General features: G+C 40.4%; 3 protein-coding genes and 1 long non-coding RNA gene across 4 annotated transcripts in view; 2 read left to right on the top strand and 2 right to left on the bottom strand.

Annotated features, from left to right (window-relative positions):
* Positions 1-666, top strand: part of zcchc14 (zinc finger, CCHC domain containing 14) — a gene marked incomplete at its 5' end in the record, with an annotated part of 68053 nt that extends 67387 nt beyond the window's left edge. Inside the window, one exon of the mRNA XM_080737234.1 lies at positions 532-666. Coding sequence (XP_080593360.1) covers positions 532-587 — 56 coding nt within the window. The 3' untranslated portion in view covers positions 588-666. The remainder of the gene's footprint in view (positions 1-531) is intronic.
* Positions 667-7833: 7167 nt separating this feature from the next.
* On the bottom strand, positions 7834-15548 carry map1lc3b (microtubule-associated protein 1 light chain 3 beta). Its single transcript, XM_080737330.1, has 4 exons — positions 15290-15548; positions 12311-12366; positions 10937-11043; positions 7834-9856 (listed from the first exon to the last, which is right to left on the bottom strand). The coding sequence occupies exons 1-4, from the start codon at positions 15327-15329 to the stop codon at positions 9679-9681; spliced, it is 381 nt and encodes a 126-aa protein (XP_080593456.1). The 5' UTR covers positions 15330-15548; the 3' UTR covers positions 7834-9678.
* A 25454-nt stretch (positions 15549-41002) lies between these two features.
* Positions 41003-60231, bottom strand: det1 (DET1 partner of COP1 E3 ubiquitin ligase). The gene is made up of 9 exons (XM_080736669.1): positions 59984-60231; positions 57533-57785; positions 51097-51363; positions 48273-48485; positions 46169-46392; positions 44309-44438; positions 43639-43829; positions 42756-42947; positions 41003-41983 (listed from the first exon to the last, which is right to left on the bottom strand). Exons 1-9 carry the CDS (start codon positions 60016-60018, stop codon positions 41794-41796), a joined length of 1695 nt encoding a protein of 564 aa, XP_080592795.1. The 5' UTR covers positions 60019-60231; the 3' UTR covers positions 41003-41793.
* Positions 60232-67017: 6786 nt separating this feature from the next.
* On the top strand, positions 67018-70499 carry LOC308294047. Its single transcript, XR_013962516.1, has 6 exons — positions 67018-67486; positions 68097-68170; positions 68275-68383; positions 68981-69056; positions 69663-69739; positions 70015-70499. It is a non-coding gene; the product is annotated as an uncharacterized lncRNA (long non-coding RNA).
* The last annotated feature ends 1590 nt before the right edge of the window (positions 70500-72089 follow it).

Raw genomic sequence — 72089 nt, 5'->3', positions numbered from 1 at the left:
GAGCAGGGGTTCTCAAACCTTTTTAGGCTGTGACCCCCAAAATAAACATATTTGAACTGGGGACCCCCACCCTGACAAGCACTTGGAATTGTAGGTATTACATTTAATGTGACTCGGTTCCGCAGTTAAATATTGTGAAAATAGCCGATCTACATGCTCACAACGCCTCGCAGAGCGAGGCGTTGTAAGCATGTATATCTAAATGTTAATGTTCGCCTCTTGCTTACTGCTAATGTTCGTCTCTTGCTTAATTAATTGTTTGGCCAGTTTGGTATTAAAACGGTCTTGAAAGTCCTTAAATTGTCACTATAAATGTGCAGACACCCTGTATACACTTATACTGTGTGTTCGTTTGTTTACCGTTGAGTGAGGGAAGAAAATTACATTAAGCTAATCATCTGGGGACCCCAAAAAATAATTTGGGGACCCCACTTGGGGTCCCGACCCCAAGTTTGAGAACCACTGTTGTACAGCACCCGCACAATTTAGAGCCTCATAATAACGTCTTTCTTTCCTTGTTGTATTTTGCAGGGATGTTTCGACTGAAGTACACGCCTCATCCTGACAGCCAAGACTCGGGGGAATAACCATTCTCTCTGCCGCCCTTCACCAACCTTGCGGCACATCTGCACCTTATTTTGTCCTGAAGACGCCACTCGATAGAATGAGAATTAATAGAACAGGACACTTGCTGGCAGAGAATGTTGACTTCAAAAGGAAAGTGCCTTTATGCGTTTCAGAGTCAGCAGCAACCTCAAAGAGTAAAGTTTCGACAGCAGCCGTGCCTAAAGCGTATAGATCCAATCGGTGGTGTGGACTGGAGGCAACACATTGTTATCTTTCACTTTTCCTCAAAACTCTTTATTCTGACAGGGTGAAGAGAATAACACTTGTGTCCTGTAGTTAACCACATGAACCCTAGCGTCCCTATTCTGGGGGCGATCGGTTGTTTTTGTGGAGAGTGAAATGGGAGCGGACCTACAGTAGTATGGAGCTCTGGGCAATCCCATTGAACAAAGTACACTGGGTTTAAGTGACTCCTTAGGGTGCCAGTGTAACCTATACGGAGTGTAGAGGGAGACCCAACTCCCCCAGTGCTATGAAGCATGTCTTCACTCCTTCCAGAGCGTCAAGCCTGGATGTCTGTCTTGTCCATAAAAACATGACCACAATCTGAACCTTCATGCAAGCAGTAGTGCCAACAGCCTGCTGTCTTATTGGTAGGGGCAGCATGATGATCACTCATCTGTGTCACTCGTCGGTCCAGGATCAGATTTGAGGAACAAATCAGATTTGCCTGCAGTCTGAACAAAGCCTAAGGTTTATTGGTGTATGGCGGCTGATCATCTCCTGCGGTGCAAGATTGCTATAGAATTGTGATATTTTTTTGTTTTGCAAGTGAACATTGCTTCACTGTGTATGTCAGTGCACTTTTTCATATACACTGTGTATATCAAAAAGCCATCTTAGGCTCAGCAGCAAAATGACTGTTTTAAGAACATTGATAGGATAATAAGTGATAATTATATTCATTAATGTTAAACTTTATTGTCACATCACAGGTTTACAGTTCTAAGTGGGTGAAATTCTTTGTCACACAAGCTCCCATCATTTACAGTTTTCAGGAAGGGGAAATAACGGTAGAGATCAGACTGGATAATTTGTTCTCAAACCAAGGACCCTGATAACCCCCAATAACTACACATATTCATGTGTAGTTATTGGGGCATCACATCCACGACACACTGTGAGTTTGTAGGTCGGCTATTTTCGACAGACCTAATTGCATCTTCAAAGCGTTTTTTTTTTTTTTTTTTTTTTTTTTTTTACCAGATAGTTACCAGATATGCTCTGGGCAAGAAATTCTGCAACACCTCAACCATGAGAGAATGTGGTCCTCTACTCTTAAGAGCCCATTATGTATGGCTTAATTGAGAATTTACTGGGTCACAAGAGTAAGAAATAGAACTGTAAACCTAGTTTCTGCAGTTGTGATGATGATGACGTCTTCTGATCAGTTTACATACATAGATTACTTTAATTGGCTAATTGACAGGGTAACTGGAATTACTCTTCACATACGCGTGTGTGTGCGCGCGCACACACACACACACACACACACACACACACACACACACACAGGTGGGCTAGATGACAGCCTTTTGGTTGTTGATTAGTGTCTCTACCTCTACGTAGGTCAACCTGATGGCTTACTGCTTTTCAATTAACAAGTCCATCAAACAAAGTGTCATCAGGATGCACAATATATGCTGTGCATTCACCTCCATGTTTGACCTCTTTAGGCATTCAACAACAACAGCAACAAAAATGTAATTCTTAATGTTAGTGTAGTCATTTTGAATTGCCTGGTAGTGATTCAAAAACGTCTAGGAAAGTTGGGGCAATGTATTTTGTAATAAGTTTGTAGACAATGTAGAGTCTATGCAAGTTCTATCTCTGAACATGTTTTTGAGCGTTAAAGAGACATGTTATGGTTGGAAACCCTATTTTATTTGTTTGATATCTTCAAGGATAAGGCAGTATTGATTATCTGAAAGAATGTTGGTACAATTTCACAGGATCTTTTGAATTAATGTTTAGTTTTTGAGCACAAAGCCAACTGGCCGTGGCCAGTGAAGCACTTGAATCACCTTAATAAACAAGATTTCAGAGATGGACGCACACTAAAAGGTGTTTATGAATAGGGAGATAAAATGGGAATTTTGGATTTATTTGAGAAATGTAATTAATAAAGACAGACTGAGCAAGAAAAAGAAAATTAAGAGAAACACAACTACCTGGCAGAATTGTTGAAAAAGTTACCTGGTGTACTTTGGACTTTTACTAGAGCTTTTATTCCTGGGCAGGCACCAGTCTTTTGAAAGACACAAGGACATAGCTTGTCCTTCAGATGACCTTCTATAGCTGTACCCCTGGAGGATGCAGCACTGGGATAGTGTGATGTTTATTTAAAATGGTAACTTCTAATTATACACTTTGTATCGCAATTATCACAACTTATTCAAGTGATAAACTGAGAACCGTATAAAGTTTATTCTACTGCATTATAGTAGCAGAGTGTTCATACAATCCGGTTCTGCTAGTATTACATAGTTTGCATTTCACCTAAAAAAAAAAAAGAAAAAAAAGAAGTGCAATACTATGTTGTAAATCTTTGATATAGTTTGTAGAATTTGGTGCCATGGCATTGGTCAGAAGGTTCATTAGTCCGAAGGTTCATTAGTCCAAATTTGTTAAGAATACTATGCCTAACCCTACCCTAACCCTAAACCTAACCTCAGTAACCCTAACTAAATTCGGACTAATGGACCTTCGGACTAATGGGCAGTCCCCAAGCAATTTCCATGTTTGAAAATTCAAACATCTGAGAGCTGACATTCTTGATGAATGTGAGAGGCTGGAAATACATTGCGCAGTCGTTTCCAGTGATTGTACAGCTACTTTATAGTCTTTCCTGCATTTTCTCATACACTATATCAGTTACAGTCAGTGGTCTCTGAGATAAAATGGGAGCTAGCACTGCCAGATTGAGAAGGTGAATTTCTACTGCGTGTTCAAAAACAATGTTCACCGTAAAGATTGAGAAGGATGTGTTTACAGCAGGATTATTGAGGCCTTTAACCCATTTAGGCCTGAACACATTATGACGCAATATTTTATGCTTTAACTATTGAAAAATAGCAGATATACAAGCTCACAGCGCGGCACCGAGTGCCGCGCTGCGAGCTTGTAGATCTGCTATTTTTGAAAAATCGTGAAAATAAGATTTTTGACCCGATTACATAAGTGTCTTTTGAATCCTTCTAAGATTTTTTGAAAAAACGATGTTTGTATGTCAACAATCTGGCCAGCCATCGTCAAAGAAAAGGTCCTTTTCACTTAACTGGAGCTCAGTTAGTCTGTTCTTGAGAGACTGCTATGTCAGTGGTGCTCAAACCTTCTCATGTGAAGGACCCCCAAAATGATATGTATTTGGCCACGGACCCCCATCTCAAAATATTTAGTTCCAGGGACCACCCAGAGGCAAAATTTGAGTTACAAACGTTCGCTTTGAAAATACGTATATTCAAAGATTTGCACACATTTTCACGACTTTTTCAAAAATAGCAGATCTACAAGCTCGCAGCACGGCACTCGGTGCCGCGCTGTGAGCTTGTATATCTGCTATTTTTCACTGGTTAAAGCAGTCAATCATTTCTAGGCCTAAATAATGAGTACACTTGTAAAAAGAAACAATGATTTCAAATAAAATGTGCTTCATGGTTTGATTTGTTTTGCATGTGAATTCAAGCCAGACTGAATTCAAGAGTTACAGTGCTGCAGTATGCATGTTGCTTCGTATTTAGTAATATGCCCTTTTGCAATATTTTGTGTGCAACTGTTTGCAGCTAATTTGATCTTGAGAATGATCCTGTTTATTTTTAAGTTCAGATCTTATATCACTTTGTGTGTTTAAAGATGATAGTTTGATGATCGTGATTGTTTTATATTTTGCATCAAAATATTGAGAGATTAAAAGAAATTGATTCCGTTTTCCGTGGCCTGACTGGCCTCTTTCTTTAAATGTAGACGTTGCAATGGAGCTCAGGTTTTTGTTCTACTTTTGAGTCCGTGTTTACAAGTTGATGATGTATTAAGCCCAATAGCTTTAAGACTTGTGATCGACCAATTATGGTGAATATCATGGTCAGGATAACGTCAAGGATAATGTCAGTATTGTGTCAGTATCATAGTCAGTATCAAATTAGTGTCATGGTTAGTCATGGTCAGTATCATGCAATATCATGTCAGTATCATGGTTAGTCATGTATCATTTCATCAAACTACACAGTGTGATATGTTCAACCTACTGTTTAGTATGTATACAAGCGGTAGGATTTCACTTTGTCTAAGGACAAGGTTAGGAAAGAAAAGCACTCCATCTGGTGGCATAGATCAATATTAGCCTACATTGTCTGACTGAATTCTGTTTGCATCTCACATACTATCTAACATATAATTTAGCGAATGTCTGTCTGTCTGTCTGAGTGAGTGAGTGAGTGTCTGTCTGAGTTTAATTGATATTAATTTATTAGTGAATTAATTTTTCCCATTGACTTATAATGGGAATCGCAAAAACTCACATTCAATATTTTTTTTCTCGCAAACCATAGGGGCTACAGTTACAAAACTCTGAGAGGAGATTTATAATGATATCAAGGATTAAATAAAAAATAACTTTGTCAGTTGGCCTCATGGTGGCGCTATAACAGTCCACTTTACGTTTCGGCCTGTAACTCTTGAACCGTAGGTCGGAAAATTAAAATTCAATACGCATCTCCCCATATAGGCCCCGCCCATTTGCGTCAGGATAGATTTTCCGCCATTTTGAATTTTCTCCAAAACACACTTTTTGCTCCTTTTCCTACATATTTTCTTCAAATGTCACGAAAATGGGTACACATGATCTCTGAACCCATGCAATGAACATAGTCAAGGGATATTTTGATAGTCCATACCGTTCGTTCGTAACGGGCTTCCAAAGTTAGCGGGAGGGGCCCGTTTTGCAAACAATAGCCATAAATCACAAACAAAACGTCGAGTCAACACTGAATTTCTGCCACAGGTTGCGGGTGGCTTACTCAACGAATCCCCAGAAGCATTTCCAATTCCACCCGTAGAGGGCGTCACAAACGCGCAAAACGTAACCGTTTCGTTCCAAAACGCGTTTTTCAGGCGGACCGACCCTCTCAAAAAGAAACACAGACTACTCTGCGGATGGTCTCACGGTCCAAACCGCTGCACACACACACACACACACACACACACACACACACATAGCCATTAAACGAAACGGGTATTTCTTACATTGATGCTCCTACATATTATCATGCAAGTACCAGTTAAAGTTACTTTCCATCCCTCATATACCGTGTGCACAGTGCACATCCCATAACCCACACACTGCACATCATTTCGGAGCTCATATCTTTGAACGGGTAAGGACTAGTCAAACATATAATTTTCCAAATGTCTGTCTGTCTGAGTGTCTGTCTGTCTGAGTGAGTGTCTGTCACAGCGTTTCTCCTCAGTGGCTGGAGCAATTGATCTGAAATCGCATCACCATTAGCATATGAACACACCTGACATAACTGTGAAGCCCGTTTGTCACTTTCACAAATCATATGCTGTATATTAGCATTTTTATGGTGTATCTATATCTATTCTGCATATAGCTTGAGGCATATCTATTCTGCATCTAGCATGAGGCAACATGTTTAACCTGTGTGTGTGGGTGTGGGGGCGGGCGGCGCGCGCGGGGGGGGGGGGGGTTCGGTTGTCTGGCCCTGTTACAGATTTTGTCCAAAATCATGCAGATCAGTACACAGTATCTCTGTAGCCATTAAACGAAACGGGTATTTCTTACATTGATGCTCCTACATATTATCATGCAAGCACCAGTTAAAGTTACTTTCCGTCCCTCATATACTGTGTGCACAGTGCACATCCCATAACCCACACACTGCACATCATTTCAGAGCTCATATCTTTGAACGGGTAAGGGCTAGTTTAGTATAACTGCTAAGCTTTCGGACATTCTAAGGAGTAATTTGGCAAACAAAATAGTATGTGATTTCGGATGGGTCCATGGTCTTCGTGCACAAAATACAAAATGGCTCCTTGAATGGTGGTTACATCACATTGACAATTCAGTTGGTTGACTTGACCGACATTATTTAGCAAATGTATTATTATATTCCGATTTTTGGTGATCTATTTCTTTCAACGACTATTAGTTTTAATGTAAGATCATGCCCAATTAGTTTATAGGTTGTTTTATTGATAATCACCTTATTTAAGTGTGTTGAATTAATTAGTTACATTTAGTTCAATATTTGTTTTTTGGTCACACCAATTTACATTTTTGCCCTCCAAATATTCTATCAATATTAAAAACCAGACATTTTAGTCTAGGTTCTCAAAAGGGCTGGGGCTGAACTTGTCTATTGTCTTAACACTTATGTTGCAATGATTTTTTCTCTTCAATGTCTCGCGTTGCCATGGTTACCATAGACTTCCATGTAATTGTGCAAGTGTGTAAAAAGTGCACGCCCATGCCTAGATGATGCACCACGTGTGTAGATGCTGTTCACAGCTTTCAAACAAAAAAATCCGCTTGGAAATCCGTTCAGGCATTCATGATTTATCAGCCATTATGTTTTCTTCAGATGTAAACAAACATGGCTGCCATGTTTGAAAGAATGGGTTGGTATGGGGGTTAAACATGCAATTTCGCGATCGCGATCATGCCTAATACATTTCTGGAGGTCCCAAAAAAAAAATTGAAAAAAAAAAATTTGAAAAAAAAAAAAACATTTTTTTTTTTTTCAAAAACGGCCCAAACTCGGGAAACTCGGGGTTGGCACAGCACTAGTACCAATACAAACTCGGGAAACTCGGGGTTGGCACCATATGTGTTAATATTTAAAGAAAATAGTACAAACAAGAATAGTCGCCTACTTTCTTATAGTAGTCACCTACTACTATTACTATTATAGTATGGCATAAAATAATTTAAAGGTGTATGCCTCACTATTCTATTTCATCTAACAAAAACAGAGAAAGAGACTGCACAAGAGCAGAAAACCCGCAACACTCAATAGCAATCTTCGTCAAACAAATGTAACCCAAAAAAAAAAAAAAAAATGTAAACGCAACATTGGAAATGAACATTTTGTTCAATGATATTAAGTAGTTTCCAAGACATTTATCCGCTTCTATGAGGACCATTCCAGTATCATCCCCAGAACAATGAAAACAACGAAAACCAAAACCTTTTCATATATATATTTCTTTTTTATTCTTTATAAAATACCAACATAAATACTTAAGAGGAGACTGTCATATTGCTGTGTGTTTGAATGTGCGTGTGAAACCGAGGGCCAGGCAGAGAGATAGCCCAGAAACAAACGCTCCAACCCTCCGTTACAACACATTGGTTTTTACTGTTCTGAGGAAAGTTACCCCTGTATGTCACGTAGACACTGACACAGAGACTATAGACATATTATCCAAGGAAATAAAATCTCATTAAATAAAAAGAACAAAAAGGACTAAACCTGCATCCATTAAGAAGTCAGAAAGGGAACAAAAAGGAAGTCGAAGCACAACAGTAAAATCTATATATAAATTCTAAAGAATCATCTAGAGGCAATAGGATAATTCTAAACGGGCCTTCCTCCAGAGTGTGACCCAGGCAGGCCAAGGTTTCCCCCAAAATCTGTTAGCACTAATACAGGTTATGTTTAATATTGTGAGTTGTATTATTAATGCAAAGATATCTTTGGGGGAAATCTAGCCTTCGGGTCAAAGACGAGCACAATCGGACAGTCATACAGATGTGCTGCGATGCCTGTCAGCTTGGCCCAACAAATCCCTCAATTCCTTCACGATTCATCATTGTCATAAACAGCGTCAGACGTACAATCAAACATACTCCTTATATCATCCAAAGCCGGCTAGTTAGAATCAATGAACCCCTTTATAGTCAAAAGCATATAATCAATATCTGTACACTGGGTTCTTTTTTTGCTTCCTCAAATTACAATCATCTGTTTCAATAGCATAGCAGTTTCCCATGTTTTTTTTCCCTCTTTTTTGTATGATGCTAAAATGTTTCAGGCTACAAAGCAGGACAAATATCAAAGCTGCAAAGGGATCTATACAAGGAAGACTCAACAAAGTTATGTAAACGCTGAGAAAAAAAAACACTATAGAGGCATTTCAAAGATCAATCTAATTGGTTTCTTTTGGTATTTGTGGGGGGAAATCAGATACCGGAGGTGACATCAAACACCCCTTTTATTTGCAATAAAAAGTTCCACTAAAAACGAGAAGTGAACATACACATCCTTGACACGTATATCACTCCTTCTTGCTCTCTAGCCAGGGGCCTGCCTCCTAAAAGTCATCTTAAAAAATTAAGGTAATCTTTGTCCATTGGCTAAAGTGTCTTGTATAATTCCACAAAAGAGAGGCGAGTGACTAAACTGCCTGTGTCCATTTCTCAACATGAAAATAATAAGAGAAAGACATTTAAGACTCTATCCTGAGCCATATATAGCCAATACTGATGACTAAATGTGTGTGTGTGAATGGGGAGGTTAGCCAAATGATTCACCTCCTCCTCCAACTCAAAGAACTTTGAAAGGTCAGCGGTAGTAAACTGGTCATTACCTTATCATCAAGGCTTGTGTCTCACAACCGCACAGGTAGCAATACATCGATTAATGGGTCTCTCTAGTCTAACTCATAGTTGATTGGTTACGTTCACACATGGCTTTATGCTACTGAATCTTGTAAATGTTCTGGATGAATGGCCCAACAGCTCATCCAGCCGATGTCCCATGAAAGATTAAATCAGACATCACACACTACAACTGATTTTACCCTAACCGGGGTGGGGGAAAATGAACAGTAGATGGCTAAAAACTATAGGAGCACTTAAATGGCATGTATGCGTGTAGCTGTGTGGCCCCTACAATCTTGGTTAAGGACATGATACTGCAAGCAGACGTCATTATGGGAAAGGCGGGTGGGTTGGATCAGAGTGTGGGTACAGGGGTTAAAACGATCATTGTCCAGTCGCTGGCCAGGTGGTGGTTGATGGACCATTTCTCAGTGATCAGCCGTGGTAGTTCCAAAGGTTTCCTGGGAGGCGTACACCATGTAGAGGAAGCCGTCTTCATCGCGCTCACGCTCGTACACCTCTGCGATGGCAGCCGACACGGACACCATGCTGTGGCCATTGACCAGTAAAAAGAAAGCCTGGTTGGAGTTGAGTTGGAGGCGCCTCCTAGTGGTGAGGAAAGACATCAATAGATGGCTTACTGAATTTGTATCAATAATCCATTTTGAGAGGCTTCGCTGCTATAAACAGGATAGTCATGCTGCAATTGAGTTCATCTGGGGTCCTATTACGGCACATCTGGATGATTAAAAAACTGTTTTTAGAATGTGTCCAAGTGCTTGTACTTTCAATGGTTGACAACTTTTGTACTTTTTATATGATAGGTTAATTACCCATGTTTGATTTATGCATGATAGTCTGGTGTGCTTGTCTTGTTATGTCTTGTTGATGTACTGTTTGTATTGTCTGTGATGTCCTGTCTTTCAAAAAATCATAATAAAAATCTATCTTAAAAAAAAGAAGAAGAGGAGAGGAATGTTTCATTTCATTTATCTGTTTATCTGGAAGGGACAATGTGTATCAATGAACAATACATATATCATGCACTGTAAATACACGGGATTTAGCAAGAGGTGCACATTTTTTTCATCCTTTCAATCAACCAATTAATACATTTCCTGAAACTTGAGGATAAGAGGGGTATTTGTATACATTTTATTATCTTAACACATTTCGTGCAGAGGACGGAGATCTCCGTGTTGGTTTTGTGCCGAGGTCGGAGATCTCTGTCTTTTGATCTTTTTATTAATATCGCAGTTCACTACTTTAAGAACGATCCATGGTAGCTAGGAGACCCATGCATACAAAGATAACCCTGAAATGAAAAGCACTTCTTCATCTGCAGGGAAATGGGATTATCTCTGGTTCTAGGTTTCCACAGCATCCATAGTCCATCCACACACTGTTTAGTGGACACTAGGTGAAGCTACAACAACCGGAGACATCCTGTCTGAAAAACCCTGGCAGAAGGTCATGTGATCTCGCACTGCATTTTGGGAAATGGAGTGTTTTTCATCACCGCGGTAGCCTGGTGCAGTAGCTACAGTACAGTATAGTTTACTGTACAACGCGGCAAAAGTGTCGATGAGTACACCGAGAATTCAAAGAGATTGACGCGTTGACACCTCGTGGGCATCCGATGAGTTAATGAATACCCGGCACTATTTGTGTTAGGTTCAGTTCTACCTTATGATCTTGATGAGTTCACTCATGTTGACATGGTCTGGCACCAGGAACTTGGTCTTGTCCAGGACAGGAAGCTGCTTCTCTCCTTTATACCTCTCAATGATCACCTAAATAACACACACACACACACACACACACACACACACACACACACACACACACACACACACACACACACACACACACACACACACACACACACACACACACACACACACACACACACACACATACATTATTTCTCATCCTGCGCTCACCTGTAGTGCATTATTCAGTGGCTAAGAGAATCGCTATCCCTCCATTTTGGGTCTGATATTGCATGATATATGAGTCGGTCTTGAGGCGAGACTCGTGGCCCATAGGGAGATGAGGTTGCACCGTGTCCGGGAGATGAGGATGACGTGTACTGCTTAATGTATACTCTGTTGTACGATGCTGTCCTGCAGAAAAAATACTGTAGCAGATCTAAAGGCTCACAAAGTGTTGCATTGGCTAATTTTGGCATTACAGGAGTGGCAGTAGGAGAGTTGTATGAGCATATGATTTTGGTATATACTGGGCCTGTACACCAATGGAAATTGGGAGCTGTTTTCAGAAGCAGGTTGGCCTAAAAAAAGCTCCACCCTATTGCTGGTGTCAGAGCTATAATCGGCCATAGAACTCCTTTGCCCCAGGCTCCTATGTGGCCATCCAAATGGAGTCATGTTACAATGACATAGCACATTTTGGACTGGTAAGAACAATTAGCATGACTTAGCCATTTTAAACCTTGCAAAGAAAAACAGGAAACATACACAAAGAGATCAGCCATGATTTGTACAGAAGATAAAAGACTTGTGGCTTTAGGGTGTGCGCAGGCACGCACACATGCACGCGGGGTGTGTGTGTGTGTGTGTGTGTGTGTGTGTGTGTGGGTTCAATTTGAGAGGAAGGCTTAATTGGGCCAACAGATGGGAGGCTGTGGTGTTATTCTATCTCCAAGCTTAACAGCTGTAACAGGAGGTAGATATGTTTGAGTGTGTGTGTGTGTGTGTGTGTGTGTGTGTGTGTGTGTGTGTGTGTGTGTGTGTGTGTGTGTGTGTGTGTGTGTGTGTGTGTGTGAGTCAGATCAACAAGCTTGCATTGTGGTGTATTGTGAGCTTATATTTTGACTATTTTCTAAATAATTTAGAAGATTGGAGGGTTAAGTTGTTACGATGCAACAGAAAACGGCCTACAAGTACAGAGGTTGTAAAAAGGGGTGAGGATAAAATTCAAAATACAAAAAACATGTTCTTCTTGCTAGAAATGAACAGTTTTAAATGGAGACACACTGTGTGCACCACATACTGTACATACTTAGGTACAGTATGTCCATAATAGTTAATAACTTACCGGAATCTTGTTGGGATGCTGCTCTCTGATCAGCCTCACATCCTCTATTCTTTGCTCTGTAGACACAGAAAGAACAAACTGAGAGACGGTTTGACAAACAGAAAAGCCGCTCCTTAGGAAAGACAGACAAGTTAACCGAGTGACATGTTGACAAACTGAAAAGCCGCTCCGTAGGAAAGACAGACAAGTTAACCGAGTGACATGTTGACAAACTGAAAAGCCGCTTCGTAGAAAGGCAGACAAGTTAACCAACTGAGTGACAGGATGACAAACAGAAATGACGGATTAACAGCAAGCCAGTTCCAAGTACCAATGTGTACACAGTTTTAACAGTGAGGAGTGAGGACTGTACTGTGTACGGCACACTGTACATGCTGTACCATGTACTGTACACTGTAGAGCATGTGGGAGAATGAGATACAAAAATCAGCAGATGAACAGGAAGACAATAAACCAACAGGAAGTAAGGTCTGACAAACTGTCATGCATTTTCCAGCAGCGATATATACACCTCCTATTTCCACCTGCACGTGTAGCAGCAATGGAAATAGATCTACAAGCTCATAATGGCATGGGACACTGTCGTACCGGTTTCCTTCACTTTGTCCAAATACACATATACATATATATATATATATATATACATTTATTTAAATGATTCTCTGGTGAATTACAATATAATAATAATAATAAAACCGTTAAGACACAAAGCAACTGTACTATAAATAATTGTTATTATTATTGTGCCTAGAGTCTAGACACAATAATAATAATGATGATGATCATCATCATCATCATCATCATCATCATCATCATCATCATAGACATTAATGTGTAGGGCCTAGACAGTGATGTCACTTAGGGTAGGTATTTCCATTTCTGATAATGTAGAACAAGTGCTCTGGTTTACAGCCACATGACCCTGACATTCATAATGACTTTACTGATAAAGGACACAACTGCTGATTGGGTTGTTCACCTGCCAAAAAACAAACAAACTAACATTATGAGATCCGAGATGTTGCCAAAATGCCAGCAACAGATAACAATACAGCTGTGTGCACTTTGGTCTGGTAAAGGTAAACAAGGTATATAAACAACATCAGCGAAGATATTGGCTGTATGTATGGTATATGATTACCCAGCAAACATGGACTTGACTGGATGCATTTTTATTGCCAATGCCATCATAATCATTAGCTTTTGCATTGTGAATTAGGCTACTTCAAGTCTTTGGAAATAAAAAGCCACTCAAATGGGTTCGGACATTAATCTTAGAAATTCACCAAAAGTTTAAGCCATATTTGCTTAAAGCTGTCTGTTGGTGATATGAACGATTCCATACAAGTATAGAGAGAAATGTCAGATTTGTCAATTTATACCTTACTTCTCCCAGCTGCCAGAGCAAATATGTTTATTTAGTGAAGATCTAAAATATGGGCCCATTCTTGTCACATGATTATTTAAATGATGTCACAACCACAGAGCAGGGACGCTTTGTTTTCACATGCAAATGTTCAACTGTCAGCCAGTCCCACCATCCATGAGTCACGTCCAGTGTGGAATAAGAATTATGGTCACAGAACAGGAACTAGTAGATCATCTCATGAGAGGAATGTACTGCTGTGTCAAGCTGTGGGAAACCCCAATGGAATATGAGCCCACAGAAAGTTATCAATTGTGAAATATAGTATATTAATTCACCCTTTGAGTCATCGTTATTTGCTGTTGCACTAAAACAGACACAAAGTTGAATTCAAAATGGATGACATTAGATCTGGTGTTGTGACAATGCAACCAAAAATTTAGCCCAAAAACAAACAAACAAATTATAGTAGGCTATGCTCTCTGTACTGTCTACATGGGATGGTGATTGAATGTCAGGCAAACACGTGTTGGTATGTGTCGACTGTCCACCCTGAGTAGGCTATGCTGTTGCATACATTTGGGTTTAGCAGCTAGCTTGGAAGCTATAGGAAGACTTCCACTCAGAGGTAAAATTACATGTTTGGTGAATTTAACTAAATTACAAAGTACTAATGACAGTCATAGACAAGCCAAACTGAAATGATGACACGTGGATACTGTGTGTAACTGTAAACCAACTTAGCCTTGGATCAAGACTGTTATAGATTTATTGGGTCGATTCTCTCTGACACTTGTGTGTCATCAAAGATACACAACTGTCAAAATCGATAAAATAAATCCATGGCAGTCTTGGTCCAAGGCTAAAACTATCTATAGGCCTAACTAAAAAAAACTAGGCCTCGATCTTCACCTAATTTGGGGCAGTGAGAAGGTATAATTAAAGCCATAAACTGCATGACATCTGGTCCGAACCGTGCATGGTTGACAAAAGTCCCAAAAAGCAAAGTGTTAAGGCTACACGTATTGTCGCTATCTTTTTGTCCCCTCTTCACCTCTGCAAACTGTCCCATCCCCCAATCCTGCAGCTTTTTCTCTCTCTCTCTGCCTCGCATTTCAACACCACTTTGTTTTTCTGCCACCAGTCTGCCTGATGCAAATGAACAACAACAAAGGCCTATATTTTTACACAGGAAACTGTGTCATATTTCGTGAAATTGTACTCGTCTTGAATAGCTACATAACGTGTGATATGATACAAGATACAACAAAAGTAATAACTGGTGACAGGTTTGTATTTCTAACAATCTTTGACACTATAATATCATAGGCCTAGGAAGAGTAGTTGTATTATAATATTTCTCGAGTCACTGTACATAACAGTATTAAATGCTGCAATAGTTGGAAAAGGTAACGTAATAAACATTCATCAAAGGGAACAAATTGATCTATCACTATCAACATTTACGATAAACACAAAATACAGACAAGGCTGACGGATTATAGATAGGAGATCCTTTCCATAACATAATCCATGTTATAAAGAGAGAACATGGGTAAACGTGTGATCATATAGAACATAAAAACAACGAGCTAGCTTAGATTAACACCTACCAAACGTCCTTCTTTGTTTGAAGGTTTTTTCTGAAGGCATATTGCGTCAAAGTCAACCAGTTTCGCAGCCGAAGGAATCGACGACAGCGGGATTATAAAAACGAATAAGAAAAACAAAAACTGTGAATAATATAAAACGCTGTCACTCGGCTTCTATGATATTTTGAACTTAAAACAATACTAAGTTGTTTCAAGTAGTCTGACTGATGTCGCCGTTGGTTTCCTTTCTGCTGTCTGTTCTTCTCTTCTCGCCCCGAGGACAAACTGGAGCAGCAAAACAAACCTGTCAGCTGACCCGTGACGTCATCCAGTTCCCACCCCATCCAGACAGACAGACAAAGACAGAAAAATAAAAATAAATGTTTAATATTTTCTTTTTTGTATTGATGTATTGATAACTTGTCATTTGTGTTTGTGTTGTACTGTGCTGTTTGTATTGTCTTGTATGTCATGACGTTTGAATAAAGATTTATTTAAAAAAAAACAGACATAGTTGTGGATGTGGAAAAAGTATTCGCATGTTTTACTTAAAGGACAACTTTGTTTTTACAACAAGGGTTCATATAAGAAAAGAAAAGATTGTTAAAATGTTTTCATTTACTGCTTTCTATTGTTTTAGCGATTTTAGTAGACCTATTTTGATTACAGTGCATGGCTGGGGGCATGCATACAAGTGGCTAAATATTTATTTTTAGACACAATAAGCCGCAATTTCTTTCTGACTATTTACACCAGTCACATATCTGCCTGTGAAAGATTGTGGTGCATCTTGGGAATGGGCTTATTGTGTCTAAAAATACATATTTAGCCACTTGCATGCCCCCCCCCCAACTTCTCTAATGACTTGGCCATAGTGTGGTTCCCCTATCATCTGGGAATGCCCAAATATGGACTTTTATTTTATCCTTTATTAATATATATCGGACCAGTTACCCATGTATGAAAATCCCTGATACCATATATGGAGAGCCATTTATGGAGATATGGGCATATTGGTTGGATCGGCGGTTCTAAAAAAAAAGAAAAGAAAAAAAAAATCATACAACTGTACATTGTGCAAGTACAGTAACGGCAGGGGAAGCAGCTAAGAACATAGGCAAAAATAGGAGCTATCTGTGTGCAAAAGCTGGAGTCTGTAGAACTGTGAGACCCTAGACATATACTCTGTGACTCGTTATGTGAGAGTCCTATGAAGTCTATGAGGTCAGAAGTCTTCTGACCTCATACATACAATCACTTTTATGCCCATATATGGAGATCCCTGTCTCTAGAACCAGCCACACTGGTTCACAATTTTGGCCTCTATTATTTGACATTTTAGCCTATAGATATCTCTACCTTCCATTGCTTTCACAGTATGTAAAAAAAACGGAATTTACTTTACTTATTTACTGAATTTAAACTACTCTTACTCATTGTCCAAATGAAAAGTAGCGAGTACAAGCATTTACTTTTTAAATTACTCAAAAGTAAGAGTAAAAATAGGGCATTTCAAAATTACTTTAAAAGTACAGATCCTCAAAAAAACGACTCTTGAGTAAATACGTGAGTACTTTCACTCGAATATTTTCCACCATGGATGAGATGGAGAATTCTTTCTTTGGTGTGATGGAGCAAAACCACTCCAAACTCAGAAGTAATTATAGCTACAAATGGAAGGAATCGGAGATGGCATGTAGCCTAATGGACAAACTGCATTCAAAACTCATGTTGGGTTCCCTGTTGATGTGTCATTGAAAATGTACCCTGCCCAAGTGAAAAAAGTTGCTTAACAAACTGAAGCTATTTTGAAAGTAGTGAATGAACTTTTTAGGCCCGCTTCTCAGACCACGATTGATTGATTGAAGACTTTATTAGAAGTTTGCATAGGAAAAAAGGTACAGTTTCATGACGGTACAGTTCACTGGTACAACGATTGACTTGATCCTGGTATCCGACGTGGCCAGAATAAAGAAAAGCGGGGTTGAGTAGCCTAAGCGATCATAACATCATTTTTTGTACCCGTAAAATCCATAAAACGGCAGTTCATTGTCATACCACAGTTAAAAACAGATCCATGAAACACTATTCTAGTGAAGCACTCTCAACCGCTCTTGAAAAAATGGACTGGTCAAGGACCCTAAATTGTACCACAGTTGAGGAGACTTGGAACTGTTTTAAATTTGCTTTCTTGTCTATCCTGGATACCATAGCACCAATAAAAGCAGTAAGGGTCAGAGCACGGTCTGAACCATGGATGAAATCAGAAATCTTAAATGCAATCAAACTGAGAAAAAAAAATTACTCTGATTATAATAAAAACAAAAGTGAACAATTACATATAACATTTAAAAAACAACGAAATGCTGTAAAGAGCATGATTTCAAAAGCCAAACAGAACTACATAAATGAGAATATTGCATTAAATAAAAAACATCCGGAAAAACTTTGGGAAGCCCTAAATACACTAGGTTGCAGCAATAAACTTCAAACAAAATCGTCAAACTTCTGTATCATCTCAAACGGGTCCCTCAGTACAGACAAATTAGTAGTGGCAAATACTTTTAACAGCTTTTTTACCAACATTGCCACCCATTTGGTTAGTAAACTCCCCCCACATTCTGGTAAATATGGTTCAGATTACATCAAAGCCCATTATACAAGTCTGGGGGCAAAACAAGACTCGTTCACACTCAAACCGGTAAACAACGCAGATGTACTGAAAAAACTCAGCACCCTTCAACCAAATAAAGCCACAGGTTACGATAACATCCCCAGTAGATTCCTACGAGACGCAGCAGTCTCCATAGCTCCAATAGTTGCCCATATTACAAATGTATCAATCAGTCAACGCCATGTTCCACAGGAACTTAAGATGGCGAGAGTAATCCCCCTGCACAAAAAAGGGAGCAAATTGGATACTGGAAACTACCGTCCGGTGTCCATACTGTGTTCCACCTCAAAGGTCATAGAAAGACTAATCTATGATCAAATCAGCAGCTATCTAGATGAGCACAATCTACTATTCGAATTCCAATCAGGCTTCATACCCAGGGGGCAAACCAGCCTTTTTTTAGGAAACCTGCATTTGCCCCGACATAAAAGGTTGTCCACCAGAAATATTATCTATGACCCAGTAGGATCACAACCTATATGGACAACCCAGTCAATTTGTACGGCAAAGTTCCAATATGGCCGCCTCGATATTAGTTTTAATGGGGGGTGAATAGGGAAAGATTTTAAACTGAGGGATATTTCCACGAAACTTCACAGGTTGATCAAGGGTATACATATGAACATTTTTTGTATTGCAAGTTTCCATGAAATCCAATATGGCCGCCACAATATGGCCGCCATAATGTAAGGACCCAGAAAATAGGTTTTGCCTCTAACTTCTGAACCAGATGAGCTAGAAACGCAAACTTGGTGTCTATTTCATGGTGTCTGACCATGGGAGACTCAATGGAATAGCTAATTTTATTATTGGGTGTGTCTGGACCTTTATTGTGCATATTTGCAAGATGGTGGATTCCCAAAATAGAGCTTTAACATAATTTCTACCATGATTGTTGACTGCTTTTGCAAATACAAGCAATATGAATCCATTTGCTAAGATTTATGGCACAGAAGGGACTTATACCTGTATTATTCTTGAGTTTGCATGTTGTCAAAATGGCTGTAAACGAGATATTATATTTCCTGTCCGATTCTACTGTATGTAGTTGTAGCAATGACTTCAGATAAAATCAGAGACCAAAACAATGTATCTTAGAAATTATTTTTTTATTTAAAAAAAAAAGAAGAAAAAAAGAGAGATTATCTCAATGAAATGAATGCAACTGCCTTTTTGGGTCTTTCACACATAGACGTGCACATGCTTTCCAACAACTTCAGCTTCAGGGAAATTATAATGAACACATGATTAAAACAGGCTGCATTATAATGCAAATAATTGCTAGTCACTATCACTGTCATGTGTACCTATCCTGCTGCATCTTGTCTCCAGTCCTTGGCAACGACACCCCAAGTAGCATGCAATTCCCTTCTTCGCACATGAAGTTCAATCACCCGAGAGAGACTTGGAGTAGAACCGCTGCTCCTTCACTTGGAAAGGAGTCAGCTTAGGTGGTTCGGGCATCTAGTACGGATGCCCCCCGAGCGCCTTCCTAGGAAGGTCCTCGATGCACGTCCCACTGGGAGGAGACCCCGTGGCAGACCTAAGACCAGATGGAAGGATTATATCTCCAGACTGGCCTGGGAACGCCTCGGTATACTCCCAGAGGGAGTGGAGGAAGTTACGCAGGATAAGGAAATCTGGAAGTCTCAGTTGGAACCGTTACCCCCGCGACCCGATTCCGGATAAGCGGTTGAAGATGGATGGATGGATGGATGGCACATGAACAGTTTTTCTGGCAGCCTTTGATACAGCTACATGATATTGCCTTGTCCATTGATATAGGCCAGGCTGGCTCTGTAGATGGACAGGGGACTGCCTTCCCATCACTGAGAGACCATCCATATTCAGTGAAGCAAGGGATGTCTGGCTTCGCGATGTGTGCAGTTTTATCTATTATGGCTGCAAGAGCAGCTCTTTTCAGGTGCAGGCCAAAGGCATATTCTGTAGGTGGCAGCAGATGGCTATGCCTATATCATGCTGCCTCCATGGGAAGGCAGTCCCCTGTCCATCTACAGAGCCAGCCTGGCCTATATCAATGGACAAGGCAATATCACGTAGCTGTATCAAAGGCTGCCAGAAAAACTGTTCATGTGCGAAGAAGGGAATTGCATGCTACTTGGGGTGTCGTTGCCAAGGACTGGAGACAAGATGCAGCAGGATAGGTACACATGACAGTGATAGTGACTAGCAATTATTTGCATTATAATGCAGCCTGTTTTAATCATGTGTTCATTATAATTTCCCTGAAGCTGAAGTTGTTGGAAAGCATGTGCATGTCTATGTGTGAAAGACCCAAAAAGGCAGTTGCATTCATTTCATTGAGATAATCTCTCTCTTTTTTTATAAATTTTTTTAATAAAAAAATAATTTCTAAGATACATTGTTTTGGTCTCTGATTTTATCTGAAGTCATTGCTACAACTACATACAGTAGAATCGGACAGGAAATATAATATCTCGTTTACAGCCATTTTGACAACATGCAAACTCAAGAATAATACAGGTATAAGTCCCTTCTGTGCCATACATCTTAGCAAATGGATTTATATTGCTTGTATTTGCAAAAGCAGTCAACAATCATGGTAGAAATTATGTTAAAGCTCTATTTTGGGAGTCCACCATCTTGCAAATATGCACAATAAAGGTCCAGACACACCCAATAATAAAATTAGCTATTCCATTGAGTCTCCCATGGTCAGACACCATGAAATAGACACCAAGTTTGCGTTTCTAGCTCATCTGGTTCAGAAGTTAGAGGCAAAACCTATTTTCTGGGTCCTTACATTATGGCGGCCATATTGTGGCGGCCATATTGGATTTCATGGAAACTTGCAATACAAAAAATGTTCATATGTATACCATTGATCAACCTGTGAAGTTTCGTGGAAATATCCCTCAGTTTAAAATTTTTCCCTATTCACCCCCCATTAAAACTAATAGGGGCTAATATTGAGGCGGCCATATTGGAACTTTGCCGTACAAATTGACCGGGTTGTCCATATAGGTTGTGATCCTACTGGGTCATAGATAATATTTCTGGTGGACAACCTTTTATGTCGGGGCAAATGCAGCACACCTTCCTTTGCCCCCTGGGTATCAGAACATCTCATTCCACTGACACATGCCTACTGTTTTTAAATGATTACATTAAACGAGAGGTAGACTTCTGGACCTCCAGAAGGCATTTGATACTGTAAATCATCCAATCCTAATGGATAAGCTGAAGGCCATTGGATTTGATGATACAGCTTTAGGCTGGATGGAGTCCTACCTTGAGGGAAGAGAAGAAATGGTCGACATTAACGGAACCATGTTCTCAACCCTCCCAGTAAACTGTGGGGTTCCCCAAGGTAGCATACTAGGGCCTTTATTATTTTTACTTTACATAAATGACATGAGTGCAGCATGTAATTGCAAGTTGTTCCTGTTTGCAGACGACTCAGCACTCTTGATGTCAGGAGAAGACAAAACGCAGGTTGAGGAGGCTCTCAGTTCTGAACTCACTAAAATAGGAGTTTGGCTCACCGATAACAAACTTTCACTGCATTTAGGTAAAACAGAATCCATTCTCTTTGGGTCAAACCATTCCCTTAGTGGGAGAGATGTAAATGACTTCAGGGTCAGAACAGGTGACGTTGTAATTTCAAGTAAAGAAGAGGTTACATATTTAGGCTGCATCCTTGATAATAAGCTGACAGGAGGAGGCATGGCAACCAGAGCGATTAAAAGAGTAAACCAAAGGACAAGATTCTTGGGCAGAATCTCCTCCTTTGTCAACAAAGATGCTCTCAGGACCTTAGCTGGAGCCCTTATTCAGCCCATATTTGACTATGCTTGTACCTCTTGGTACTCTAACATCACAATGTCACAAAAAAATAGGCTTCAAACTTCTCAAAACAAACTAATTCGACTCATCCTTGGGTTGGGACCCATGACACACAGTGTAATGTGCAGCACATTACAATAGCATAGGATGGCTCAGAGTAGAAGCTAGAGTCAATCAACTGAAATTGGGGCTGACATACAAAATTGTAAATGCATCGCTGCCCTCCATGCCCTCTGTGCCAAATTATCTAATTAATTACCTAAAAAGAGTGAGCAACTCTCACGGTCATAACACTAGAGGGAGCTCGAATAAGGATCTGGTGCCACCCATTTTAAAAACAAATATGGGTAAATTCACCTTCCACAACACTGCCACTCAGGTGTGGAATGCTCTCCCCCCTTCCCTCAAAAGAAACAATTCACTGGCTTCATTCACAACTTGCTTGAAAGTCCACCTGTTAGCAGGTCATATGAAGAGGTAAGCCACCTATGATAGTATGTCCATCATAACCTCAAATTATCCATAGACCTCGAGTTTATAAATGCTTTAGAGTTGTTTTATATATTTATATGTTTTGCTGTTTTTGAGGTTTCTTTATTGTATCAATGTGTTTTGCTCTAGTGAATGAATGCAATAGGACCTGAATGGAAACAAGACCACATGGTCTTTCTTCAGTGAATATCCTTTTTGGACCAAAGTGCTTTGTACTGTATGCATCTTTTATGTCTAAATAAATAAATAAATCAATCAATCAAACAAGCTATTTGTACATGTACATTGGCAAATGAGAGATCATTCACTTGTAGGAATGGTACTGGGACAAATTATCCAGTGTTTTTATTGTTTGTTTGTTTTTTAAGTTGAAAATCTGATAATTATAAAGCGAGGAGATAAACCATTTCTGTCTGTTTTGCTTCTTTGCATGAAAAGCTTGATAGGCCTACTTATTTTTCATACTTAAGTCTTGATGCTTAACTACGTTTTAACACCAGACACTTTAAGTACATTTAATGTGAGCTAATTTAACAATTTGACTCGAGTGATTTCATGGGTGAGAAGTGTGGCTTTTCAAGTACTTTATACATTGTTTATTTCTCTGTGTATAACTTGTAAGGCAGAATTGGCTACCTGGAAAGTTAGCATGCTATAATATCAGCCATTATTCTTGCATTTACTATAGCCTATATAAATAAGTGGTCCTTTAACGGTTTCCAGTTAACCGTCAACCATGATTTCTTTCTTTTATTTATTTTTTTGTCGAAGTGCTGAGACGCAATAAGTGAAGCCACTAGTTTGGCAAGGTTCATCTTTTTGCATTTAAGGTATAGTGTTTTTCAATGCTCAAGTGTAGCCACAATTTGGCAAGGTTAATCAAAGTTCATTTATAATGTATTTCATACAACAAAGTGAACCAAGTTCAAAGTGTTACAAGTTAAAAATGTAGATTAAAATAACAGAAAGTGAACCTGGAGGCACTCCCAACAGATCAGCCTATACCTTAGACACGCTCATTGGTTTGCTCAGTATTTGTTTGATCAAATATAAGAAATATACATTGTGCAGGGACAGGATCTGTAAATGTTCCGCCAACATAATACCTGTCTACAACTTGATGAGGATATGTGTGTATCGAACAGTTCAACCCACTGATGACTTTACTGTGAATTTTTCATTTTTTTTCTCTTTTTGTTTTTGTTTTTTTTCTATTCACCTTAAATGTTCTGTGGACTGATAGGACAATGACGACAATGGGGGGGAGGGATGGGTTGGGGAGAAAAAAGAAAAAAGAAATGTCTTGATTATACTGTAATGATGTAAACCCATTGTTTATTTGATATTGACATGAATAAAGATATTCTAAAAAAAATAAAATAACAGAAAGTAAAGGATGCAAGTGTATTTAAATGAGAACAGGAAAAGAATTGCAATACAACTTCAAGATTTGAATATTTGTACAAAGATAAAGACATTGGCAATGTAGAAACTTGGGTAAAAGTAGTACTAAAGTTATGTCATTAAGATTCATTAAAATGTCAAGTGATTCAGTGACTCGCAGAGCCTCTGGCAGGCTGTTCCAGTGTTTAGGACCATAGCCTTTTGTGCTCAACTCTGGAACATGTATGAGACTGGTGCCAGTGGATCTAAAGGGTCTGTCACTTGGTCAGTTGTTTATTTGCACTTAATTAATTTGTAAAGAGACTATTTGGCTATATAAACAAATGGTAAAGTTCAAGAGTTTCAACCTAAGGTAAAATGTTCAAGTGACTTGAGAATGGGAACAAACACGCCCCTTTTCATATTGTAGCATTGATTGCATTGTCCCTTCTATTTGTAAGAAGCTAGAAAGGATCTAAATGTTTTTCACTTTTCTGTGTTGTACATCAGACAGTTGAGAGGCTATCAAGGCACTAATTTTATTAGAGCAAATAGTTGTATTTGTAATGGGTTATGGAGGCGCTGACTTAAATAATAAGCAGTTCACCACAAGTGAAGTTATCATGATCCATTGTTATTTGCATTTTAAGGTTTGTTAAAAATGAATTTAAAAAGGAAAAGATAAGAATACTGTCTACAAGCTCAAATGTAAAGATCAAGGTTTTCAACTTAAAGGCTCAAATTGACTAATGTGATGCCACAATGTTTGTCATGTTTACTACATCATTTATTGTATGTTATTTGATTTGAAAGGTTTACTTTTGAGAACATTGTTTCATAGCGTTATGGTTTCACTAAGAGAGGAAGGCTTTAATGTGATTAAGTAGGCTTTAATGTGATTAAGTATTAAGGTGAAATCTTGTTGAGATTTGGTGGGAGTGTGACTGCCATAATAGCCATTTTTGTTATTATTTATGTTCTTTATTTGGTCTAAATATAATTTGCCCCTGAACTTGGGTTTCCCTTGTATTTGAAGTTTCACATGTATTTGAGGTACCGGAAGTAGCTAATTAAGGACAGGCTGGAACCCTTTATATGTGGCATAGTTCCATTACTCCCTCAAGTGTGTGACACTCTACACTTCCGCTCACTAAGGAGCGTTGTTTGAACATGTCGCGGGAAGGAACAAGGTACTTCTTGTTGTTTGCTCTATGTGAATTGTGTATCCATTATCCAAGTTAATGTGTGGTTTGAATATTATGGTTAAGATATTGTATTCTGTTACAGTTGTGCCTTGCTGTTGTCTTTCATGGATTCATCCTCACTACCTTTGGTTAACATTAGGGTGACCAGACGTCCCGTTTTACCCGGGACAGTCCCGTTTTCAAGCTGCGTGTCCCGGTGTCCCGACAAATATCTCTAAAACACTAATATGTCCCGGTTTTCAACATTCACTACAAAATTGTCCCGGTTTTCGCCAGAATTAAAATAATAGTAGCTGTTTTCAGTGGTCGCATATATATTTATCATGTTCTTTTCATGAAAACATGCTCACCTAACCAATCAGAAAAAAGGAACAAATTCCTTCCGTGTCTGAATTCAACACTGAGCCTGTTTGTCAATCACTCACTGCCTGTTTGCAACCCTGCGGTGCGTGTGTGCGCGTGCACGAACGTTAGAGAATGGGCACGCGCGTGCGCGGTAACGTGCGCATTGCTTTTAGGGTCCCAGTTTTAGGCAACAGTGTTTTGCGTCCCGGTTTGAGTGGCTGAAAATATGGTCACCCTAGTTAACATGCAGCCAGCGAGGTGTGTTTTGTATTTATTTGTATATTAAGATTACATGTTGTATAATTATGTTTATGATGTGTTATGTTCTATTATTTATGTCTGTATATTGTTTATGCTTGCTTTATACAGTTTTACGTTGTTGGATCGTTGTTGGGTCTTTTGAGCGGTGAAAGAGCTTCAATAAATCCACCACCAGTATGAGAAACAAGCTGTGTCATTTTTGGACCGAACCGGAGGCAGTGATAGTAAAACTCATGCATCGATCCGATCCACGGCAACTCAACTCAACACAACCTGTGTGGAGGTCTTCCAGACGGCGGCCGCTCTTCTGATCTGGCAGGCAGGAGTCCTGCTGCCGAACGGGACCAAGCGACGCCCCCGCGGGCCGTTTTTAGACACGCATTCGCTGTTCCACGGAGCTGCATAGTGGACGGTCAAAGAACCTTTCTCGCCTAAAGAGCACAGTGAACCACGCGACTTTGCCAGCTATAAAGACAGACGCCTAAGGTTAGTGCACAGTCTGCACAGTTCAAGGCTAAGAAGGAACTGACTGGTGCTACTAGCATGTTTCAGGTGCATTCAAGAGACATTCATTCAAAGCAAGAAGTGAACGATCGCATTGTTATGCAAATTATGAATGAGCTAATGGAATGTTATTCAGGAATGTTATTCATAGCCTAGTTTGTTTTGGTCTTTAAAGTGTTGCATAATGTATTAACGTATTCAGAGAATTAAATCTAAGGTTAATTTGGCTTGGGACTTATGGTTTAAGTGTATGGTTATAAGTTAAGTGTGTGGGTTATAAGTAAAGATGTCAAAGTAACAACTCAAGCAAGTGAGTTGATAAGGACATTTAAAGAACCTGCTCCAGAAAGTTACCTACACAAGTTAAAGAACCAGTCCAACAAATGGAATTTAAAGAGTTTAAAGAAAGCTTGCAAACCGAAAGATCAAAGGTTTTGTTGTTCAAGTTTGATTGCGTTTATGAACACTGGAAAGTCCAAGCAAAAAGAACCAAAAAGGGTGTCCTTAACCAGGCTCCACTTGAGCATTTGAGACGAGAAGTCAAGGCTCTTGAAAAGTACTCCAAAGAATTAAATGGCATTTACAATGCATACTGTAAAATTGAAACTCCAACCAGTGAACTGCGTCGCAGTATTGACAAGTGTAACCAAGTCACCAAGTATGTTGTCCAGACTGCTCAGATCCACATTCAGGGGACAGATGAGGATTCTGAGTGGCCTGAGGAGAAGGAAGCTGCAGCCATACTCACAGTTCTGAAGCTCGTGGCAGAGCAGGAGCAGCAACAAAGGCAGTTGGAGCAGATGAAAGAAGAGTACCTCGCAAGAGAACGCGCTATGGAGCAGATCCGGCAAGACATTGAGCGCTTGGAGGCACTTAAAAAGCTAAACGCTCCACAAGCTCCACCAGAAGTGAGCTTAGCTGCTAAAGGCACCCCCACCCTGGTTCCGCCCAAATCCTCTGATTCTGGCTCTTCAGAGATGAACAAGACGGCAGAAGAGGTGAAGTTTAAGAAGCCTGTTAAGAAAGCAGTTAAAGCAAAGAAGCCTGCTGCACACAAGCAACCTGCAGCAGCTAAGAAGCCCAAGAACGTGGCAGCAAAGAAATCACCGAAGAAAGCCAAGAAGCCTGCAGCCACCAAGAAGTCACCCAAGAAACCCAAGAAGGCTGCTGGCAAGAAAGTAGCAGCAAAAAGGTCCCAAAAGGTCACCAAGAGCTCAAAGAAGGAAAGGACACATTTTAAGGAGCATATGAAAAAAGGGCTCTTAAGAAGTGCTAATGTGGGAGGCAAAACTAGTCGACCACCTGACTAAGGTCATGCTGTAAAAACTGTTGCTCCTTTGTGTCCAAGGTCTCATGATTTGCTTACGCATTTAAATGAATTGTACATTGAAGAGTTACTGCTTGAAATGGGTATCAATGACATGTGAATTTAAAGTATTTCAAGGTTCTCACTTTTCAATATTGTCTTAAGAGTTCAAGGTCATTTTGAAATCCCAGAAGTGATTTGGTGGGGAGTGTAGCTGCCGCCATGGCATTTATTTAGTCATTTATTTGTTGTTTTCCAAGTTTGTTAATATGTTTATTATTAAGTAAAATGTTGTACCGGAAGTTGCCTGCCTGCGTGTATTCCGGCCTTCTTGCCATTATATGGTGTGCCGGTGAATGGCTCTCTAGCAGCAGCTCAGTGTGGTGCACACGTCCGTGCGGACGGACGTGTGTTTGTTTGCAGCATGGCGCTGGCAAGGTTCATGTACTCTTTGACACCTCGTCCTCATTACCTTCATTGTCATGGATGCAGCCAGTGAGGTAAATGAATTGTTTGTATTTGTATTATCATTTCCTTATGTTTGAGTTACCCATGTTATGTTTTCTGTATTATTATTTATGTTCTTGTATTGTTTATGCTTTATTTACAGTTTTACGTTGGTTTTGGAGGCATGCAAGTGCGCTATAATAAACCATCAGTCAACAGAACAACCTGACTCGTTTTTAAGCAGTGAAGGCAGTGAAACCCCGGCTTCAAGTGATTTTACAACTGTGGCCCCCCTGCATAGCTACAGTTATGCGGCATAGCTCAGGGGTAGAGAAACCGTCATTAGAGCACGAAGGGTTCCCAGTTTGAATACGGGTTAATGTCGATGTGTCCTTGAGCAAGACTGTGAACCCCTAGTTGCTCCCGGTGAGCAAGTTGGTGCCTTGCATGGTTTCCTCCACCATCGGTGTATGAATGTGTGTGTGATTGGGAGAATGTAATGCACAATCTAGGTAAAGCTCCTTGGATAAAAGCGCTATATAAATGCACCATTTACCATTTTACTGTCTAATGTAGTTGAATATCCCTGGTCTATAGGTTAGACTGAATGTACCTGTATATTGGCATTCATAAATATGGGCTTAATATTGATGACATCAGGGATCTATATGGGCATGAAAGGGATTCTATTAGTGTGGTTCACCTGACATCACAGTGTTGTCATTTTAGAAAATAGAAGATCTACAAGCGATGCCACGCATTGTGAGCTTGTAGATCATCTATTTTCAAATGGCCGAAATTAGTTGAAGTGGATAATGTATGTTTTGTAATAATAATCAATCTACAAAGCAACTAGTAACTAAAGTTATTATAGCAGCCCCAAGTGACACATTAATGCATTACTAATTACAACCCAAGAGTATGATTGCAAAACTGACGATTCTGTGATAAGTACTTTTACATTTGGTATTTTAAGTAATTTTTTGTAGTTGTACTCAAGTAAGATTTTTAATTCAGAACTTTTACTTGTAACAGAGTATTTTTAAATTTTCTTTGGTTTAAAAATATTTGTGGGTGTTAGTAATCTCTGAGAAGTATGTGTCTCTGATATCTCGATAAAAATCATAATAATTAATCATTTGGTCCCGACTCCTAATATTAGAAAACGCTCAATAGTGGGCTCGATAAAAGCCTGGCTCAATAAGCAGGATCTATAAGGTGCTCATTATCAATACAAATTAACAAGCTCCATCCCTACTCCTATGTGATATTGTTTGCCATTGCATACTGTAGTTGCACATTTGTGAAAATTGTCCTCTGCATTTACCCATTACATTGGCAGTGAGCGCTGTACAGCACTCTGGGAGCAGTTTGGGTTTAAAGGAGTATTTCTCGCCCAAAATGACTTTTTGAGCGGTGGTCACAACGCTCCTATACGTGGCTGTGTGTGTGGGTATGTCTCCGTGTCTGTCTGTCTGTCTGTCTGTCTGTAGCCTGTCAGTACCTTTTTTGACCACACATGTTAAGGGAGGGGCGCTGTTGTTCAGGCCAGACCAGACACACACACACACACACACACACACACACACACACACACACACACACAGGATGGATACCAGTGGCGGCCTGAGTGACATGCATTTTATTATTAATATTTTGTTTAATATTGTTTTAATATTTTTTATTATATATACAGGTATATATATATATTTGTTTTGCTGTTGCGCAGCCTCCACGACCACCGCTCAGTTCACACGGGTGTGATTTTTATTCTATTGATTACTCACACCATGGAGACTTGAGTTCAATAATATCTTTTGGTTTTCAGAATCAACAGGGTAAATTTGCCATAATTTACTATAATCAATTTTTGTCTTAGGAATGCGACAAATACAAACACAATATACAGTATGTTGTTGTTTTTTTTTTTTTATTATTATTATTTTCAATGTGTAGTTTTCGGATAATTCATGTGGTTGCTTCAAAAGCAATCACTGTAGTAATTAGGTTTGGTCTTGTTGTTTCTGTCAGTGGCCCTGATTGATCAGTCCTTGCACCAGCTGGCTCAGGGGGCATCTCTTGAGAGGACTATCGGGTGCCAGGGTCATTTTATTTTAAGTGGTTATAAAATGTAAATGTACCCTTTGGATAATTAGTGGGTATAATTCTAATTCTGTTCTATTTGGTGTTCGTCCCATTTTGTCAAATCTGGAAGTGGACGTCAGACCTCCCAACCATTAAAGGAAAAGGGTTCTAGTGAAATAAAATTAATGAATGATCAATTGGATCAATCATGTGAGGAATAAATGAATATATCAAGTATGAAAGAACACACTTTCCAGGGTTTTGAAGAACGTGTGAGACAGAAGCAGGGGCGTCACATGGGGGGAGGGGGGAGTGGGACTGAGTTACTAGGGCCCAAGGTGGAGGGGCCCTAGTAACTTTAGTTATTGAAAAATAGCAGATATACAAGCTCACAGCGTGGCACCGAGTGCCGCGCTGCGAGCTTGTAGATCTGCTATTTTTGAAAAGTCGGGAAAATGTGTGCAAATCTTTGAATATATATTTTTAAGCAAACATTTGTAACTAAAATCTTGCTTCTGGGGGGTCCCTGGAACTAAATATTTTGAGATGGGGGTCCGTGGCCAAATACATATCATCTTGGGGGTCCTTGACATGAAAAAGTTTGAGCACCACTGACATGGAAACATAGGTTTCCTGCACACATTTTCACAATTTTTCAAAAATAGCAGATCTACAAGCTCGCAGCGCTGTGAGCTTGTATATCTGCTATTTTTCCCCTGGACAGAAGATTGCTAGTGACGCCCCTGGACAGAAGATTAGATGCTTAGTGTACTACTGATACTTGTTTGTCTGTTGAATCAATCAAGATAAAGACTGAAGGGACACAAGAAACCCAAGCATGAACCTCAGATTGTTTTTGCCAACTGACTGCAGTTCTCCTATCCAACCAGGAGGTGGAGAAATATGATCACCTGTTGCTTCAAATCTAGCCAGTCATCAGGAGTTCAAGCTTGTCCTTGAATACTGATTGAGTGAGAATGATAAAACATATACACGCACGCACGCACGCACGCACGCGCACACACGCACACGCGCACACACACACACACACACACACACACACACACACACACACACACACACACACACACACACACACACACAGCCATGTACACATGTAGATAACAGTGTACATAATTATGTGTACAGTACAAGCTCCTGCCATATTCCTTTTTGGTGATCATCACATCATCAGATGGCTGGTAATTTAAACTCATTTCCATCTCCCAACTTCCAATCGGCTTTTGGCAACAGTCAAAATAATGTACTGTATATTTCCATTTGAAAGCATTAATAGCCACACTGTTGTCAGTGTGACATGCATGAACACACACACACACACACACACACACACACACACACACACACACACACACACACACACACACACACACACACACACACACACACACACACACACACACAATGGAGTCTTCCTTTGCTCTCTCTTATCTAGTATACAGTGAAATCCACAGTTTTATTTAGGTTGCATTTGTACACTCTCAGAGTTAAATTAGCACTAAGGATTTACTGTGTACTGTGGGAATGGGTAATCTTATGGTGTGCGATCATTCACACAGGACCTCCTGATGTGCTGTATTTTTAGTCAGTCCACGCTGTGAAGGCTGTCCTGCGGACTTCCACCTGAAACCCCCCTCTGTGCTGTGTGTGTGTGTGCGTGTGTGTGTGTCTGTCTTGCACGTGCTGGCACCCAACCAGGTGTGCATAAGGCAGATATGAAGTCAGTGAGGGGCATTACCCCGCCCCCACCCCCCAAACACACGCATGTACGTGTGCCATGCACACAGGGGCATCACGGGGGGGGGGGACATGGGACTGACTTACTAGGGCCCAAGGTGGAGGGGCCTTAATTATTTTATACTTTAGCTATTGAAAAATAGCAGATCTACAAGCTCACAGCGCCGCACCGAGTGCCGTGCTGCGAGCTTGTAGATCTGCAAAGTCGTGAAAACGAAAAATCTTTGAATATATATGTATTTTTTTAAAATTTTGCTTTTAGTCCCTGGAACTAAATATTTTGAGATGGGGGTCCGTGGCCAAATATATATCATTTTGGGGGTCCTTCACATGAAAACGTTTGAGCACCACTGACATAGAAACATAGGTTTTTCAAAAAACCTAAAAAATAGCAGATCTACAAGCTCGCAGCGCGGCACTCGTGCCGTGCTGTGAGCTTGTAGATCTGCTATTTTTGGAGCGGTGAAAGCGCTCCCAATGAACAGGTATATCCGTGGGTATGTGGCTGGCTGGCTGGCTGGCTGGCTGGCCCTGTCCGTAGCCTGGGCAATACCTTGAGTGGCCACACACAACACACTAGTTAAAGGAGGGGCGCTGTTTTGTGCAGGCCAGGCACACTCACCACTCACTCACAGGCACAGTTTACACTCACTCACTCACATAGGGTACAGCTGCTCAAATTCACCGCTCCACTTCGAACCGAGGTTTGATTTTTCAATAGTTAAAGCACAAAATAACGCAATGAATCCTTGTACCCAGAATTTGGTGCGACACCCCAGCGTGCGCACACACACACACACACACACACACACACACACACACGCACACGCACACGCTGATGAGTATTTGTCTCAGCATGGTGGAGGCCCGAAGGCCTGTGTGCATGTGTGTGTGTGCGTGCGTGTGTGTGTGTGTGTATTAACCATCCTCCCATCTCTCTCAAATCAAAGACAGCTGTAGAGACTGATAAGACATGAAAGTGGGGGTTTCGTGTGTGTGTGTGTGTGTGTGTCCATCTGTCTCAGTGAGTGCACATGTACAGGGAAGGAGGCCCCCCTCAATCAAATATTTGCTGTCAATATTTAGGCTCTGCTCCTTCCATTGGCGCTGCGTGTGTCACCACCAGCCCACTACACTCATTACCGGGAAGGTGTGTGTTGTAGTTTTATTGTTTTCAACCAGGAACCCCCAGAACAGACAAGCCCACCCTGTCAGCCCTGGCTGGGCCTCACTGAGCTGCTAATAATCCACATGATATTAAATGTTGACATTGTGTAGCAAGAATCAATCCGTTATATGGTGGAACAATGGTACTCTGATCAATACAATGGTGCGTGTATGCGTGCTTGCATGAGTTAGGAGGGGTTAAAGGAGTAGTTCACCCCCAGAATGACTTTTTTTCTATCGATTACTCAGCCCATGGAGACTTGAGTTCAATAATATGTTTTTGTATTTGTTGCATTCCTAAGACAACATTTTTTATAGTAAATTTACCCCCATTCATTCCGGATGGGGACCCGAATGGATTAGAGTCCCCCTCCGGAATCAATGGGGGTACATTTCTTGCAATCAAATTTTTGTCTTAAGACTGCAACAAAAAAACAAAAAATATGATTGAACTCAAGTCTCCATGGCGTGACTAATCAATGGAAGATAAGTCATTTTGGGGGTGAACTACTCCTTAAAGGGATATTACACTTTCAAAGTCATTTTATCGTCTAATCAGGCTTTTATGAACACCCTGAACAGTTTTTAATTTGCTTGATTCAATATTTAGATATTTGATGTAAATGTTACCAGGCCCGACACGCCCAGGCCCTCTCCACATACACACCCATTGTAACTTCAAACTCCATTTTAACCGTGATAAATTCATTAAAAACAACCATTATTTTTTCTGGTGACTCAAACTACCCTCCTAATACGTGAGCAGGCCGTGTTTTTTCGATAACTTTTTTCATTTATTTTTAATAATCCATTTTTGTATTAAATATTTTTCATTTTCCCAAATAATTATTAAAAATTAATGAAAAAAGTTATCGAAAAAACACGGCCTGCTCACGTATTAGGAGGGTAGTATGAGTCAACAGAAAAAACAACGGGTGTTTTTAATGAATCTATCATGGTTAAAATGGAGTTTGAAGTTACAATGGGTGTGTATGTGGAGAGGGCCTGGGCGTGTTGGGCCTGGTAACATTTACATCAAATATCTAAATATTGAATCAAGCAAATTAAAAACTGTTCAGGGTGTTCATAAAAGCCTGATTAGACGATAAAATGACTTTGAAAGTGTAATATCCCTTTAAGGTTGTCTGTCTCTTTAATGTCTGTACCGAGGTAGGCTTCCTACCATGATCATACTTGGAAAAAAGGTTCCCAATTCCTCAAAACAGCAGAAGCTCATCAATACAGCAGAAGTATTTTGTCACCTCATTATAAGTACACAGTAACAGTGTTTTGAAAGGACAGTGTGAAATTATCCAAAAAAACACCTATGTGAGAACAAAGGCCATTGATTTCGCTACTACACTCACACACAAAGGGTGGAGTGGAGCAGTGGGAGAAAAGACTGTGATTGAAAAGGTTAATACACTGCTCTGTGAGTAGGATTTCACAGAACATCGTCGTAAAGTAATAATAATAATAATAATACATTTATAAAAGGCCATATTCAATCATCATGCAACGATTTGTGTTTTTTAAGTCCCTGCCTGGCACATGTATGTAAGCACCTCTCACTTTTCCCCAAAACATATTTTCCTGTGTTAGTGGGGCCGCCAATGTCCAATGCCAATATGTTATGGAAAATATTTGTGAATTTTCCTTGTTTGGATGAGTGCATCATTAATCGAAGGAAGGAAATTAGAAATACGAAATACGTAATACGTGCATTCTTTATGTTTATTGTGGCAGATTGTGCTTGGAACATTTAACAAAAACTATATATATATATATATATATATATATATATATATAAAACATATTTTTAATGTACAAAATGCTAAAATTACATACCTGTTGACAATAAGCTGACTGCCATTATACAAGGTTTGTTTCTATATTATATATAGTTACTAGTATAGCGTTTCTCTCAATGTCATACATGTACAAAACCTGCACTATGGTCTACGCTTTTGGATGTTACTGTTGCCTAAACCTGGCTCGTTAAGGAGGTTCCAGGTGGAGTCGCCAGCTGCTAAATTAGTTAATATGGCCCTCAATTAGCTGACACAATATGGTTCCTTACCCATTTAGAAGGGTACACATTTTGTGTATCATTATTTTATGCTTTAACTTTTGAAAAATAGCAGATATACAAGCTCACAGAACGGCACCGAGTGCCACGCTGCGAGCTTGTAGATCTGCTATATTTGAAAAATCGTGAAAATTAGAATTTTGACCCGATTGTGTCTTTTGAATCCTTCTAAGGTTTTTTTTTAAAAACCCATGTTTCTATGTCAGCAATCTGGCCAACCAACGTCAAAGAAAAGGTCCTTTTCACACATTTTCACGACTTTTTCAAAAATAACAGATCTACAAGCTTGCAGCGCGGCACTCGGTGCCGCGCTGTGAGCTTGTATATCTGCTATTTTTTACTGGTTAAAGCATTCAATAATTCGCTACCGTTAACCTTGATGGATAAGATAAGATCATTATCATCATTTTGCCTTTTTACTTTGTTGTTGTTGTGGCTATAATACTGTTGTTTTATTTAATTTTTTATATAAATAATTGGTGTAGTTATTCACCCATCTACAGACTGACTATCAAGCACCAAACAACGTGTACAGTTAGTATATGATGTTTTATTTCATGGTCCGATAGGTATAAGGTATAAGGAGTCTATATTTGTCCTGCAACTTGTCTGAGATGGACTGTCCGTGTCCGTTTTGTTTAGTTTGTCATTAAATGTAAAAATCGATACAAATATAATTAAAAATAATGATAATATGGCATCAAAATTAGTTTAACGACTTTAACCCTTATTATACTTTAGCTATTTGAAAATAGACAATCTACAAGTTCATGTATGTGATACGTTGTGAGCTTGCAAGCTTGAAAATCAGTGAGCTTGTACCTTTTTAATAAAAATAAATGAAAAGGTACGCAATCTTCTCTTTTGGAGTCGCTGGCACAAAACATGTTCAGATGGGGGTCCACAGCTAATGTATCAATTTGTGTGTTGGTGGGGGTGGGGGTCCTTCACGTGACAATGTTTGAGAACCACGCCTAAAATCAGTGTGTGTGTGTGCGTGCGTGCGTGCGTGCGTGCGTGCGTGTGTGTGTAGTCTCCTCTCAGTGAGCGAACATTGCAACAGGAAACACTCAGGATTGTGCCCTTTTCTGGATCACATTGGCCGCACCGTTGCCATGACGACAGCAATTAGAAGAGACTGGGTTACCAAGCAGGCAGTAGTTATGTCGCCGTAGCAACCAAGGTTGGAGGAAACAGTTTGAGGTTGGTCCGCTACGCAGCATATGAAATGGTGTGTAACATCTATGCTATTTAAGCCACATCTCCCTGAGCATGTTTGCCAATCAACAGGGGGTCCGGGACCCCTATGGGGTCCTCAGAGTTACTACAGGGAGCCCTCCAAATCTTTGTGTGATAGAGACTTTTTTTTCTCCTTTTTTATATTAACCACTTGAACCCTAGCGTCCATATTCTGAGAACTTTAGCCGAAAATAGACGATCTACAAGCTCGCAGCGTGAGGCGTTGTGAGCTTGTAGATCTGCTATTTTTCTCTTTTTCAAAGAGCTCTGGTGTAGAGGGGAAAAAGAGCAGACTAAGTACATTGAAAGGTCAAGTTTTATAAGTATTGACGGTACAAGTGGTTAAATATCTGAAAACACAAATTGACATGAACCCAAAATACACTGATGATTGTGCTGTCAAAAGATCAAACTATATGGAATCTATTAACAGGTTGTGGGGGTCCCTGCTTCATCTCTCTCTCAACCAAGGGGTCCTTGGACTGAAAACGTTGGTCTAATGTATTTTTGTGCGTCAGTGCGTATCCATGGGGACCATGAGGGTCCGTGGGACCGAACGCATTTCTGTGTCTTTCTTATGATCTTCCTTATAATCTTACAGGTGACGAGGTCAGTCAAAATGAACAGTGACTGTTCAATTGCCTCGTAGGACGCAAAGCCTAAAGCCAAAGACTAAATCTCCCTGTTAAATTAATACTTTTAAATGAAATAAAAACCTTTCTTCAGAGTTCAGACGAAGACTTGTTTTTGTATGAAGATTTTTGTTGGGAATTAAAACAATTATAGATGAGGAGTGAGGACTAATGCAAAGCAAAACAGTCAGTCTTATTTTCAATTAGGACAATAGTAAAAACACTCCACATAGTAAGGGGATTTTATAAGATATTTGACCAATCTGCTAAGTAAAACGTTACCAAGAAATGTCTTCACCAATGTGTTTCTAAAAGTGTGTAATAATATGTACTAAAAGGTTGAAATTCAACTCCTGGGGGAAACCTCAAAAAAACTGATTTGTGTTTGTGTCCCATTAATTAACTAACCCAAAAAATAAATCTGCTTTAAGTAGCATGTGAGGGGTCAAACTAGGGCTTTTTCATGATGCTGAATCCATTGCAAGCATTTGTTTTGCACAAAAAACATTCCTTAGGCTAAAATCGGACCCACAAAACGATGGTTTAGTGATGAATCATCACTTTTCACTGTTTTGTGGGGGCCATTTGTCGCCCATGGAATGTTTTTCGTGCAAAACAAATGCTTGCAATGGATTCAGCATCATGAAAAACCCCTAGTTTGACCCCTCACATGTTACTGAAAGCAGATGTATTTATTTTAGTTTTTCCTGTATACTAAAGTTAATGGGACACAAACACAATCAGTTTTTTATGAGGTTTCCCCCGGGAGTTGAATTTCAACCTTTTAGTACATATTATTACACACCTTTAGAAACACATTGGTGAAGAAATTTCTTGGTAACGATTTACTTCGCAGATTTTACTATGTTCCCCATACTAACAATAACACCTTTGCTAAGTCTGAGAATCGGCAATGGCTTCGGCAAATTACGTGCGGTAGACACACTTTCATATAGGTTCTTAACTCTTTGAGTGCCCCCTTTTTCACCACTAGAGGGCCCCAATGACCAGAGAATTCTACTTAGACAGTGCTGGTATATGCACAAGCCCTGCAGCCATGACATGCCTGAACACTTTCCTTTGTGCATGTACAGGAAGAGGATGAAGTTAGCTTGAAGTTAGCTATTGGCTACCAAGCATTTTAGAAGATCTATTTTCTGCAATTTAGCCTCGATTAAACCTTGCACACCTCATGCATGGGAAAAAAACAGAGAAGAATGAGCTCTAAAAAATCCAATGCAATCCTGGATTGCATTGGAGTGGATTTGTGCAGTTTGTTCACAGCTTTCAAACAAAAAAATCTGATTGGAAATCCGTTCAGGCATTCTTGAGATAATAGCCATTATGTTTTACATGTTATGTAAACAAAAATGGCTGCCCTGTATGTTAGATGGGGTTGTATGGGGGTGGAACATGCAAAATCGCGATTGAAATCATGTTCACCAGATTTGATGGGGTCCCAAAAAAAAATTTCAATTTTTTTTTTTTTTTTTTTTTTTTTAAAGCCGAACTAGTTCGGGATCGGCACTCTGCGATACGCTAATAAAGCCGAACTAGTTCGGGATTGGCACTCAATGAGTTAAAAGCATAATTTACTTATAATTTAAAAAGATTGCATCACATTTAGGGTTGGGACGATATGAAAATTTCATATCACGACAAAAGAAATCGCGATTTACGATAGTATCACGATAATCAAAATCCATTATCCTGGGGCGGAACATTTGCCAAAAAATAGCAGATCTACAAGCTCTAAACGCGTCCCGTGATGCGTTGTGAGCTTGTAGATCGGCTATTTTTTGGCAAAGACATTTCATGGAGAGTGAAAAAAACGTAACCAGTTATAGAGGGTTTAAATGGTACCGGATATGCAGCTCAGCAAATAAAAGGTGGATTCATCCCAGTGCATGACGGAGGAGATATTACGATAAATTAAATCTCCACAATGCGATTATCGTGAGTGTTTTTCACATTTTCAATTATAATTCAATTCAGTTGTTGTTGTACAACTTAGCATAAGTCCATGGAAGACAGAAACCCTGTCATTCTATACTGTACTGTACTGTACTGTACATGTAGGCCTCTCTCTGCCTGCTGTGTGCTTCCTGCAATTAGTTGATTAACGCAGCATGATGTGGTGAAGCAAGGCTCACAGACATGACAATACCATAATGATTGTGATATAATGTGGCCTCCTTGAACCTTGATTGACAAGATACACACATCCCTGTGCCAGCTCCTAACCAAAACGGTCACACGGTATGTCCTTTGCTAGGGCTGTCACAATTATTACATAATCGCCTAATCGCAATTATTTGACATAATCGCGATTATTTGACATAATCGTCATAATCGTTTTCATGTTGAAAAATGTTCATATATATTTTTTAAAGTAAAAAACTGTGGAAATGGCAGATCTACAAGCTCACAACGCGTTGCATTGTGAGCTTGTAGATAGGCTATTTCCACTATATCAATGTTCTTTTTTAAGCATAAAGTTGTCAGTAATTTCTTTGCATAATTAGGTTATGTCATATCTGCCATGTGCAACTTCAAAGCCTAAAAGCCAAACAGTAATGTAATCGTCAACGACAAAATCACAATTATTCGCAATTATTTGAGTGACAATTAATCGTCATGTAAAATGTCATAATCGTGACAGCCCTACCCTTTGCTCTGTGGGGCTCAACCCTCGCCGTTTGAATCTCGCTCTACCCTCACTGCATACAGTCCTCTCCTCTCCCCTCTTTCTACACAAACCCCAATGCCTGATTCATGCTCCGTCGTACGACGGTGTCGCAGGCCAAAAATAACACACTTCCCCAGCCCAGCGTACAGTTTGTAACCAGAGGCTAGGTGGACAGTTAATCCCTTGCACCTGTTCACTGCACGGCCATAAGCCCTCACAGCTGCCCGGGTGTTCATGTATTAGATATTTTGCTTATTTGTGGATTTGTGTGTGTTAACCTATTTATGTTTTGTACATCTGTGTGTGTATTTATAAAGTTCATTGGTGTGCGAGTGTGTGTATGTGTGTGAGAGACCATTTGCACATCAGTGTGTATCATTACATGCACAACTGCACGTGTGGTAAATATCTACCTTGAGCTTATGCAATCCACTTCAGAACAGAACTACATTAGATATAACTAAAACTATGTACTAAGTATGTAACGGGCGGCAGTGGCTCTGGGGTAGAGTTGCCGTCTTAGAACATGGAGGGTTCCCAGTTCGATCCCGGACTCCCCCACAGTTAGTGTCGAAGAGTCCTTGAGCAAGACTCTGAACCCCTAATTGCTCCCGATGAGTGGGTGTATGAATGGGTGAATGTAATGCACAATCTCTGTAAAGCGCCTTGAATATAAAGGCTCTATATAAATGCACCATTTACACTGTACATGTACAGTTCGAGAGAAAGGCTGTTGCAGGAATCCCATATTTCCACCCATAGGCCAAATCCAAATTTAAGAAATTCACCCTGTTAACAGGCCAGTCATATAAAACGAGAAAAAAGAGAGATTCTTATAAACAAAGTCAGAAAAACAAACGACTCCCAATTAACAATCTAGATAGCCAGCATCAACTAAAGCCTAGAAAGAAGATAGAGGGATACTGGTATCCCTCAAACCACCGGTGCTCATGAAAGTGAAGAGGCACAAAAAATCCAGGTCCAGGCACTCAGGTCAGGTGGATTTTGAAATACAAGGCCTTTATTTGAACGGGCTAGAACATTAAAAAACACCCATGTTCCAGCCCGTTCAAATAAAGGCCTTGTATTTCAAAATCCAACTGAGTGCCTGGACCTGGATTTTCTTGTGCCTCTGTGGCACATTTTGTCCTCTTTTGCTCATCAACTACCGCCTGTTAGACATAACTAACAATGTTTCAAGTTTATAATAAATCACTCAAGTGCAGTTTTTGTGGCCATTTGTCTGATCTCTAGACCCCTTTTGTCAAGCAAGACATTTTTCTTAACACAATCATATAATAAAAATAGGCATCTTCTCCATAAAAAGCACAACTGGATATGAAGCAACAATGTTGCCATTGTCTCAGCAAAACAATATCTCCATTTAAAGTGTCTTCATTTCCCCCACTGCAGGGCTTTTGCACATTCATAAGTGCATGGACAAATGTTGTTTCTCACAACAGATGTCAAGGCAACATTCCAAACTCGAGAATTAGAAATACTAGGTTGTCTGCTGCTACTGTAAGTGAAACCAATGCCACTTTTTAGGATGAGTAAAAACTGTTAAACAGTGTATAACATTTATACCATTTTATTGACACACAACCATCCATTCCAATAAGACGTAAAATAAAAAAATAATAAAACAGAAAATCCATGTAAAAATGATTAGATTTAAAATATTTATAAAAAAAAGGAATGTCATCTATATAGCCCCTTTTCCGGCTCCTAGAGATAGTATATTTATTTCACCTGGTGGTAGGGGTTTTGTATGCAGATCTGCAATCTGGCTAGCCATCGTCAAAAAAGTTCCTTTTCTCTCATCAGTGAGTCTGTTCTTGAGAGATTAGCAGATCCGTGACAAACTAAGCAGCTATCCAAGTGTGATTATGAGTGGATGGTGAGGGGGATATTTAAAAGAAAACAAATGTCTTTGGAGTCTGGACCCTTCTGAGCGGCCCAACGACCAGCAGCTTCCACCTACATCCCACATCAATCACTTCCCCCACCTCTCCATTTACACCTCCATCAGCCTCCGTCCCCTACAGGGTCCTCTTTGTTCTGAGGAGGAGAGGACGGGGGGATGCAAGAGGGAGAGGTGCAATTACTGCTTTCTCTCCCAGGGAGAGAAAGAGCAGAAGGAGAGCCACAACTGTTTGACTGAAGAGGGAGAGGAATGGGGAGAAGGGTTAAGCATGACGTTCTCCTCTGATGCCTCATGGAGGCCAGAGACAACAGCTGCTCTGCTGCTGTTTGTTTGTAGGAGAATAAGGGAGAGCGATGTGTAGCCGTCTAATCCTCAAAAGGCTGGTCATACTGGCCCTAAACGGCTGAGGGAAAAAGTGTCTGAACGTCTGCGGGCTGCAAAAGTTGTGTTTTGCCACCGCGCGCACACTCTAGAACCCACAAGACCTTCCTGCTTCATACGCACACGTGCCTCATGTGGAAGTTGACGACGTACTCTGCGTTGGTGCGCTGGACGGAGATGGCGAAGGGCTCAAAGGGATGGAAGGTAAAAGCCACCAGACGACGCACAGTGTGGTTGACTGGCCGGCCCAACAGGCCTGCTTGGATCTTGAACTTCAGGAGGCCTGAGTCCCGTGCATAGAACCTAGAGGGAAGGAAAAGCAAGGGGATGGTCACTCTGTAGTGTCTGTTAACGCTTTTGTCAAGACCTACTATTTACTCAATTGTTCATATCGGTTGCTTAGAGGTAGTTGCATACCAAATAAGGCCCATTTAACAGCACCTCTAGTCTTAGTAAAACATTAAATCAAACCCAGTTTGAAGTGGAGCGGTGCATTTGAGCAGTTCATTTCATTAAGCTATACCCTGTGTGTGCGAGTGTGTGTATGTGTTGGCTGCGTTGCAAGCTTGTAGATCCATCGGCAATTTCCAAAGTGTACGGGGGCAGTGCTACTAGTAGTAACATTAGCATTACCTGAGTTCGAAGACAGCCCTAATAGGTTTATAATAATTTTTCCAGTGTTGTCATAAAGTGACAATCTTTGCAGCAGGAATATTGATCACGGGCACAACATTCCACAAGCATTCTTTATAAACAGACAAAATAGGATTGGCCCGTTAGCCACCAGTTTACGTGATCGCAATATCTCATCCACTGTTCACCTCCCCATTTGGGAAAAAAGCCTGTATCTCACCTCCATTGTTCTCCTCTGCATTTTTGGCCAGAAATGCTATATTCAACGGCCCATAAATATATAACTGATGATTGAAATGAAAACATCAGGGGATCGATCAACATCTCTAAATATTCTGTGACTATTGAAAGGCTGGGATTTTTATTTACTCTGGCAGCGCATGAGTTAAAGCTTAACAGTTTGAGCATCACTGACTGACACCATGTGGAATGGTTTCAGTACCTTATAGGGTGGTCCCCACAGGTCTTGGGCCTCTCCATCACAGAAACCCACTTGTCATCGTAGCTGAAGAGAGAGAGATCCAGGTAAGGGCTGCTGCTGTAGGACTGGGCACTGATGGGCAGCTGGCCCAGCAGCCGACGCACAGCCTCCGTGTGTCCACCATACTTAGCATTCACTATGGTGTCTTTAAACCTGGGGACGAGGACAGAGGCACTTCAGGTCAATTCAACAAGTCTTTTTTTTTACTTTATAATTTTTATCCCACGATTTTGCAACGCATTTTTCACCCAGTGCCAATTATCTAATGTAATCCTGGGCGATACACTCCCTCTGCCAACCTTGGGAGAGCAACGGACTGCCTCGTGCTTCCTTCTATGCATGACTAGTCCAAGCCGCTTCTTTTCACCTGACAGGGAGGAGTTTCCCTGGTTGGACGTAGCACGTGGAAGGAACACGTTATTCCAATCAGTTCCTTTCCCCTCCATCAGGCACCCCGGCTGTTCAGGGGGAGGCAGTATAGAGACCAGCATTACTGCATGTTTTTGTGAGGGTACATTTTTACCCTAGGTGACACGGGGAGAACAAGTAAACTCCACTTAGGGTATGGGCACTGATGACGCGGAGGAGGGAACACGCCCCCAGCACCCACAGCATCCCCCTGCGGGAATCGAACCCAGGACCTTCTAGCTGTGAGGCGACAGTGCAACCGACTGTACCACCGTGCCCCCCGGTCAATTCAACAAGTCTGACAACAATACAAGAAAAGCACCCCACCCTCCGGGTCCCACACCCACACCCACACCCACACCCACACCCCCACACACACACACACACACACACACACACACACACACACACACACACACACACACACAGACAGTACCTTCTCTGGACCTGTCGTGCGTAGTTGTTGGAGGAGGCTGAGCAGGGGAATTGGACAGCCTGGCTGTGGAGGGTGGCGTTCCTGAACAGGTCACAGAAATTCTCAAACAGCTCCAGCAGCTGGTCAGAGGTATTCTCAAACACGGCCAGCACCTCTGTAGACACCATGTTATACACCACGAAAAATGAAGGCTGGGAGAAATGAAAAGGGAGAGAGAGAGAGGGCAGAGTGTACTTTATGCAACGTATTACGATTAGCGGTAACCACAATGAGATCGTTGCTGTCGGGTAGAAACCTTGTATCTCCATAATTCAACTTTTTATGTCTCTTCATAAACTAATGCCCTACTTTGGCATACTAAAGGGTCACACAAAAGTAGCAAAATTAGACGATCTAAGCTCACAACGCAGTGTGGCGCATTGATCTCTATCGTAACTATCGACTCCTTCAGGTTGGTCAGCTGGGAGGGATACTGCATTTCTCTGCAGGTGTTGCGCCCTTCTTGTGAAACTCCTCACTGTCAGGTGAAAAGAAATGACTGGCAAACAGTAGGGGTTGGCAGTGACAGGGACTAGACACGTGGGGGGAATAAGAATGACTAAATTGATGAAATAATGAGGAAAAACTCAAGGAGTTGAAAGAAAAGTGTTGAGCGTGTGTGTGTTCCAACCTGTGAGGGGTCTGTGACCCTGAGTGTGACCACATCTTCACTGGTATATTTAATGAAGAGGTGGTGTTCATCTAACAACTGCATCTTCCACATCCTCAGACTCCTCAACTGATCAAAGAACTGAAAGAACCTAAACACACACAGACACACCTATTGAACACAAGAGGCCACTGAAACATAAAGAAAATTACCCTAAAAGAATAATCAAAAGGTTTCCATTTATCAACAGAGAGTTCATTCATTTCTATTACAGCAGTTGATTACTTTTGATAATTTGTTGATCTTACTACTGTTTATTATCTCAGACAGATCAGGAGGCTGCGATTATGTTTTGTGTGGGAGTGAGTCAAGTCATTCAGTCGGTCCCTGGCCCGTTGGGCCCTCAGAGGGTCAGCAGTGTAAACAAACATTCACACGTCGTCCACAGCAGGACAACATGTGTACTTCACCTACTGGATGATGAAGAAGGACGAAGGTAGCCATGACCTATACACAAGTCTGTCCTCTCTGTCAAAAATAATACATTTATATATTAGCGGGGAAAAAAGTAACTTTTGGTTTAAGCTGACTAACAGAGCCACAGACCTCTTAGGATTTAATTTATCCTGGTATTGATATAAAATAAGTGGATTGGTATGTCTTTTTTTTACAAAAATAATTTGTAATAATATCTAATCATTTTTAATTTCATCCAGATACTGACACCGTGAAGGAATGATCTTGTAAGTCATGTGACAATGAGCATCATCATCAACAGGTCTTGGATATTCCATATGAAAAACCTTTTGGCTTCAAAAATCTGCGGAGGGGCCTATTGCCTCAAATAATTGTCCTAGTATCTTGAACGAAACATCCAATCAACCCCAAATGGGAATTGCAAGTCGAGGGGTCTCTAAAGCGCACCTCAAAATTGCTTTCACTTCTGCCCATAGCCACAAATGAAATGCAGCCGCACCCCAGCTTCCAAGTGTCCTGATGACTGCAACACATGACTTACACAGCCTTGGCTAGGCAACGCAGCCTGCTAGAGATATGCACTCAGCGGGGCAGAGTTTCTTCTGAATTGGAGGAAGAAAAGCTAACCGTTTGTAACTGGAGGTGTTACCATCCCGCTAAGCCTCTTCCAGGAGTAGAAAAGCAGTCCAATTAAGGACATATTCTGTTTCAGAATGCACAACTCACAGGTTCAGAAACACAGCCAGCAAGTTGCCCTGGAGATCAGCTCTAGGATTCTTTTTCTCCGCAGCTCTCAGAAATGTAATAACATGAACCTTATGTTCCCTGTTCTGGGCAAACAGCCTTTAACCAAAAGATAAAATGGTCAAAACCTAAAAACCCATGGAGTATTTCTGGTCCACTGGGGAAGGGACATTGCTTTTACAGCATCACCCTGCTGATGGCAGTTCAGATGGCTATGATGAGTGCATGGGAGAGCCGGATAGCGTATCTTGCTCCAGGACACCTCGACACATAGGGCCCTATTTTCACCAGTGCCTTACCCATTATCCCTAAACATTTCTGCCATTATTTACTCTATTGAAAAACATATATAATAGTTCAAATAGCTGATCTACAAGCTCACAACATGTCGATGTAGATCGGCTATTTGAAGTATTTTAAAATGTTTTTCAAAATAGTGAAAAAATGCAAAGAAGTTTACGGATAAGGGGTAAGGCACCAACGAAAATATACTCTCCGAGCCGGGCTCTGTCCTGATTGCCTCTCGACCTACTCAGGTATGGTCACCTGCTAAAGCGGTTATCTAATTAATATTCAAGTGTGACCCACAGCATGCGATACAATTTTTGTGTTTTAATCTTCGGTGAACAAATAAGCAAGATGGAGGAAAAGTGATGAAACCTCCTCTTTGCTGTGGCACTGCCGTCCTGCTCTGCCCTCTTCCACAGATAGACCAGCAGTCTGTGTTTGAGGGAGTTGATGGTTTTGTCTGTGTAGAGGCGGGGTAAACCAGGCTGACCCTCAGGCTGAGCCTCCGTGTAAACAGCAGAGAGAGTCAGGAGGTCGTCTTCGTAACAGAAGCGACCAATAGTTCTCACGTCCAGGAACGTCCCCTCTGGAGTCACCTGCGGGTGGGGAGGGCATGAGGAAGACAAAGACATGTGAGAAGACAAAAAGGCATCGTTTTCTTTGTTAGATCTTGTGTATGAGCAGAGTAGAGTTTTTTTTCGTTCTGGTTTACTGAGACATTGTAGCAGCAATAATAATTGTTAAGTTACTACGAAAACCTCCACCGGCTGTCTGTCAGTCCGTCAGTCAGTCCCTCTGTCGATCACGTCACGTCACACTTTTGGCCCTACTCTTATCTCCGGCACCGTTGCCCCTATACATGCCAAACGTTGCACACACACTCCTTGGCTGGCAAACCACAACCTGATTTCTCACATGCCCCTCTTCTAGCGCCACCATGAGGTTGCTTTTTGCAGACAACATTAATTACACCCTCCAGAAAAACGCGATTATGCGATCGCAGAATTTCCCGCAATAATCAATAAATGCCGCTGATTATGCGGGGGCTCGCATGATTTCACAATCCCCGCATATTCACCGCATATTTCCGCGGAAAATATGCGAAATATGCGGGCATCGCTTGATTTCACAATCCCCGCACTTTTTCGCATAAAAGTATAGTCATGCTTCACCGTTCAATCACGTTCAGACACAAAACAGAAGCAAAACAATGATGCGCTGAGAAACACGTGGCTCCTCTCTCTCTCTCTGTGTGTGTGTGTGTGTGTGTGTGTGTGTGTGTGTGTGTGTGTGTGTGTGCCGTGCGATTGCGTGCATGCTGCACCGTGAGAACTGGAGGCAGACAGAGAGAGAGATGCAGGCATAATGTAGGCTATACGGTATGAGCGTTGGCCCTCGCCAACGTGACGCTAGAATAACACACTCTTCCTCGGTCCTCAAACTTCAAGAAATGACAAATTACTTGTTTTGAGGTCTCCATTGTACTCCGTTTGAAACGTTGTGTCGTTGCCGTTCAAAGCAAACGAGCACCTCTCCGAAAAAAAGTAGCACGCAGTATTCCATGGATGGATAGGAACAGCAATTGAATGCATAACATTTTAATCCCTTAAATCCCTTTAGAGAGAGCAAAACCACATAAATAAACCAGAGTTTTGCTTTAGCAGTGAGCTGTATCCTTAGCAATCGCATAGGCCATAGGGTAATTATTTTTGCCTTGATGTAGCCCATTAAGGTAATTAAATTGCAGATATTTGACAGAGGTTTGCTTTTTTGCCTTGAAAATAATGAAAGGCAGTCAAAAAAGTCTGTTTTGCATTTCTCAATTCACTCAAGGACCCTTAAATTCGTGTTTTGACTACTTTGATGACTACTTAGTGATGTTGTGAGCTTGTAGATTGTCTATTTCCAAATAGCCAGTGTACTGTATATTAAAGTGGTTTAATTAATAGTTATCAATTTTTATTATAATATGTATATATACTGTACATAGGCTATAAATATGTTTTTTAAGTTCCCGCATATTTCGCATAATTTCGCATTTAATCGCAACTTTCACAAGTTCCCGCATATTTCGCATAGTTTCGCATTGTCATCGCATAAATTCACACAAAAACCCTGCATAATTCACCGCATAATCAAGGATTTTTGCCCGCAAAATCAAGGATTTTAGCCCGCATAATCAAGGATTTTTGCCCGCGTTTTTCTGGAGGGTCTAATTAATGGACATTTACAGGCCAATTTGTGTATACATGCGACCTGATGGTCGCTTATCTCCCGATTAGGAAGTCTTACTGGTAATCACAATAATATCGTTCACCTCAAAGAAGCAATTAAACACAGAATATATAGCAGTTGTATTACTGTACATTGTATCAATGTTGAGGCATGACCATCACACACAGTTTTACAATCAATCTGACTACTGAAACTACAGCTTTCGCCTGGATAAAAGCATGAGTAATGTTTGTCCATTCACCTGAAAGACGTGTATGGTCTGCTGCTGGACCGACAGCACAGCCAGGATGTTCCTGTAAAGGTAGAGCCCCTGGTTGTGGGAGAGGATGATCTTGTCACACTTAAAGGACCTGGTGTCACACAGCCGGCCTGTGTGGAGGTCGATGATGTGGAGGGAGTAGTCCTCTAGGGGAGACCGCGGGTTGGGAGTCACCGACTCGTTGTTGCGGTACACCTGGTTAAGAGACAAAAACCCACATTCATACCGGTCAATGTTGTGCAGATCGCCTAGCAGTGTTGATTTTGTCGACTAAAACTGACGAAAAATGTTTGTCGACTGCGTTTTTTTCACTGACAAAAACCACATAAAAACGAAATAAAAACTAAGCTGTGATGACTAAAACTAAGACTAAATATATTGACAATTTCGTCAACAAAATAAAAACTAGACTAAAACGTTAGGGAGGGGACTAGTGCTGAAGAGAGTCATTTTATGTTTGGTTGCTCTTAGGTGTTGCATGCTGAAAATAGCAGATCTACAAGCTCACAACGCGTCGCGCTGCGACGTGTTGTGAGCTTGAAGATCGGCTATTTTCAGCACGCAATCAAGTGTAAAATCAGTCATTACGATGACATCAAGGCCTGCCAAAAATACATTTCAGTTGACTAAATCAACTGTAGATTTAGTCGCCATAAAATCTTATATTTAGTCGACTAAAATTTTACTAAAACTAAAACTTTTCAGGAGACTAAAATTAAATTACATTTTAATCAAAAGACTATGACTGAAACTAAATCAAAATTTGCTGTCAAAAACAACACCGTCGCCTAGGCCAGGTGTATTCAACTAGATTAGGCAGGGGGCCACAATTGTAAAATGACTTGAAGTCAGGGGCCACAAGACTGTTACAACCAAAATGAACAAATGTTCACGGTTAACAGTTTGACCGTTTGTTGTGTGCTATACTGTAGGTCTGATAGGACACAACAATGGACATGCTGTGTCCATTATATAACTTATTAGGGCCTGATTTATACTGCATTCATGCATTTTGATGCAAATAGGATAATGTCTGTGGCAGTCAGTTATAGTGTACAGGCTTTGATTTTGATATTAAGAAAATAGGAAGTAGATATTTCAGTTTGTTCTATGCACGGATCCCTGGCATGGACGGGCGCGTCTGTGAGAAAAATATTGGAGACAGACTTGCAAGGTGAAGTGTTTACATGTTCGTATGAATGAAAGGTTTTTGCATTTTGGTTATGTCTGAGGCCTGAGCACTCAGCTGATGAGAGCACAGGCTGTTATGTGTTTCATTAACCATTAGTTGAGAGCTCTAGCATCTTTCAGACCAGACCGCTATTTAGGATGAAAGAAACATACTGTGTAAAACCCTCAAGTGAATGAAGATGGATGGACAGTGCACTGCAGATGGAGAATTTCTTTTTTTCATGTAATGGATAACATCCTCTCAAAATCCAGAAATAGTTGCTACAAATGGATGGAGATGGCATGTGATGAACGGACTGCACTTAAAACTCATCTGTTGCTACCTGGCTACATGAAAAAAATATAAAATAAAACAAATTAATTGAAAGCTACATCATTTTGAAAGTACTGAGATGTACAGAAGTAGTAAAAGTACACATCATTTCTGGCTGTTTTGTCTTAATACTGTACTTTTGATAATTATTGTACTTTTACTTTTGATACATTTTAACACCAGATACCTTTCTACGTGTGAACTGCAACACTTTGACCCAAGCCAAGTTATTTTCTTAAGGAAGAGTTTAACTTTTACAATAGTGAAACATCTGTAAGATAAGATATCTGTACTTTTACTCAAATAATGCCTTTCAAGTATATGTGCCACTGTTTTTTTCCCCGCCATGTTTAACGTGTAAGAAATCATGAAGCTGTTGCACCTTTGTTACATGGCTGGACAGCTACCTTCGCACCATAAAAGTAATAAAATAATAAATATTTGGAATCTGGAATGGGGCCACAAGAAAGCTCCCCAGGGGCCGGATTTGGCCCACGGGCCACCAGTTGAATATCACTGGCCTAGGCTTTAGGACACAACACTCCTTAACCTCTTGAACCCCATTGCCCCTGCCGGCGGGGGCAAAAGGTGTTGACCTCTGAACAGCTGTCAATAAATGTCAATAAATCAATAGAGACCAAATCAAACTACAATTTCATTGTTGATTATTGTTACAGTGGGCCTAGATCATAGTAATCAGCTGCCATTGTACGTTTCATCCATACATTACTCATATTACAGTATTATTATTACTACTTATTGTTACTAGTTTTTATCATTTTTCACCCTATACTTTAACATTTCAAATATTACAGCACTACTCTCACTAAAACATCTGTAGAGTTTACATAGTTTGAAATATATTCATACAACTTTGCCTATCAATTGATGACACTTTGGTGAACAATTTTTCTATTCAATTATATATGTTTTCAATGAGGTCTTGAGGCTCATTCACTATTCAGAATGCAAAAATTCCATAGGAGGAGGTCTTTTTCAATCATCTTTTCCTAGGTAAATGATCACAGCAGGACAATTTGGTAAGAGAAATGTTATTATTTACACTGCATTTGTGAATTCTTTGTGTTTTAATCTTCGGTGAAGAAATAAAGTCAAGAGTAGCCACAATCATTGTAGTTTTGTGTCCACAACTGTTCCAATTTGGGCATACATTTTAGGCGGATTTTTCCCCTGGACACCCCTGGGGCGTAACAGGTTAAAACAGACAATTAAACCACATATTGACCTATAGTAAAGAACAAAATGAAGGTGAAGACTAGAGTTTGTGAAACGTAACCGTACCTCAAAAAAGTATGGCGGCGGCTCTTCAGGGACATACGCAGCTGACCCAACAATGACATAGCGACAGTCATCTGTGAAAAGACTACACTCCCGATTGAGGTGCTCCCCGTTAGACGCCACATTAGTGACATGGAGCAAGGAGAAGAAGCGCTCAAACAGGCGGCCACGGATGTTGAGGGAGCGCTGGTCATTGGCCGTGGAGAGCGTCTCACCCTCCTGCCCTCTCAGCAGGTCCTGGGCTGCCTGGCAGCCCTGGTACTCATAGATCTGTGGGAGAAACATGGATGTCAGGAGGCAGTAAGAGATGCCCGTTGTGGTTAAAACACTCCCAGCTGACTTCCACAGAGGTGTGTTGGTTTGTTCCCAACAAACATATCGTCACTGTCGGGCAGAAACCTTGTATCTCCAAGTTTCAAATTTGTATGTTTTTTCGCAAGTAAAGCCCTGCTTCATCATACAAGGTCGTCGCACAAAAGTAGTGAAAACAGCAGATCTACAAGCACACAACGCCTCGCACAGCTGTTTTCACTAGTTTAAATCATTTTTAAAATGATAAATACAAAACAAACGGTTTTGGACATACAAGGTTTCCACCCGACAACGACGATATTCTGTGTAGGGCCCATTAGAATTTACTATTTTGGCATACAGTACCAAACGCTCTTTACCCAGGGGGCAAAGGAAGGTGTGCTGCATTTGCCCCGACATAAAAGGTTGTCCACCAGAAATATTATCTATGACCCAGTAGGATCACAACCTATATGGACAACCCGGTCAATTTGTTCGGAAAAGTTCCAATATGGCCGCCTCAATATTAGCCCCTATTAGTTTTAATGGGGGGTGAATAGGGAAGAAATTTAAACTGAGGGATATTTCCACGAAACTTCACAGGTTGATCAATGGTATACATATGAACATTTTTTGTATTGCAAGTTTCCATGAAATCCAATATGGCCGCCATAACATGGCCTCCATAATGTAAGGACCCAGAAAATAGGTTTTGCCTCTAACTTCTGAACCAGATGAGCTAGAAACGGAAACTTGGTGTCTATTTCATGGTGTCTGACCATGGGAGACTCAATGGAATAGCTAATTTTATTATTGGGTGTGTCTGGACCTTTATTGTGCATATTTGCAAGATGGTGGATTCCCAAAATAGAGCTTTAACATAATTTCTACCATGATTGTTGACTGCTTTTGCAAATACAAGCAATATGAATCCATTTGCTAAGATTTATGGCACAGAAGGGACCTGTATTATTCTTGAGTTTGCATGTTGTCAAAATGGCTGTAAACGAGATATTATATTTCCTGTCCGATTCTACTTGTAGCAATGACTTCAGATAAAATCAGAGACCAAAACAATGTATCTTAGAATTTTTATTTTTATTTTAAAAATTATTAAAAAAAGAGAGAGATTATCTCAATGAAATGAATGCAACTGCCTTTTTGGGTCTTTCACACATAGACATGCACATGCTTTCCAACAACTTCAGCTTCAGGGAAATTATAATGAACACATGATTAAAACAGGCTGCATTATAATGCAAATAATTGCTAGTCACTATCACTGTCATGTGTACCTACCTATCCTGCATCTTGTCTCCAGTCCTTGGCAACGACACCCCAAGTAGCATGCAATTCCCTTCTTCGCACATGAAGTTCAATCACCCGAGAGAGACTTGGAGTAGAACCGCTGCTCCTTCACTTGGAAAGGAGTCAGCTTAGGTGGTTCGGGCATCTAGTACGGATGCCCCCCGAGCGCCTTCCTAGGAAGGTCCTCGATGCACGTCCCACTGGGAGGAGACCCCGTGGCAGACCTAAGACCAGATGGAAGGATTATATCTCCAGACTGGCCTGGGAACGCCTCGGTATACTCCCAGAGGGAGTGGAGGAAGTTACTCAGGATAAGGAAATCTGGAAGTCTCAGTTGGAACCGTTACCCCCGCGACCCGATTCCGGATAAGCGGTTGAAGATGGATGGATGGATGGATGGCACATGAACAGTTTTTCTGGCAGCCTTTGATACAGCTTCATGATATTGCCTTGTCCATTGATATAGGACAGGCTGGCTCTGTAGATGGACAGGGGACTGCCTTCCCATCACTGAGAGACCATCCATATTCAGTGAAGCAAGGGATGTCTGGCTTCGCGATGTGTGCAGTTTTATCTATTATGGCTGCAAGAGCAGCTCTTTTCAGGTGCAGGCCAAAGGCATTTTCTGTAGGTGGCAGCAGCTTCAACAGGGTTGATCGGTTATTTAGGAACTTGTACACTCTCAGCTTTGCCAGGTCAAAGTCCTCCGAATGGTCAGCTTTTGATGCATATACAGCTATCGTGAGGTCTCTAGCCTGATTCTTGACATCCTCTGAGAGGGAATAAGAGGAATTTTCACCAAACTCCTGAAGTGCAGGGAGATCTAGACCCATGCTGGTCTTGAACCATGCCTTCTTTCCAGTGAAAAAGGGATAGCTGGTGGTATCTCTGCCACTCAGGCTGTGAATAAAGGGCAGGGCACGACACTGTGCGAGTCCAAGGGCTGAGACCATGTGATGGATAGGAAGATATGCATCCTGCTCTGTTCTCACTAGGGATGTTCCTAGCGACTAATTTCACTGACGTGTACACGACCGTTTTGTAATCGAATACACGATTAATCTAAAATTAATTGTTATTATTTTTTTTATTGTAATTTCACACAGAAAATAGCCAAAACTGAGCACTTCGATCTATTAGGGCAAACCTCGTTTGAAAAAAGTATCAAGAGTATATAAAAGCCTTTTAAAATGTTATATAATATTGAAATCTTGCTCAAATTTATCAATTACGTCATTGCGTGAATCTGGGTCAGTAATAATTAGCGCATCAGTCTCAGCTGGGTCGCTAGACTCGCTATAACAGCTGATGTCTGTCTGACTGGAGTCGCTATAGTAATGAGCAACAGCTTTGTTCAAAGTTAGCTACATAATGGTATTCCATACTCAGCCAATGTATGATTAAGCATTCTCCTTGGCATGTTCTCACCTCAAAATATGGATTAATTCATGGACCGGATCACAGATGCAGCGTGCAGGCGAGTGATTCACATCCAGTATGTTTAAGATACACGTCGCTTAATTGCCATTAATTTACTTGCGCAGCGGACAGCCTGCCTGGTGTGTGGCTGCGTGTCAGCGCGACCACTGCAGCGCGCAACAGTCAGTCAGACTGTCACACAGACAGGCATGCTCCGCAAATCAACCAAGGGATTGCTTAATTTGCTTGTTAAAAAGTAACATTTTATTAAGACAAGACAGTAATATGGGCGCAGAGTTTAAATGTTTAATAAAGTTAATATCTCAATAATTAAAAATATATTTAATAGAATAATCGAATTGTATTTTCAAAACGAATAGTGGTTTTCAAACCGTGTACACGGATAACCGTGTACACGCGCACATCCCTAGTTCTCACCCACAGCTCTGGAAGGTCTACTCTAGGAGGTGGGTGGCAGCTAGGGTTGGGATCCGTTTGGTTTGAACCGATTCCGAGCCTTTTTCGGGTACCCCTTTTCGGTTCCGGGTAGAACCGGTTCCTAAAACGGTTCCGGAAGTTCTCATATACTGTATATATATATATAGGCATATGTGTATAAATATTTTTATATGAGATACTTAAAGTGTGGTTCCAGTGGAAATAAGCCTCGGCTTTCCAGGATCTCCTTTTAGTTGACCTTGTACCAGTGATTTGTCATGAAACTGTACTTTTTTTCTATTGCAAACTTCTAATAAATTATTCAATCAATTAATATAGGCATATGTGTATATGCCTATATAGATATAGATCTATCTTTCATAATTATTATAATAAAGTGATTCCCTGTTTACTACAGCAACTTATATAACTACTATTTCAACTTAACCACAATAAAAATGCATGGTTAAGGGTGGACTTTCAAATAGTGGAGAATACATGGTTATTTAACAATGAATAGCTGATCTGGTATCTACAAGCTCACAACGCGTCGCACACGACGTGCTGTGAGCTTGTAGATCGGCTAGTCTTTCGTTGTCATCCTCATCCCAGCTGCTACCAGTGTGAAAGCTGAACCTCAGACAAACGTCGCGTCCATCATATGCAACACCATGAATGAAGTACCAGCCGAGTGAATTGTACATTGCGCTACGTGGTTAGCAACTAGCTGCTAGGCTACTGAAGAAAGTGAAACGGCAGGCGTCAGCTGCAGTCACTGGTACAGAGTTTAGGAGACTGCACATTTGCAGGAAAGGATTGCACTGCATTTTGTTCACTTTGCATTCGTTTTTTCCTCTCTTGTAAAGTGCAACCACAATCGTGAGTAGTTTTGCTGCTGCGCTAACGTTAGCTCCGTCTGTCTCGAAGGATACTAGCATTCTGATCCTGGATCAGCTGTTGTAGACTCTGCTTTGAGTGGGCGTATCCACCTTGCTCACACATGTAGCGAGACGTCACCACAGTCGCTTGAAATGCACACAGCTGGTCCAAATGAACGCTCATGAAAAATTCCAGGAACCGTTATAGGAACCGGTCATGAAAATATGATGGAACCGGCTCCGGTTCCTCAATTTCGGAATCGGGTACCCGAAGAACCGGTTCCGGATCCCAACCCTAGTGGCAGCATGATATAGATGCCTATATCATGCTGCCGCCATGGGAAGGCAGTCCCCTGTCCATCTACAGAGCCAGCCTGGCCTATATCAATGGACAAGGCAATATCATGTAGCTGTATCAAAGGCTGCCAGAAAAACTGTTCATGTGCGAAGAAGGGAATTGCATGCTACTTGGGGTGTCGTTGCCAAGGACTGGAGACAAGATGCAGCAGGATAGGTACACATGACAGTGATAGTGACTAGCAATTATTTGCATTATAATGCAGCCTGTTTTAATCATGTGTTCATTATAATTTCCCTGAAGCTGAAGTTGTTGGAAAGCATGTGCATGTCTATGTGTGAAAGACCCAAAAAGGCAGTTGCATTCATTTCATTGAGATAATCTCTCTCTTTTTTATTAATTTTTTAAATAAAAAAATAATTTCTAAGATACATTGTTTTGGTCTCTGATTTTATCTGAAGTCATTGCTACAACTACATACAGTAGAATCGGACAGGAAATATAATATCTCGATTACAGCCATTTTGACAACATGCAAACTCAAGAATAATACAGGTATAAGTCCCTTCTGTGCCATAAATCTTAGCAAATGGATTCATATTGCTTGTATTTGCAAAAGCAGTCAACAATCATGGTAGAAATTATGTTAAAGCTCTATTTTGGGAGTCCACCATCTTGCAAATATGCACAATAAAGGTCCAGACACACCCAATAATAAAATTAGCTATTCCATTGAGTCTCCCATGGTCAGACACCATGAAATAGACACCAAGTTTGCATTTCTAGCTCATCTGGTTCAGAAGTTAGAGCCAAACCTATTTTCTGGGCGCTTATATTATGGAGGCCATGTTATGGCGGCCATATTGGATTTCATGGAAACTTGCAATACAAAAAATGTTCATATGTATACCATTGATCAACCTGTGAAGTTTCGTGGAAATATCCCTCAGTTTAAATTTCTTCCCTATTCACCCCCCATTAAAACTAATAGGGGCTAATATTGAGGCGGCCATATTGGAACTTTTCCGAACAAATTGACCGGGTTGTCCATATAGGTTGTGATCCTACTGGGTCATAGATAATATTTCTGGTGGACAACCTTTTATGTCGGGGCAAATGCAGGTTTCCTAAAAAAAGGCTGGTTTGCCCCCTGGGTACTTATCGAAAGCAAGAGCAAGATATTTGGCAACATATTGATGTGTTAGATTTGAATGTGTAAAACTGAATCCATGACTTATACAGCATGGATGCCAATCAATCACAGATGTTGAATGAATGAGGCCACCATAATAGAGCTCTCAGGAACTACCGTATTTATTTAACAGCATGGGTCTTCAACAGGGGTCCGGGGACCCCTAGGGGGACCTCAGAGTTACTACAGGGGGTCCTCCAAATCTTTGAGTGATAGAAAGTTTTTTTCTCCTTTTTTATATTAACCACTTGAACCATCGTGTCCATATTCTTAGAATTTTAGCCAAAAATAGCAGCTCTACAAGCTCACAACGCCTCACGCTACGAGGCGTTGTGAGCTTGTAGATCGGCTATTTTCGGCAAAGAGGTTTGGTGTAGAGGGGAAAAAGAGCAAGTTTATTAAGTATTGACGGCTCAAGTGGTTATATATCTGAAAACAAGAGTTGACCGATGAATCCAAAATACTTGTGCCGTCAAACATGGGTTATGGGGGGAGGGGGGGGGGGGGTCCCTGGCTCATCTCTCTCTTGACTAAGGGGTCCTTGGCCTGAAAACGTTGAAGACCCATGTTTTACAGGTTTAAGCAAAAGTGGCAAGGAGGTTTGTGTCTTCTTACCTCTAGAGAGGTCTGGTCAGAGGAGAAGGCAATAAAGCAGCGTCCGTCTGGGGAGAACTTTCTGAGGAAGCATGGAGGCTTCTCCACGTTGACCACAGTGAAGTTGGGGAAGAGGTTCTGGTGGAAGCAGCGCACGCGGTACCAGTGGGCTCCAGCCCGGCCCGAGCAGATCCTGCGCCTCTCCAGACGATGGACCACGTTCTGATTCTGGATCCGTCTGGGCTTTAAGGTCTGAGTGTCCTCATCCATAATCCTGATTAGATGATGATAATAAATTATAATACATTATAATAATGATAATGTGAAACATGTAGAATAGATAACACAGGGGCACCCGCTGGCCTAGTGGTCAAGGCGCATACCACATACTAGGCTATGATGCCTGCTGGTGTCGCCGGTTCGATTCCCGATCCGGAATACCTTTGCCACATGTCATTCCCCATCTCTCTCCCCATTTCCTGTCAGTCTACTATCCTATCAAATAAAGGCATAAAAAGCCCAAAAACAAATCTTTACAAAAAAAGAATAGATAACACAAAATACTGCAGTGCAGTGAGAAAACATTTACAGTTTTATCAAACAGTAACATTTTTATTTGAAGTTCTAGTGTTGAAGTTTGGAAGCGCTCATTTTCCATAACAAAACGTCCTGCTTTCTCCTGCATTATGTGCAATTTAGAAACAGGTGGTACACAGGACCATTGAGTAATTTCCCACTAGCGCTTCCAAAACTCCAGAGTCCCAACACTGCCATGGCTACACGGAGCTGGATATTTCTGAATCTAGACATTTTTTTGTGCTGTTGGGGCTTGCAGCCACATGAAGCTGGATATTTCGGCCGCAAAACTGGATATTTTTTAAACCAGATAAATAAGTGGAGAGATTGAAAAATATCCGATTCACTGGATCCGTGTAGACAGGGAACCTGGATATCTCTGAAGACTTTACTGTGTGTGTGCTTGTTAGACCTAGATATCTCTGTCGTGTGGACCTAGATATTTTTCTATGTGGATATCTGAAAAACCGGGATATATGAAATATCCAGCTCCGTGTGGACCTAGATATTTTTCTATGTGGATATCTGAAAAAAACAGGATATATGAAAAATCCAGCTCTGTGTAGCCATGGCCTTAATCCTCTGCACGCAATTTCTTGACAGAAGGTAGCTCATAACATGTGTATGGTGGATTTTAACAAACAAAGACTTTGCAGATAACAAGAGGATAATTCAAGCTTTCCGTACAGCTGCAATGTTGGAGAGTTTAATATTGTTTAGGTTTAATACAATCAGATAGGACTTTTCTGTTTGGATGCATGGGCAGCCAAAGGTAATTCTTTTTGTAAATCTAGAGTTACAGTTTGCGTCTAGTTTCTGCATGAGGTTGGTTTGCTTCATTGACAATCAACAAGCGCACACGCAAGCATATGCACACACACGCGCGCGCACACACACACACACACAGACACACACACACACACACACACACACACACACACACACACACACACACACACACACAGCATTGGTTCTTAAAGTGGGGTCCAGGGAACCCCAGGAGTCCTTCAGGGAGTTCCAGGGGGTCCCCAGCTAAATGATAGTTAGGAACCAAATGTACCCTTATGGGTATGTATTAAATGGGGGTCCGTAGCCTAAATATTGCATGCATGTCAAAATTAAAATGGTTGAGAATCACTGCTTAAGAGTCCTAAAAATATTCTCTTATATGGAGGTCCCTGCCATATCTTTTCAAATGGGGGTTCCGCAGGCTGATAAGTGTCAATTTTGGGGGTTCTTGACATGAACCAGTGCCATACAGGTACAATGAAATGGATACTCAGTTGATCAGTGGTTCCCAAACCTTTTAGCCTGTGACCCAAAAGAGAAATTAGACGTTTGCCCCGGACCCAAACTAGTTAAAATAGCCGATCTATACAAGCTTTAAAAAAAAAAGGTGTTTTCTAATTTATGAAATTTCTTTTTTTGGGAATGTTTATTTTTACATATAGTATACACATTTTGAATATTATAAATGAAAAAACAAAAAACAGAAGGATGGGTCCCGAGGACTGTTTGGGAACAGTGATATAGATTAATTGAGTTTTGTTTGATTGAACAAATTATTAGTTGCTCCCAGTTTGATGACAGCACAAATCACTGGTACAAGGTCAAGGTCAACTAAAAGGAGATCCTAGAAAGCTCTCACTTTATGTATCTCATATAACATTGAAAGACAGACGGATAGAAGTAGAACATAGTACTTTATCTAGGATAACATCAATTTCAACAGCAGAAAAGGAGACAGAACAGGACAGTTCACTGATACATGGTCAACTAAAAGGATAAAACGCACAAGAAAGCTGTTATGCTTGTTTAAATTGGGGTCCCTTTGTGCTCAATTCATACAAAATATCACCATACAGGACGGTACAATAATGATATGTGAATACTCACTTGTTGGTTTGCACGGCTGGTTTGCAGCCTGTCATAATCCAGTGATTGTACCAGCAGATCTCCAAAGTTCAGCTGATGCTGTTAGCATTGTCGCTAGTTTTTAGCCAGTTTACACACTAGTCCCTCGAAAAGAACATGTTCGCTACCCTTATTCTTTAAAGTACAAAGGCGACAAACCGACGACGACATATGTATACATATATATGTGGTTTTATAATGGATAACATAAGAACATCTTCCGAAAAGCTGCTAAATAAAAAGCTAAACGTTTTGTGTCAGCTGCAGCACTGAGCTCTGAGTGGTAAACATTGGACCGTAGAAGAAGAGAGCTAACTGAACTCTGTTGCAGTTTCTAAGTAGCGTTTTTGGCTTCCTTTGCTAACAGCGTCACTACATCCTATATAGGTTGGAAAGGGTAATGCATGTTGCAATGTTCAGCTACTGTATGACCACTGACCAGACCTCCAGTGATGGAAAAAGTAGGGGAGAGCCTGCACGATTGTAACGTTTTTCATATTTCAATATTTTACTCAGAGATTCTTTTACCTACATAGCCAATATTTTCAGGCAAAGGACCTACACATGTCTGCTATCATAAACCACTTCAAGTTTTTCAATTGATAAAATAGGTCATGAGTTATTAAACCGAGAGTGGACGCTGTTCCGATGTTACATTTGAAGCCCAAATGGGATTAATTGTAACAGCATGATTTACAAATGTAACACAGCTAAAGAACCGCATTAAACAAATGTTTTTTTGTTTAAATCAATTATATTTCATTCAAGCAACTCTTTTACATTGTTTTCATACCAAGGGTGTGATAAGATACTATATCATACTTTAGGAAAATATTAAATATTACAAGATGTACCAGTTTAAGCGTTTGAGTGAATTCCATGGGAAAATACCCAGCTGGCACACGACGTCCGTTGACGTTGATTTTTGGTTGGATTTAGGTCGCGACGTCAGCTAACCAAAATCCAACGTTGGACCAACGTCAACTTCCAACGTTGTATCAACGTATTAATTTGACGTCAATTGACGTTGATATTTGGTTGGTTTTAGGTTGTGTTGGTAACTGACCAATAACCAACGTCTGTTCAACGTATTATCCCAACGTCATCCTGACGTCGAATACTGACATTCTGTTGTCGGATTTTTGACCAAACCTCAATGTCTGCCCAACGTTATTATGACAACGTCCACACAACGTTGCAGTCTAACATTATCAGACGTTGATATTTGGTTGGTTTTAGGTTGTGTTGGTAACTAACCAATAACCAACGTCTGTTCAACGTATTATCCCAACGTCAGGTTGACGTCGAATACTGACATGCTGTTGTCGGATTTTTGAACAAACCTCAATGTCTGCCCAACGTTATTTTACTAACGTCCACACAACGTTGCAGTCTAACATCATCAGACGTTGACATTTGGTTGGTTTTAGGTTTTGTTGGTAACTGACCAATAACCAACGTCTGTTTAACCTATTAACCCAACGTCAGGTTGACGTCGAATACTGACATGCTGTTGTCGGATTTTTGACCAAACCTCAATGTCTGCCCAACGTTATTTTACTAACGTCCACATAACGTTGAAGTCTAACATCATCAGACGTTGATATTTGGTTGGTTTTAGGTTGTGTTGGTAACTGACCAATAACCAACGTCTGTTCACGTATTATCCCAACGTCATCTTGATGTTGAATACTGACATTCTGTTGTCGGATTTTTGGACAAACCTCAATGTCTATCCAACGTTATTATGACAACGTCCACACAACGTTGCAGTCTAACATCATTAGACGTAGATATTTGGTTGGTTTTAGGTTGTGTTGGTAACTGACCAATAACCAACATCTGTTCAACGTATTATCCCAACGTCAGGTTGACGTCGAATACTGACATGCTGTTGTCGGATTTTTGACCAAACCTCAATGTCTGCCCAACGTTATTTTACTAACGTCCACACAACGTTGCAGTCTAACATCATCAGACGTTGACATTTGGTTGGTTTTAGGTTGCGTTGGTAACTAACCAATAACCAACGTCTGTTCAACCTATTATCCCAACATCATGTTGACGTCGAACACTGACATGCCCTTGTCGGATTTTTGACCAAACCTCAATGTCTGCCCAACGTTATTTTACTAACGTCCACATAACGTTGAAGTCTAACATCATTAGACATAGATATTTGGTTGGTTTTAGGTTGTGTTGGTAACTAACGAATAACCAACGTGTGTTCAACGTGTTTTCCCAACATCAGGCTGATGTTGAATCACTGACATGCTGTTGTCGGATATTTGACTGAACCTCAGTGTCTGTCCAACGTTATTATAATAACGTCTACACAACATTGCAGTCTAACGTCATTAGACGTTGACATTTGGTTGGTTTTAGGTTGTGTTGGTAACTGACCAATAACCAACGTCTGTTCGACTTATTATCCCAGCGTCATCTTGACGTCGAATACTGACATGCTCTTGTCTGATATTTGACCAAACGTCAATGTCTGCCCAATGTTATTATGACAACGTCCACACAACGTTGCAGTCTAACATCATCAGACGTTGATATTTGGTTGGTTTTAGGTTGTGTTGGTAACTGACCAATAACCAACGTCTGTTCGACGTATTATCCCAACGTCAGGTTGACGTTGAATACTCAGATGCTGTTGTCGGTATTAGACCAAACCTCAATGTCTGCCCAACGTTATTTTACTAACGTCCACATAACGTTGAAGTCTAACATCATCAGACGTTGATATTTGGTTGGTTTTAGGTTGTGTTGGTAACTGACCAATAACCAACGTCTGTTCGACTTATTATTCCAGCGTCATCTTGACGTCGAATACTGACATGCTGTTGTCGGATTTTTGACCAAACATCAATGTCTGCCCAATGTTATTATGACAACGTCCACACAACGTTGCAGTCTAACATCATTAGACGTAGATATTTGGTTGGTTTTAGGTTGTGTTGGTAACTAACCAATAACCAACATCTGTTCAACGTATTATCCCAACGTCAGGTTGACGTCGAATACTGACATGCTGTTGTCGGATTTTTGACCAAACCTCAATGTCTTCCCAACGTTATTTTACTAACGTCCACACAACGTTGCAGTCTAACATCATCAGACGTTGACATTTGGTTGGTTTTAGGTTGCGTTGGTAACTAACCAATAACCAACGTCTGTTCAACCTATTATCCCAACATCATGTTGACGTCGAACACTGACATGCCCTTGTCGGATTTTTGACCAAACCTCAATGTCTGCCCAACGTTATTTTACTAACGTCCACATAACGTTGAAGTCTAACATCATTAGACATAGAGATTTGGTTGGTTTTAGGTTGTGTTGGTAACTAACGAATAACCAACGTGTGTTCAACGTGTTTTCCCAACATCAGGCTGATGTTGAATCACTGACATGCTGTTGTCGGATATTTGACTGAACCTCAGTGTCTGTCCAACGTTATTATAATAACGTCTACACAACATTGCAGTCTAACGTCATTAGACGTTGACATTTGGTTGGTTTTAGGTTGTGTTGGTAACTGACCAATAACCAACGTCTGTTCGACCTATTATCCCAGCGTCATCTTGACGTCGAATACTGACATGCTCTTGTCTGATATTTGACCAAACGTCAATGTCTGCCCAATGTTATTATGACAACGTCCACACAACGTTGCAGTCTAACATCATCAGACGTTGATATTTGGTTGGTTTTAGGTTGTGTTGGTAACTGACCAATAACCAACGTCTGTTCGACGTATTATCCCAACGTCAGGTTGACGTTGAATACTCAGATGCTGTTGTCGGTATTAGACCAAACCTCAATGTCTGCCCAACGTTATTTTACTAACGTCCACATAACGTTGAAGTCTAACATCATCAGACGTTGATATTTGGTTGGTTTTAGGTTGTGTTGGTAACTGACCAATAACCAACGTCTGTTCGACTTATTATTCCAGCGTCATCTTGACGTCGAATACTGACATGCTGTTGTCGGATTTTTGACCAAACATCAATGTCTGCCCAATGTTATTATGACAACGTCCACACAACGTTGCAGTCTAACATCATCAGACGCTGATATTTGGTTGGTTTTAGGTTGCGTTGGTAACTAACCAATAACCAATGTCTGTTCAACGTATTATCCCAACGTCATATTGATGTTGAATTCTGACATGCTCTTGTCTGATATTTGACCAAACGTCAATGTCTGCCCAACATTATCATGACAACGTCCACACAACGTTGCAGTCTAACATCATCAGACGTTGATATTTGGTTGGTTTTAGGTTGTGTTGGTAACTGACCAATAACCAACGTCTGTTCGACGTATTATCCCAACTTCAGGTTGACGTTGAATACTCAGATGCTGTTGTCGGTATTAGACCAAACCTCAATGTCTGCTCAACGTTATTTTACTAACGTCCACATAACGTTGAAGTCTAACATCATCGGACGTTGATATTTGGTTGGTTTTAGGTTGTGTTGGTAACTAACCAATAACCAACGTCTGTTCAACGTATAATCCCAACGTCAGGTTAATGTCGAATTCTGACATGCTCTTGTCGGATTTTTGACCAAACCTCAATGTCTGCCCAACGTTATCATGACAACGTCCACACAACGCTGCAGTCTAACATCATTAGACATAGATATTTGGTTGGTTTTAGGTTGTGTTGGTAACTAACCAATAACCAACGTCTGTTCAACGTATAATCCCAACGTCATATTGACGTCGAACACTGACATGCTCTTGTCGGATATTTGACCAAACCTCAATGTCTGCCCAACGTTATCATTACAACGTCCACACAACGCTGCAGTCTAACATCATTAGACATAGATATTTGGTTGGTTTTAGAACCACTGCTTTGAGAACCACTGTGCTAGTAGACATTTGAGACTGGCTCTTTGTGTGCTACTGGTAACATTATTGTCCACTCCATGGCAAAAATATCATTCAGACAAAAATGTCCACCGCAAGCCAGCCTGGGGTATCCACAGTTTAATACCGCATACTATTAACTATGAAGTTTATCAATGTAAAACATTATAGATGTGACATAGAACAAAGTGTACAAATCAGCCCAACATACACAACCCATTATGGACGGGAACCCCTGTTTTATCCCTCAGGCGTTTTTTTCTGAAAACTTAGGTCAGGCTTTAGAAGGTATCGACCTTATGTCTTAATGGTTTAAAAACAGTAAAGATATATGGAATGGCAACCTGATATTAACTGCATTTGTTCTCGAAGTGGGGTCCTTGAGGGAGTTCCAGGGGGTCCCCTGCTAAATGATAGTTAGGAATGAAATGGACCCTTATGGGTAACTCATAGAGTGTACAAATGGAACCAAAATGGACCCATTAACATTGATTTTACAATAAATTGGGGTCTCAGATAGAAATGCCATAAAATGGAGGTCCGTACTTAGACTAATGCATGTCAAACTGGGGTTCTTGCAATTAAAATAGTTGAGAATCACTGCTTGACTCATCAAAATCTTCTCTAATGGAAATGTTTCTTCTTTGAAATGTTTGAGATCCACTACCATACTGTATTCCTCAATGCTTCAGAAGCTTAATATAAAACTATCCTGCTTGAAATGAGTATAATACAATAAAAACATCATCCTGACGTCAACCTGACGTTGGGATAATACGTTGAACAGACGTTGGTTATTGGTTAGTTACCAACACAACCTAAAACCAACCAAATATCAACGTCTGATGATGTTAGACTTCAACGTTATGTGGACGTTAGTAAAATAATGTTGGGCAGACATTGGTTATACAAGCAAATTATCATCTGTAATTAAATCTGATTAAAACACATTTTAATGCCTATCTTTTGGGATATTATAGTTTGGAGGAAACATGAAAGATGAAGGGAGCCATCTTTGTAGTTACAGAGAGGAACACAATATATGTGTGTTTATGGAAAGCAGTTTGAAAATCAACTACACTGCCCACAATGCAATTGCAAATGCCTGATTGGCTGTGTGTCATGTGACTGTGATGTGGCCAGCTACCACTGGCTCTGCTGAGAGCACACCCCCACTTTGAATCCAAACAGCCCACAGCAGTTACATTTGTCACCAACAGCAAGCATTGAGAGCTGCTTGTCTAAAAGTGATTAAAGATAAAACTAAACTAAATAAAATCACTGTTGATTGTTGAACAGGAAGATAGGTTGCTGCCAGTCTATTTGTGGGATTAAATCTACATTATGGAGACTTTTTGCACACAGAGAAGGAGTTTTGGAGCAGGGAGATGACACAGGTATGTAAAGCTATTTTAATTGATTGCTTTTGCTTCCAGTACTTTTTACAACTTCACTATTTACAATTCATACTCCAGTGTTTTCAGCCCTTTTCATGTCAAGGACCCCAAAATCCAAAATGACTATTTGGCTGCAGACCCCTTTTAATATGTGACAGGAACCCTCATTCCTGTAAAAAAGTTTCCATTATATAATGTTTCCAAGGTCCATTATTTATTCAGCAGTTAAATAGTGTTATTGTGACAGTAATCATTGCTATTTATATAGTGTTTGTTTAGTAATGTTAGGTTGGTTCCAGCCTTCCAGGTGGTCCCCAGCTAAATGATGGGGAGTTGATAACCAAATGGACCCCTATAGATCTTTTAATTACTGTAAAATCAAACCAAATGTACAAGCTAAATTATTTTTTACACATGATCTGTATTCCTAAATTATTAGGTATGAGACTGAGAGGCTAAATCTCACTAAATGGTGGTCCATGGCTCAAATGCATAATTGACAAACACTGATTTTGTGCCATGGTTCTCAAAGTGGGAGTGGGAGCTAGAAGTGATTAACAGGAGTGTGTGTGTGTGTGTGTGTGTGTGTGTGTGTGTGTGTGTGTGTGTGTGTGTGTGTGTGTGTGTGTGTGTGTGTGTGTGGTACATGGCTCATTTGTAATTTATTTTGTAGTCTTTCAACTTTTGTTTTTCTTCTGTCAACAGAAAATTCCAACGTTGAAAAGAAAACCAGTCTATGCAATATGGTAGGTTAAGTCTCCTCTTACCACCCTTTAGCAAAGTCCTTTTTAATCCAGGAAATCCAGTAGTAATCCACAATAGGAAAATAAAAGGTATCTTCATCCTGTGGTATAATATCCAAGATCCAATATAGAATACAGCATGACTTTTGCATGAGACTTCTCCTTCTCTTCTTACCCTGTACTGCCAAAGCTGCACTTCACAGGTGTTACAAACACGTCTGAATGCCAATCTACTGCAGCCAATCACTGCAGGAACTAGTCAAGTACTAAATAATATACTGTACATGCTCATATTATGCAATGTGTTCTTGTAGATAATTTTGTGTCTAATGCAACATTGTTGTTTGATGGAGTATGATAAAATCTAACCTATTCATTTCCTTTTTCACTCTCTCTCTGTTACATGAGGTGTCTCTGTGGTGGTATGAGGTGATCCTGGGAGCTAAGCCAACCAGGTAATTTACTTAATTAATAATGATTTATTTGAACTGAGAAGCCATTCTACAGCCTCACATTGTGTGTGCTTGTAGATCAGCTATTTTTGTGACTTCGGTCCATTATATCTCCCCTTTAATGATTGAATGATTGCACTCTCCCACAGTAATAAGGAAAAGAAAAAACAACACATGTTGACCATTTTTACACTTTGTTAATTTTAAGCTCAGTGTCAGGGAAGCCCACAATGAGAGTAAATGCCAGCAGAACAATATTGCAAGCCATTTTGGCAAAACCTTGATCGGCGCTACCCACACGTTAGGTTGTGTCGCTCATGCCTCGAATGCCCGATGCTTACAAGCTGTACTTTGTTGTAAAGGTGACGAATCAATGATAAAAATGATATAAAACAATACAAATTGGTATTATTAAAGGGGAGATAATGGACCGAAGTCAAGTTTCCTTTCTTTTTGTGCTGATTTTATTTCCTTTCTCTCTGTGTCTCAGGTGCCGTACGTTGGGTGGCTGCTTGTTCTTGTGACGCAGTGTCCAGTCCTGTCTTATGTGGAAGCAAACATGTATGAACTAGTCACTAGTCTGTTTTCACTTCTCCCTCTCTCTCTCTCTCAGGTGTCTGCTGTGCTTGTCCCGCCTTTCCTTTGGGATAGACATGGTGGTTTCTACTCTTGGGAGATAACAACCAGGTAGTCTGATCATTGTTTTGTACTAAATAGCCAATCTACAAACTGTTGTGCGATGGAAAATTATAACGCTTTGATTGGGTGTCTAACCTCTCTTTCTCTCTCAGGTGGCGTGACGTGTCTGATAGTCCTTTCGGACCTGGTGCCAGTGGTTGACAGGATAGAGGATGGAGAGAGGAGCAACATCTCTGTGATGACCAAGCTTTTAAGACCTTGGTAGGCTTTATATGAGTCACAGTATAAAGTGCATGTTTCAACATGGAAGAAGAGGAGGTTCGCACACTGTTCCAGAGCTCCGGTAAATAGTTATTATTCTATCCTAATAAACTATTTACTGGAGCTCTGGAACAGTGTGTGAACCTCCTCCTTCCATGGTGTGTATATTATATATTCCTTGGTTCGGCACCTGTAAATCTTTGGAGATGTGCTTGCTTCCCTCTCTGCATGTTTCAACATACAATATGAATTAACCCTTGTGTGATGTGGTTTTCAGTGTCTGCATAATTATTTGTTTAATTATTCTAGGCGATGGCCTGTCTGCATGTTTTCATTTTTTCGCAGCTTAACCACTGGAACCCCCTCTTATGACAATGTCATGATATGTGAAAATTATGTGAAAATAAATAAATACAATTTTGCATGAATGTAGCTTATAGACCTGCTGTTGCTGAGCAGATTTGGTGTAGAGGGTTTAAAAAAGCGGACCACCCTGGGCCACCTGATCAACAAGGGATCAAGAGATTATATGCCATGTTTACAAAAGAACCTTACCCTACTATATTGTTCACAAAAATGTAATATGTTTTTCTTCAGGCTCTTCGGTAACCACATGAAGGGGGAAAAGGAAGGTGGCTTTGGAGAAGACTGATGTATTTTAGAGCAATACAAGGTAACTTCATGTTGACCAAGGACAGACAATTGGCACACACCAATCTGTAAATAATGTAATTGGGCAAAACATGTCCTTCCCTTTGATACAATGGCAAGTGTCTTTGATTTGGTGTCTAACCCAGGGGGTTTCAAACATTTTTGACTCGGGTCACCTCGCCCCTGTAAATAATATTTTAATCCACAGCACCCTTGAAGTACACTGTAAATATTTTGAATCTTACACCATTGGAGAAATATCAGTTTCCATTAGAACTGACTGAAAATAACTTTATACTTTATGTTTAACCACTTGAACCCCAGCATCCCTATTCTGGGAGGAAGGTTCACCAAAAATAGCCGATCTACAAGCTCACAGCGCGTCATGACATGTTGTGAGCTTGTAGATCTGCTATTTTTGCAGAAGAGAGTTGGCCGTAGATGGAAAAATAACTCCTCACAAATCAGGTCAGTTTTACTTAGTGAACTGATATTGATGTAGTGATATTGATGATCAGATTATTCTGAGACACCCCTGGACTGGCATCAAGGCACCCTAGGGTGCAACAGCACCCACTTTAGGAAACCCTGGTCTAACCTATTTCCTTCTTTCTTCTCTCTCTCTTAGCTGGCGTGATGTGTCTGCTTGGGTCCAGTCGTTGAGAGGATGGAGAGAAGAAGCACCTCTGTGACCAAGCTTTTTAAGTAAGTAAGAAGTAATGCACAGCATAACACAGTATAAGGTTTGGGTGTTCTGTGGTTTTCACAATTTAATTCTTCTGGGTGAGGGCCTGCTTAACCAACTGAACTCTTGTTATTTTAAGGTTATGAGGGTGAACATGATGTGAAGTTTTCAAGTTTTTGTATGCATTGTGACCTTGTAGACACACCTGTAAATAATTTAATTTGCAAAACATGACAATGTGGTGGTGTAAGGTTATGACAGCATGTTACATATTTTGTATTCTCTTTTTCTACAGATGCCGTCATGACGTTCAACCCAGAAGCAGAGGACAACCTAAAGCAGCAGAGGCGGGAGACACAGGGGAACTGTCCATTTCAAGAGGGACACTATGGACTGATATAACTTGAATTAGTTCTGGTTGGACCTAAAACCTGGTAGCTCACTGGACATGCAGGCAAGAGGAGGCAGCGGGGGACACAAACGCATGCACTCAGAACTGATTGAACTGACACTGTGAATTCTGGGGGATCTTGGTAGTTCTGTTTGGACCTACAGTTTAATCTGGCAACTCACCGGAATACATTTTTTAAATTATTTTTTGTAGTTGTGAACTCACCGGAATATATTTTTTTAAATAATTTTTGTTGTTGTTGTGAACTCACTGGATTATATTTTTTAATTATTATATTTTTGTTGTGAACACACCGGAATATATTTTATTAATAATTTTGTTGTTGTTGTGGGACATATGCAAGTAAAAAGGAAACTGTCTGGAAGTTCTCTCTGAGGTAGGCTGTGCTATTATTTCATGTATTTCTTTATTTGTCCAGTGTTAAGGTAAAAAAAAGGTGAACTGTTATGTTCTTTTCTGGATCAAGCTTAATCAGACCTAGTGACTGCTGTGTGAGCTACCCTCTATTCACCATTCAGTACTTGACACAATTTGGTGTCATACTGTCATATGTCTGGAAGTTGATGTGATGTTAGCGTTGGTTTTCACGCCCTCTGATGTTTTGCATTTCCAACTTTGGTCATTGATGTCAACCTAATGTTGGGTTTTGACAGCAATGCACCTCTTGCTTACATGTCTAACCAACATTGGAGGATGACGTCTTGCCAACGTTGGGTTATGTTCATTTAACCAAATTAGAACTTGTATCCAAATTTGGAGTTGAACCAGTAATCGTCTACATAACATCTGAGATTAACATCAAGCTGACGTTGGATTATGTCAGTCCAATTTTATTCAACTAAAATAACTTTTATCCAACGTTAGGAGACCAACCAAAATTCAATGTCAAGATAACATCAGATGCTTACATCAAATCAATGTTTGCCTTATGACGTCAATCCGATTTACTTTTCAACAAAAATACATTGGGAGTCTAACCTTTAATCAATGTCTACATGACATCAGAGATTGACATCAAACCAATGTTGGGTCATGACGTCAATCAAACTTAAAAACCCAACGTTGGGAGTCTAACCTTTAATCAACGTCTACATAACATTAGAGATTGACATCAAACAAATGTTATGTTATGACGTCAATCAAACTTTGATTTTCAACCAAAATACAACCGGTATCCAACGTTGGAAGTCTAACCTTTAATCAACGTCTAAGTAACATCAGTGATTGACATTAAATCAACGTTAGTTTAAGATGTCAAACCAACATCAGGTTATGACATCAAACCAACATCGGGTTATGTCGTCTAACCAACGTTAGGTTATGACGTCAGACAAACTTTCTTTTTCAACATCCAACGTTGGGAGTCTAACCTTTAATCAACGTTTACGTAACATCAGAGATTAACATTAAATCAACATTAGTTTAAGATGTCAAACCAACATCAGGTTATGACGTCTAACCAACGTTAGGTCATGATGTCAGACAAACTTTCATTCACAACGAAAATACAAATGGTATCCAACGTTGGGAGTCTAACCTTTAATCAATGTCTATAGAACATCAGAGATTAACGTTAAATCAACGTTAGTTTAAGATGTCAAACCAACATCAGGTTACGATGTCTAACCAACGTTAGGTTATGACGTCAGACAAACTTTCATTTACAACGAAAATACAACTGGTATCCAACGATGGGAGTCTAACCTTTAATCAACGTCTATGTAACATCAGAGATTAACGTTAAATCGGCGTTAGTTTAAGATGTCAAACCAACATCAGGTTACGACGTCAAAGCAACATCAGGTTCTGACGTCTAACCAACGTTAGGTTAGGACGTCAGACAAACTTTCATTTACAACCAAAATACAACTGGTATCCAACATTGGGAGTCTAACCTTTAATCAACGTCTATGTAACATCAGAGATTAACGTTAAATCGACGTTAGTTTAAGATGTCA

This window comes from Nannobrachium achirus (genome assembly GCF_963921795.1).
Source record: "Nannobrachium achirus genome assembly, chromosome: 11".
NCBI lineage: Eukaryota > Metazoa > Chordata > Actinopteri > Myctophiformes > Myctophidae > Nannobrachium > Nannobrachium achirus.
The sequence above is the reverse complement of the archived record's forward strand: the minus strand, read 5'-3'. Positions and strand labels throughout refer to the sequence as shown.

Bases quoted from the DNA above. Each gene is read 5' to 3' on its own strand.
- map1lc3b (XM_080737330.1), bottom strand. From the start codon at position 15,329: ATGCCTTCAGAAAAAACCTTCAAACAAAGAAGGACGTTTG. The intron at 11,044-12,310 runs GTAAGTTATTAA...TGTGTTATTTAG, and splicing joins AGCATCCCAACAAGATTCCG to GTGATCATTGAGAGGTATAA. The intron at 9,857-10,936 runs GTAGAACTGAAC...CCTCACCACTAG, and splicing joins GAACTCATCAAGATCATAAG to GAGGCGCCTCCAACTCAACT.
- det1 (XM_080736669.1), bottom strand. From the start codon at position 60,018: ATGACAGGCTGCAAACCAGCCGTGCAAACCAACAA. The intron at 51,364-57,532 runs GTAAGAAGACAC...TTTCTCCCACAG, and splicing joins CTGACCAGACCTCTCTAGAG to ATCTATGAGTACCAGGGCTG. The intron at 44,439-46,168 runs GTTTCATCACTT...GTGTGTGTTTAG, and splicing joins AGTGCCACAGCAAAGAGGAG to GTTCTTTCAGTTCTTTGATC.